Genomic DNA, 72,089 nt, shown 5'->3' with positions numbered 1-72,089 from the left:
CGCTCTCTACGAGTCTAAGAACACATCCAAGATTCCCACCTTGAGAAACCAAATCAACTAGAGTTTCCACACTAGCAGTGAAACCGGTCATGCTTATGTATTTCGCATCAAAGACTACAACAATTAACTTGCAGCAATAGGAGAGACTATGAATCCTGCAGAAATGGTTCAAGTAATCCTGAATGGACTAGGAGAAGGATACGAGAATCTAGTCCAGAGTATTGCCATCCAACGGCAAATTCCAACACTGGAAGAACTTCAGTCAGTTCTACTTGGTAAACGATTTAGGCCTCAAGCCATTCAAGCACGTAAAGGCCATTCTAATGATCAGCATTCACAGCTTCAGAAAGAAGCAGAGGCAAAGGTAGAAATAGAGGTAGATCATATCAGAAAAGTGGTCATCATCATCAGCAACAAAATCAAAGTCAAAATCAGCATCAACATCAGCAACATCAGAATCAGCAAGACGAAATCATTCCAATCGAGGAAGATTTCAAGGATGAGGGAATGCATCCACCAATGTGTCAAACATTCAGTGCAACTACTGTCACAAGTTTGGACACTATGGAAGAGATTTTCACAAGAAACAATATGACTAAGGTAGTCAAACTAGTAGTAATCAAGGAAATTCTCGAGGAAGAGGAAATCATCATGGTGGACATTCTAGTCACAGTCATTTTGCAAATGAACATGGAAATATGTTTCTTACAAGTGAGGAATTGCATCAGACTGATACAATGCACCTAGACACTGATTTCAGTCCCAAAGAGGATTTCAGCTATCAGGTCGACCAAGTGGAACAGGATCCTTGGTACATCGATAGCGGTGCATCATCTCATATGAAAAATCATCAGGAATGGTTCACAGAGATGAAACCATTAGAAGGTCAAAAGATTGTCATCTACACAGTAGACAATACATCGAATCTAGTTCAAGGGACGTGTTATCCCTATGAACAATTTCACTGGTACCAAAGGATTAGTCAAAGATGTGCTCTATGCTCCGAAGCTCAACAAGAACCTTTTGTCAGTAGGTCAAATGATGGAACACAACTACAAAGTCATCTTTGATGGTGATGAATGCATTATCAAAGACAAATCCAAAAGATGTCAGCTAGTAGCAAAAGATGTCAAGGAAGGACACTTATACAGAATGCTAGCTACAGTACCAGATAGGCATGCCATGTCAGCTCAAATGCAACTAATGCCACTATCTACAAAATGGCACAAGAGATATGGTCATGTCAACTTCAAGTACTTGTTAGATCTTAGGAATCAGAATATCGCAATTGGGATTCCAAAGCTATAGTTTCTTGGAAAGGTTTGCGAAGCATGCTGTTTCAGCAAACAAAATCAAACCAACTTTGTTAGAAGTACCTCTCGTGCATGAGGTATTCTTAATTTGATACATACAGATGTATGGGGTTATGCCCAGACCCGCAACATCAATGGTTCACTTTATTACTTGACCTTCATCGACGACTACAATAGATATTGTTGGGTCTACTTTCTGAAAGAAAAATTTGAAGTGTTTTCCAAATTTCAAGAATTCAAAGCCATGGTAGAAAACCAGACAGGTAGAAAGATCAAGGTCATGAGATCAGACAGAGGAGGTGAATACATGTCTTCAGCATTCATGAACTTTTGCAAAAATCACGGCATACGAAGACAATTCACATGTGCAAATACTCCTCAGCAGAATGCAATAGCTAAAAGGAAGAATGGGACTTTAGCAAAAAGTGCTAAAGCAATGCTTAGTGAAAAGCATCTTTCGAATCAATATTGGGTAGAAGCAATAATTATAGCAAACTACTTGCTTAATCGGCTTCCTACCAAACTGATACAGGGTATGACTCCCTATGAAGCATTCACTAGACACAAGCCATGCATTCGGCATCTCTGCATATTTGGTTGCATAGCATATGCCCACATACATGATTATCATTGTAGGAAATTGGATGTGAAGTCACGCAAATGCATCATGGTTGGCTATAGTGAAGAAAGCAAAGCATACAAATTGTATGACCCCATCAACCGCAAAGTCATTATCTCTAGAGATGTAATTTTTGACGAGGAATCAGAATGGAAAACCTCACCTACATAGGAGATAGAAGCATCGACTTCACAGTCATCTACAGAACAGGTTGATGAAGAAGAGCAAGAATTGCCAGCAACACTCCAAGCAGTGCCACAGTAGCTCAGATGGTCTACTAAGGAGAGTAGACCACTAGCCAGATTGACATATGCTTAGAAAGGCAAAGCAATTTACGTGGAAACCACCAACTATGCTCTTATGACTACCATCATGGCTACAAAAGAGCCAGTGTACTTCGAAGATGTAGTAGACAAGCCAGAATGGCAAACTGCTATGAATGAAGAAATGGATGCTTTGTATAAGAATAATACTTGGGAATTATACGACCTTCAACTAGAAAAGAAGGCCATAGCCAACAAATGGGTATACAAAGTGAAGTACAATCTAGATGGTAGTATTCAGAGATACAAAGCCAAATTAGTTGCAAAAGGATTTGCACAACAATATGGTCAAGACTATGATGAGACTTATGCTCCAGTAGCAAAGATGGATTCCATATGGTTCTTGATATCACTATCGATACTCAGCAAATGGAATGTGTATCAACTCGATGTCAAGAATGCATTTCTCAATGGTTATCTAGACGAGGAAGTCTACATGCAACAACCAGCAGGTTATGTTGAACCAAGAAAGGAGAACAAGGTTTGCCATCTCAAGAAAAGTCTCTACGGCTTAAAGTAAGCACCCAGAAGTTGGTACAGTAGAATTGACAAGTATTTTGTTGATGGGATACATGAAGTCCAATGCAGATCATACTCTCCACTTTTGTATGTAGATGATCTGATTGTGATGAGAAGCAAGGATAGCTTCATCAGAAAATTGAAACAAGACTTATCTGCAGAGCTCAACATAAAAGATCTTGGACTTATGCACTATTGTCTTGGAATTGAGTTTTGGAGAGATCTAGATAGCACATTCATGAGTCAGCTCAGGTATGTTGACAGTCTCCTGAAGAAGTTTCATATGGCAGATTGCAAGATTGCAGCCACTCCCATGGAACAGAGTTTGAAACTTACTAAAGATTCAGAAAATCCTATAGTCAATGACAAATACTATAGGCAGCTCATCGGATCTCTTATATATTTGACAATCACATAGCCAGATATTTGTTATGCAGTAAGCTCACTAGCATAGTTTATGGCAAATCCAAAATAGTCTCACTGGAATGCAACCAAAAGAATCTTGAGATACATCAGAGGTACAAGACAGTTTGGGATAGAATATAGAGGAAGTCATCCATGGTTGCATGGATACTATGACAGTGACTATGCCAAAGATCATGAGACCAGGAGATCCACATAGGGATATGCATTTTTCCTTGGTCAAGGTGCTATATCATGGTTATCTAACAAACAGCCAACTGTTTCTTTGTCTTTGGCTGAAGCAAAATATAGGGCACTCACTACAGGTGCATGTGAGGCTATATGGCTCAAAAGATTATTGTCAGAAACAGATTACTTTGATGAGTCAAAGCCAACAACAATATACTATGATAATCAATCGGCTCAAGCATTGTCCAAAAATCTAGTATATCACTCTAGGACAAAGCACATTGATGTCAGAGAGCACTTCATCAGAGAAAGAGTGTTACTTGGTGACATCACACTACAGCATTGTGATAGCAAAGAGAATGTTGCAGACATCTTTACCAAACCACTCAGTAAAGAGCTATTCGAGAAACATCAACTAGCTCTTGGTTTGATGCAGAGGAAGGACATTCCCATCAAAGGGGTGTGATGGAATGTAATGCTCAGTCCTTCTTCAATTCCCCAGAATCATCATCTTAAGGGAAGGCCTACTTCATGATGTTGATCTTGAGGGAAGGTGTTGAGAGTTCATGCTCAACATCATGTGATCAATTGTGCATAGCACCATCACGTGATCATATGTGCATAGCAGTAACCTTATAGAGTGCTATAAAGGAAAGGGTTAGATCCCCTAACCCTAACCCTAAAAGGGTTTGTATATATTCTTTTTTTTCAACTAAATCCAGTGTACAGTTAGTCATTTATGGTGTGCTCTCTAGCTGTGCCCTCTCTCCTCATCTCCACTCTTCTCCTCTCCCCTCTTCATATTTTGTCAGACTCTGGACTAGATTCTCGTATCCCTCTCCTAGTCCACTCAGAATGACTTGAACCATTTTTGCAGGGTTCATAGTTTCTCTTGCTACTGCTGCAATTTGATTGTTGTAGTCTTTTATGCGAAGTACATAAGCATGACCGGTTTCACTGTTGCTGTTGTAGAAACTTTGGTTGATCTAGTTTCTCAGTGTGAGAATCCTAGGTGTGTTCTTGGACTCGTAAAGAGATGCCCACATATCCCATGCTTCTTTTTATGTCTTGACTGTGTTAAGCTATCCTAGCATGACATCTTGCACATTCTACTTGATCAGATGATAGGTGTACTTCTCTTTCTTATCCCCTTTTGCCTAAGCTTTGGCAATGGCAGGATCTGCTACAGGTACAGAGACCGTTTGTGTAGCTATAGATGTTGTTGTAGATCCCATTGCTAGTGTTGTGACAACAGGCGGAGTAGAGCCACTGGTGGCTTTATCGCCCAATGGTCTAGGTGTAGACCCATCGACATACTTTCATTTGTCCTAAAGTACAAGAATGGTCTCCATTCGGTATTTCCATGTACCATAATTAGAGTTGTCTACTTAGCAGATGCCTCCAAATTGAGGTTGCTAGTCCTAGACATGGTGCAAGAAATGTACTCAAAGGTGTCATGAAAATCTCTATATGAATCAACTACAAATACACTGACTGTGGCAAGTGAAATCTCTAAACTATCGATGAAGATAGAACTGCTATATTTAAAATTGATCTATATTACAAGGCTTGTGGCAATGATGTCAGGAATAGCCAAGAGGCTTTACAAGGCTAAAATGATGTGCATAATGCCGTGAAATAGCTGAATAGGCTTTACAATGGTGGTGTGTGTGTGTGAAATCAAGTGCTATCTGTCCACTGAAACAATCTGCAATGCCTCTATACTCTCTAAAGTCTACTCACTGAATTGATGAACATAAGGTTTCTAGTAATGTAATGATGTGAAATCGTATGTGAGCATATGGACTATCCGAGTAGGTACTAGTCAAGAATTTTTGGATGGCTTAAATTGGCAACTTGGGGAAATTCAAAGCGTCCCCTCTATGGTGATCTAGTGTACTCTAATCTAGATACATACCAACCATCAATTGATAAAAGAACATCAAATAATTCCCTTTCTTTTGTTCTTTTTAAGTGGTGGGTTAGATGCATCGATGTAGAGGCGAATGTGCATGAAGGAAGTGGTTTTGTCACCATGGCGAGGCTCAAATGTAAGTGTAACTTGCACCAAAATGTGCATATGATGTGACGAGGGTGTAGAGCACGAAAAATGAGTGACTTTCTTTTTTGGAGCACCCTCAAATTCTTCCTGGATTAAGAGATATGACTTGATCTAGGTGGAGGGGCAAAAGGAGTGCATATGGTGCTCAATGATGATGTGTCACTATGGGTCACATGCAATGATGATGTGGCACTATGTCTAGCAAGATCTATGCCTATGGAGCCCTATGTTGAGGTGGTAGGAGTGGTCACGTGTAGTGACTATGGAGCACTGTGTGTGCTTGCAGAGGTCCAGTGTGCCACGTGGCATTGATGATGTGGTAGATGATGATGTGGCACTAATGATGTGTCCAAGTGACATGGCAGATGATGTGGTAGATGATATGGCCTATTGATGTGGCAGTACTAATGTGGCAATGCTACAGTGGACTGCTAACGTGACAGTGCTGACATGGACTGTTGATGTGGCCTATGTGATAAGGTGCCACGTGGAGAGAGGCAATTGTGCAATGTGTCACTAGGTTTGATCAACCCTTGGTGATAAGGTTGGGTGACCTTGGATAGGGCTAAGGCCACGTGTCTAGCTATAGGGCACCAGAATCAAGGAAAGATTCTGATGGAATCTTAAAGATTTTGTCATCGTTGTGCCTATGGCAATCGGTGGAGCTGGGACTTCGTGGGCACTTTTGGAGCATTGTGTGCTAGGAGAAGGTCATTGGAGCAGCCCATTGGATGCACATGTACATAGGAGCTTTAGAGCCCTTGAAGGCAGTGCTAGTGCAGTCTTGTTTGGAGGTGAGTAGAGGAGGAGAAGAAGCTACAAAGGCACTGTCTATGTGCATGTCTATGTGCATGCAGGCTATAGCTTCCCTTAGGAGCTGCCTACTACGAACCTTGTAGACCCGAAAGCATGTTGTTGAAGAAGGTTGGAGGTTTGCCTATGGATAGACTCTGTTGGTGAGCCATTGGATGTATGTAATTCTCGTTGCAGCTAAGGCATCATGAGAGTTGGCTATGGGTGCAGTTGGAGATCATTGGAGAGCACGTACTTGTTGTAGGTCACTCAAGGGTTGATGAAGGACATTCATGGTGGCTATGAATTTGGGTGCTATAGGTGTTATTGTTGATGGCTACTTCTAGTTAGTGTTGGTGTGGATAGAAAGAGCTCGAGAGCTCTTAGTCACGGCAGTTTGTTGTAGAGATGCGGTCCATTGATGAAGGCTAAGTCATCGAGAGCGTTGGTCCATGGAGGTGGAAGTTTGTTACGTGGGTGGTGAAAAGCTTGAGGGCACACCATTAGAGGTGCTTGAGCATGCAGAAGTCCATAAGGTAGTCGGCCACTGTGAGTATTGTTGGAGCTTTGTTTGCTAGAGCTTTGCAATCATTTAGTCGGCCCATTTGCAGGTTCGTCGATGGAGCAGCTCATTGATATGAGCCATGGTGCACTGCTTGTTGTGAGCCTTTGGAGACTCGAGTCTCTATACTGATAGGCTACTGGCAGCTATAGAAAGTAATGGATGAAGGGCTGTGGTGTGTTTGAAGCTTGTAGGAGTCGAGCAGAGCCGTTGTTGATTGTCAACCAACTTGTATGGCTATTGGAGCTTGCTTTCGAGCTACTTGAAGCTCATAGATTGTCGCTATGATTATTGAGAACATAGGGCTGCCTTGTCTTCTTCAGCGAACTGTCATGGGATCTCTCTGAAATGGACCTTCATCTATATCTCTCAGAAGAAAGAAGACAATTCTATTTCTCTCTCACAAGCAATGGATTCCTAGCTTAATGAAATCTCTCTCTCACAATAAGAATGAACAAGATATTCTTTCAAATGAATCAATGGAAATTCTCTCAACGGAAGTGAACCGAAGCAACTCATGATCACTCAAAAGAACTCTCAATCTCACAATCTCTCTCGCACTCTCAAGAATCGCAATGCTAAGGGAGCTCTGATACCATGACAAAATATGAAGAGGGGAGAGGAGAAGAGTGGAGATGAGGAGAGAGGGCACAACTAGAGAGCACACTACAAATGACTAAATGTACACTAGATTTAGTTGAAAAAATAGAATATATACAAACCCATTTAGGGTTAGGGTTAGGGGATCTAACCCTTTCCTTTATAGCACTCTATAAGGTTAGTGCTATTTACATATGATCACATGATGGTGCTATGCACACGTGATCACATGATGTTGAGTGTGAACTCTCAATACTTCCAGTGTCAGAATTTGCGGTTGGATGGCAATACTCTAGGCTAGATTCTTGTATCCCTCTCCTAGTCCATTCAAGATGACTTGAACTATTTCTGTTGGATTCATAGTCTCTCCTGCTGCTATGAGTTGATTGTTGTAGTCTTTGATTTTGAGTACGTAAGCATGAACGATTTTGCTGCTGTTACAAAAACTCTGGTTGATTTGGTTTCTTATTGTGAGAATCCTGGAAGTGTTGTTGGACTCATAGAGAGATGCAAACATATCCCATACTTCTTTCGATGTCTTGACTGTGTTGAGTTGTCCTATCATGACTCAATTGATCACATGATATGCATACTTATCTTTCTTATCCCATTCTACATGTGCTAAGGCAATGGCAAGATCTGCTACAGCTACAAAAATTACTAGTGTAGCTAGAGATGCCATTGTAGATATCGTTGCTGATGTTGTGGGCAACAAGTGGAGTAGAGCTATTGCTGGCTGGATCATCCAATTGTCTAGGTGTAGATCCATCAACATACTCCCATTTGTCCTGAAGTACAAGAATGTCTCCATTTGGTATTTCCATGTGTCATAATTGGAGTTGTCTAGCTTAGCAGATGCCTCTAGATTGAGGTTGCTAGTCGTAGTAGACATGGTGCAAGAAATGTACTCAAAGTGTCGTGAAAATCTGTCCCCTCTAAATCAACTGCAAAACACTGACTGTGGCAAGTGAAATATGAACTGTCAGTGGTGAAGATAGAATTGCAATATATAATTCGATCTTACAAGCCTTGTGGAAAATGATGCTGGGAATAGCCAAGAGGCTTTACAATGCTTGAAATAAAGTGCATAATGCCATGAAATAGCCGAATAGGCTTTACAATGATGGCATGTGTGTGTGAAATCAAATCATGTGCTATTTGCCCACCATTGATCAATCGACAATGCCTCTGAACATTCCAAAGTCTACTCACTGAACTGATGAACGTTAGGTTTCAGTTAATGTGATGATGTGAAACAGTATGTGAGCATAGGGACTAACTCCGAGTAGGAGCTAGTCAGGAATCTAGGGCATGGCTTAGATTGGCAACTTGGAGAAATTCAAAGCATCTCCTATATGGTGATCTAGTCTAGTCTAATCTAGATCTATACCAACCATCTATCGATGAAAGAACAGAAAATAATTTCTTTTCTTTGGTTCTTTTTATGTGTTGGGTCACATGCATTGATGTAGAGGCTGATGTCCATGTAGGAAGTGAATTTGTTGGTGAGGTTCAAAAGTGAGTGATACTTGCATCAAAATGTGCACATGATGTGACGAGCATAGAGCACAAAAACTTGATCATTTTACCTTTTTGTAGCACTTTAAAATCCCTCCTGGATCAAGAGATACGGCTTGATCTAAGTAAAGGGGCAAAAAAGAGTGAAAATGCACAATGTGATGATGTGGCACTATGCTTAGCAAGAGGTGTGCCAGTGGAGCACTATGGTGATCTGGCAATTAGGTGCACATGGAGAGGTAATTGTGCCTAGAGGGGTCAGTGCCATGTGGTAGTGTCAATTTGGACTAATGACCTAGCATTGATGACTCGTCAACCATTGACTAGTCAACTACTAATAGATGAGGTGGCTCATCTACCACATGTCAATTGAGGTGGAAGAAAGATGATGTGGCAATTGATTGCCATGTGTCAATAAGCCTATGTGGTAGTGATGACATGGTTTGCTTACATGGCAAGATGATGTCAATGATGATGTGGCCTATGACCTGATGTGCTGACATGTCACGATAAGGTTGCCATGTGGCAGTATGTTGACCCAGCTCAAGTGGTAACCCTGGGTGTTGTTATCTACCACATGTTGGAAACTAGAGTGATGGAATCTTTCAGATATTCCATTTTCAGAATTTGTCTATTGGAAGCCTGTGCGCATGCATGCCAACAAGGAAAATAGCAACTGCAGAATGTGCTACTAGGACCATTGGCTGAGATACTTCACTAGGATTTCTACACTTGCTAGACCATAAGCATGGTGCTGGGGATCAAATCGCATCCATTGGAGTTCATCTTGAAATCCACCAATGTGCCTCCTCACCATGGTAATCTCCTCTTGAATCTCTGTCGGTGTGTGTGCCGTTGCATGCAAACCTCCATGTGAAGTGCCTCCACAGTGATAGCAAGGAACGAATGACATGAGTGTGCCCAAACACCTTACCTAGAAGCAAATCAAGTGCCAGATCGTGAATCCCTTTTGTGATGGTAAGAATGTGCAGACGCTACGGGAAACAGAGATAAAACAATATGTGCAACATCAACAGAAATAATACAAAGAATGTGAAAGATACACAACACTAAAGAACTCTATATTCCAGAGAAAGAGCTCTCTAAACAACTGCTTAAAGAATAGAGATAGACTTCTACTAATAGCATGCCTATAAGAACTATTTGTTGGTTAGAGGCCGTTGAAGATTCAACCGCTTGGAGGATTGGAGTGCCAATCATTACGGCTAACCTACCCTTGCACACCCCTCAAAGTCACTGCTACTAACCCGCATGGTTATGCAATAACATAAGGTGAGCTGTTGAGATATAATGCCATGAGCACATATTAGAGGCAATTTAAGGTATGGTCTAGGAATGTATTAAAGTAGCCACCCTAGAATGTGGACTACATAATGTGAGGATGTGTTTCAAGGACATCCATAAGGAGAGATGTGGATCAGAGGATCCTACAATTGTTCACTATTCTAAGGGCTCTCTCTATATAAGAAGCCTATCATGTATTGTTGATTACATAGATTGCAATAGATTGATTGTTGTCTACCTTATGTCTCTCTTATGGTGTTACCATCCCCTTTGATTCCTCGGTTTCACATGGGCATGCCTATTTTCTTGTTTTCCACTGCGTCTCATAAAAAAATATGCATCTTCTTTATCTCATTACATGTGCCTTTGTTGTACCGAAACGATACTTTGAACACATCATAATACTATTTTACTTTAAGTCCCATGGAAATTTTCATGTCCATCTAATATGATTCATGCATTAGACATGCATATTTTCTTGTTTTCCACTATGTCTCATAAGTATCAAAAATTAGATCTGACGAGGTAGCTAAGATGATGAAGAATATGTTTTATTTAAATTTTATAATTATATTTCAAGATATAGTTATCATTGATGACATGGAACCCAATCCCTCACTACCTCAAGGCCCACTACCTCCATTGCGTACACCATAGATTCCCCATTGCCTACACCACTACCATGTTCCTTGACCCACATTTTCCCTTATTTTTTTGGTACCTCTTTTCCTCCTTTTGTCTCCACTATGATGGCCACACAAATCCTACCTTTAATAGACCCTTCCTGATGTTTTTGTCCCCAAGGCCCTAGCAAAGGCCATGTGCAACCTTGACTCTTGCCAAGTGTCTTTGTCCCCTCTAGCATTGAGATCGGGGAATGTAATAACTCAAACCTTTAATAAGACATTGATTTGGCTATCTTAGACTCTTTGTCTATCACCCCATGGATGCCCTATGTACCTTCCTCACTTGTGCCATGTGTTCCCAAACCAACCTTCGTCGTCGCTACACACATGTCCTCATCTTGCTTCCATTAGTTTTGATAAAATTTTGTTCTTGGCTCATGATTCCTTGCTAGTTGAACATTCCAATCTTCCAAAAGCTCAAGTATCAAATGTAAGGCCTTATTAGGAAGTGACAAAGGGGGAGGAGCTACTCTCCATGTAGCACAATCACGCTTGTGATGTTGTGCCCTTGCCTCTAGGGTGCAGGTGGGTGTCTAAATTGAAATTCAACCCAAATTAGAAGATTTCAAGGTACAAGGCACATCTCTTTTCTTGAGGCTTCACTCGAAAAGAAGGCATCAACTATCTTGATTCTTTTGCAGCACCAATTTGTATTGCCTCAATTTGATTGTTGATTTCATGGGGAACCATCGACCATTTTGCACATACACTAGCTCGAGTCTAAACCACCTTTATCCATGGCAACTTGGAAGAAGGATGTTATCTTTAGCCACCACTCGAGTTCCATCATGCACCTGCCACTTTGTGCAAGCTTTAACCTAAAATATGCTTCTTGCTCATGGTACATGAAAAGTGCCTCCTATTTCACATAATAATAACATTTTACAAAGACTATAATTCAAAGAAAGTAATCTTCACTTTAAATATTACAATTGAGATAAGATGTTATTCTATAACATAATTAGATGGAACTCTCCATTTTTGGTTTTTGAGAATTCAATTTAGTACATATACTAGTTTTTATGTGGTTAATAGCACTTTGAATTCCATATGTAGCACTTCAAATTCTATACATAGGACTTTTCATTTAGCATGGAAAGAGTTGGCATGCTTCATCTTTAAAAATTATACAACCAAGGAGCCTATCCTTCCTAAGTCCTTTTCATTTTAATTTGCATTTGGCACAAAGAAATTTGATTTTAGCACATAACAATTTGAGTTTGGCACATATCCCCTCGCATTTGGCAAAGAGTACTTTGCAATTAGCACATTACCACACATTTATGGGAGGAGTGTTGCAAAATAAATTTCGAGACATTTTACAAAGGTTATAAATCAAAGAAAGTAATCTTGACTTCAAATATTAGATATGAAAAGTTTTCGTTGTAAATATTATTTAATTAGATGTTAGCTTGCATTTTCATGTTTTGCTTTAAATAATAATAATTTTGCATATAGCAATTAAATTTGGTTAATAGCACTTTGTATTCTTTACATAGCACTTTGCATTTCTCTGATCTCAATTTCTTCACCTTCCTCCCCATTTCTTTCTCAACCATTACATGCCATTCCTTAAACTTACAAGCCATACAAAGCTTTCTTCAACCTGCAAACAAACTCAAGATGAACAGCATGAACATAACTTGGTGGCTGCTCCATAAGGACCTCTTCTTGCAAATCACCATGCAAGAAGGCATTCTTTACATCCATCTGATGTAAAGACCATCCCTTTGATGCAGCCATAGCAATGACTACTCTTATAGTTGCCATCCTTGCAACCAGAATGAATGTTTCTTCATAATCAATGCCATATGTCTGTCATACCCCTTGACAACTAATCTTGCCTTGTATCTGTTCACAGAACCATCTGCATTGTGCTTCACCTTATAAACCCACTTATAGCCAACTGCATTCTTGTCTTTAGGCAAAGGCACCAATTCCCATGTAGCATTTGCTTCCAAGGCATCCATTTCTTCATCCATGGCTTTCTCCCATTTCTCTTTTCCCATGGCTTGCTCAAAAGAAGTGGGTTTTGGTTCTTGTATCACTTTGACCATATAGGCATAGTGAATGGCTGTAAATCCATCATATTTCAACCTATCCACAGGATACTTGACTCTGGTAGACCTACACAAAATAGGCTCACTACTAGGTGCTCTCAAAACATCCCTGGTCTTCCTTATTCTAGGTGTAACAACAGAAGGAATACCCAACTCATCATCAATGCTCTATTCTGAGCCACTGGATTCACCATCCACATAAGAGTGACCTGCATTCACATCAAACATGGGTTAATCTACCTTCTCTTTTCCTTTTCGTGATACCTGCATACCACTATCTACATTGCTTTGAGGAGATTCTCTTGATATCAATCTACCTGTCCATGGCAAAGTATGTAACCACTACTAGAGGACACTACAGGTCCACTAATATTTTGTGATTACTGCTCTGAATTCTATGCAGCATTACTATTTTGTGCATCTACATCATCAATCACATTTACTAGTTTATACCAGCTGCTCATCTCATTAAAAACAATATCTTCGCTCACTATAAACTTACGAGTAGAAGGGTTATAGCATCTATACCATTTCTACTATAGAGAATAACCAATAAAGACGCACTTCTTAGCTTTTGGATCCAACGTGGACCTCAACTCATCTGGCACATGAACATAGGCAATCTAACCAAAAATTTTCAAATGAGAAACATCTAGTTTCCTACCAGTTTACATCTCCTCTGGCATCATGCCATGTATTGCTATAGTGGGAGTCATGTTCATTATGTAAACTACTGTGGCAACTGCTTCAACCTAATAATAATCTGGTAGGTCTTTTTCATGGCCCGAGATACCTCTCCAATATGCCTGTTTTTCCTTTCTGCAAGTCCATTTTGCTATGGGGTATGACTGCATGAATATTGTTGCTTTATGCCATGCTCCTACAGGAACCTTGCAAACTCATTTGAGAGGCACTCTCCCCTCCATTTGACCTTAGGCATTTTATTTGCAGACCTATTTCTTTTTCAACCATAGCTTTAAAAGCTTTGAAATGCCCAAACACTTCACTTTTCTTTTTCATAAAATGCACCCAAACTTTTTTGTTGTAGTCATCAATAAAAGTGACAAAATAATGACAGCCTCCAATAGATGCAGCCTTAGCAGTCCACACATCAGAGTGGATTAATTCCAATGGCTTCTTACTCTCTTGAATATGTCTAGGAAATGGTTTCCTTGCCTGTTTTCCCAATTGACAGGCTTCACATAGCCTTGAATTTAGGCAATCCTACAACAATGTTTTGGGCCTGCATTGATTTAAGTCACTGTACATTAACATGACCAATGCGTTTATGCCAGAGATCAATATCTACAACTACACCGGTCCCATGTGCAAACATTGCTGCACTCAATTCAGGTATGTCCACATCCAACATAAACATCCTACCCTTCTTCTTTCCTTTTTCTATCAAGCGAACGTTATTTTTCATATCCTCAATAAAGCATCCATGAGGATTAAATCTAACTTGCAAGCCCTGCTCAACAAGTTGACCAATAGAAACTAGGTTCTTGTTGATATTCGGGACATGAAATACATTAGATAGGTATTTCTTTTCTCCATCCTGCATAGACAAAGGAATTTTACCAATCTACACAATAGGATGTGCAATATCATCACCAGTCTCCACAAATCCTGGTCTTTCCATTTTCCTTACATCCTGCATCCATTCTGCATGACCTGTCATGTGGTTTGACACACCTGAATCAACATACCACACATCCTTACTTTCTTCAGCACTTGTCATAGAATTGGTCATGTGCTGCACCATAAACAAATGCTCATTTCTGTCATCACCCTGTCTACTAGAGGATGCATAATTGCCTTGCTGCAATTTTCCATTCATAATGTCATTCTACTTTTTGTAGCATTCTTTAGCCATATGACCCATTTTACCACAATAGTAGCATTCAACATTACTATTTGCATTTTGGCCTCTCTGCCATCCACCACGACCTCTTTGGCTCCCCCTGCCTCTAGAGTTACCACGTCGTGCTCCAAAGGACTAGTTTTCTTGAGTTTGCTACATATTCTGATTTCTACCATGGCCTCTAGATCAGCCTCCTCTACCTCTACCTCTACCTCTTCTAGCATTTGAGTAGAAGACAGTTTCTTTTGAAGTTCCTCCTGAAGAAGATGCACCATAATTTCTCTGCTCTTCAGAAATTAGAAAAGCAAACAACTCAAAATCATGAAATTTTTCACGGATGGCAATGGATGTCCAGAACTATGCATAATCCTTTCCTAGACCTTCAAGGTCACAAAAACTAAATCATCATCTTCCACGGGTGACCCAATGGAAGCAAGTGCATCTGTAATTTTCTTCACCTTCATGTGGTAGTCATTGTTGCTCATATTTTCTCTTTGCACATTGTGCAACTCCTGCATTTTCCTGGCTTACGTATTTGTGCTGTACATTTTTGCCAAAGTATCCCATGCCTCCTTTGGCGTACTTGCATCCTGAATATACACAATCATAGAATCCGAAATATTGATAGACACCCAGTACATAACTTTTCTGGCTCTCTCATGCCATCCTTTAAATGCCTGCATTTCTTGTTGATTGGGAACATTAGGAAGAATTGGTTCTTCTTCATTTCCTGTAATGAACTCCCAATAGCCTTTTCCCATAAGGAAATTCGTCATTCTAAACTTCCATGCTTGCAAGTTGTTCTTGTCAAGCTTTTTAGTGACAATCTATGAAAGAGAATCAAATGCCATTATAGAACACTGTAAAATATTTTGTCACTACAAAAAACACAGCTTCTACCTCACACGAGCAAATCTACAAAACTGATGAAAGTGGTATTTGACCACACAGTCACTTCCTAGTGACAATTTTGCATCAACAGGAAATAAGGATGATTCTGTAATTCCCAGTATCTCTGCGCATAGGCATATGATGCAATTTTTACGGTAACTTTTCACCGACCTGCAGAGCAGTGGTCGCACAGCAAAAACAGGGCCTTTTTTTAGTGCTTGCGGAGAACTTTTGCCTCCATAACGGGCCCCAAAATGGCCTCAAATTAGAAAAATAAAGTCACCAAGGGCTTTCCCCTTACCCGTAGCATATATTGCCCTCTCGCCACACTGTGAAGGGCATCTCAATCTGAGACAATGCACTCTTGCACTTTTCGGCTATGCTACCTACAGAGATTTGCTCCCAAACTCGAAAAAGGAAAGCAACACTGGTCCTCTTACCAGGACACCGCGAGCTTGGTTTGCTTTCTTGAGCTCCTTACCATGAGCCAGGATCTAATACCATGTGAAGATAGTGGGAGAGGGAAGGAGTCTCACTTGCTTGCAGCTTTCTCACATACACAATGGGGGAGTACACACAAAGGTGGAGGCTGAAAATAGTTTTCCTCTTCTTAGTTGTGAAAGCCAAAAGAACTCTAGTACAAAGAAATAGAAGAACCCTATATGTGGGTCTCAACCAAACTCAACTAACTAAGGTGGCATACTAACTGAGCCATGAACTAGAGTACATAAGGATAGCTGTCATCCAGCTATTATTCATGGGTGGTGTACCAACTGCATCTTTAGCTAACAAGTCGGTGACATAAATGCACAATAGTCACCTTGGCATATCACGAGTGGAGCTCGATATCTCAATAGTTGTTGCACCGTGTACCTTTACCAATGACCTTCCCTTGAAGATCCATAATCTATGCACCATTCTTATCGAAGTGAACTTTGAAGTCCCGATTCGTGATTGTAGAAATGGACAACAAGTTCCTCTTGATATCTGGCACATAAAGAACATCGGACAACTATTTTACAACTCCATCTGACTTGAGAGCAATCGTACCTTTTTCTTTTGCTGAACATTTTGTATCATTGCTGACTTCTACTAGGATGTCATTCCCTACCGGTTGTAAAGAGGCATACCAATCCTTCCAACTGGTCATGTGGTGCGTTGCACCACTGTCAATAATCCAAGGTTCATCCACAGGTACATGAACTGCCTCCATGCAAATCTCCTCAATTGCTATGAATAGCTCTACTGGTACTACCTGCGTGCTGTTGCTGGTCTTTTTATTTAATTTGTTCTTCTCATATGCAATCTTCTTGTGGCACTCATTCTGCTTGTGCCCTGCCTTGTTGCAATAGAAGCATTGATCTTCTTCTTTCTCTTTTTATCATCAGAAGAAGATGGGTTACCAGAGTCCTTAGCCTTACCTTGCTTTGATCCAGTCGAGAAAGCCAAATCTTCTCCAGTCCTCATCTTTTGATGCATCTCCTCCTCCAGAAGCATCACGCTAAAATCCTCAAAGTTGAGGGGCAGATTTTTGTTTTGCGTATTCAATGTCATAACAAGACCGTCGTATCCATATGCACCTTCATGCTAGATTCTTGCTGGTGATGGTGATGCCAATCGCAGTCATCTGATCACGCAGATTCTTTACCCTGGTGATGAACTTCTCTGCCAGTTCAAACTCGGAGAGTTTCTTGTTTACGAGTTGAGTCTCTAGATTTTGAATCCACGTCTGATTCGTGGTCTCGTACTGATTTTTCAAGACCGTCCATGCCTCCTCCGCTGTGGTGACATGTTGAATTAACACTATGATGGAATCACTTACACTGCAGACAATAGAATATAGCGCATCTGTATTTCTTCTTGTCCATGCGAGAATCTGATCTGCAATTGGTACTATCTATTGTCTTGCATTCACTAGATTCGGTCTCACAACCAGCTTCACGTCCACCCTAGTAACAGTATCCCAAAGCTCGTATGGTCTTCATCTTGAACTTCCAGAGTGGATAGTTAGTGCCGTCTAACTTTTCGCTTTCACCAAATGGTGGGATTCGCAGTCTTGTGGGCTGGGCCATCTTTCACACTCTGCTCACAAACAGAAACACACTACCAAATCTTCTTGCTAGAGTCTAGGCTCTGATACCATGTAAGAAAACAATACAATGTCTATGCTCAACAGATAACAGGATCTCGTATGCAAGAGAGAAGAACAGATAGTATGGAGAATCAAAAATTTGATTACTGTAGAACTGATACAATAGATGGCGCTGCCTCCCAACCATGCGCTCCTATGAAAGAAGCTTCGATGGCAAGTTGGAAGTAGTAGAGGACAGAGGCTGGATGCTAAGGAATCAGGGTTGCTATAGCTAGTGATGAAATGGGCTTCAGGGGCTTGCTCTTATATAGCTACCACTAGTAGTCGGTTAGACCCAATTGAGTGACCGACCCAGTCAGCCCAAAATGGTCGACTGGGGGTCATTCCCAAAATAGGCCACTGACCACACGATAGAACTGATGTGCAAAATAAAGCAACATACCTATGGTTCCCATTCGAGCCAAGAGCCATGGGCCCAGAGCCATTTGGGCTCATCTGGGGCTCCAAACGGGCCCCGCAACTTGAGAGTGGGCTGCCTCGAGAAATGCTCTATCTACCCTCAGTGTGGTCAATCATGGGATGCCTTCCCGCACTTGCATGTAGCCTAGTTGATGGTGTGCCAAGTCTATCTAAAGCTGTCTAGCCATCAGGCCACACATGGCCCCCATCTGGTGTCCAAACTAGGACCTACCAGATAACCGAGCTACTCAAATGCCTTCTCCACATATGGGGGGCTTACAAGAAGAGTTAGCTAGTTCCCACGTAGTTACATGAGAATGGAGCATTAATATCTAACAGGATCTACCTGTAGTGCCTTAGCATCAATCTGTGAGAATATGGGGTCTAATGAATGGTATTTGTCGATGGTTGCCAATGTTTGTATCCAGTTATTGACATTGCTTTGTGAGTCACCTACTATGGCATGCTGTTGCAAGGGGGCTAATTTGCTTGAGATTGTTGTTGAAGATGTGTCATCCAATGCTCTAGGCACAATTGGTTTAATAGCTCCTATCCCCACATTCACTTGACTATAGTGTCTCGATTCTGGATTGTCAGTCTATCAGTTCCCTAGTCATGGAGGACTGATGCTTCCCATAACCAAGGATGTCCTAGTAAGGCTTGATAGGATTTTTTGGGGAGATCCAAGATTGTGAATTGAAGGGAAAAGTGGACTCCTGTGATCTTTGTGGACACGCCATTCACTATTTCCAAGGGTTTAGCCCGTGAATCATCGGCAAGGCGTATGTTAAAATTAGCCTTTTGCATTGGTGGGAGACCCCATTCTTCATAGAGCTCCTTTGATAGGACATTTACACCAGCTCCACCATCCACTATGGCTTGGACTTCATTATATGCCTTGTGGATCAAAGGCATAGTAATGTTGCGTATGTCATCTCTTTCACCCATCTGCACAGGGATATCTTCAATGTTGTTCATAGGTGGAGGGGGATTTGCAAGTTCAATCCATCCTTTGAAACTCTCCCAGAGATTGGGACAATTTCGTAGGAGGATTCCGATGGGAATTGACATAGGGTAACTCACGATGCTAGAGAGTGCGGCTCCTTCAAGTTGACGTGGCGGTACATTATGTTGTGGAGTCTGTTGTTGGAACAGAGGCTCGAGCATAGTATCATTACTTTGTGGGGCCAAGTCATGGATTGTGTCTTGAGTTTGTTTCTCAGCCTCAAATTGAGCTTGTTTCCCATCCTTAAATTGGGCTTGTTCCTTTTGTACCCATTGTTGAAGTGCCTAAAAGCGAGCCTTCTCCACCTCTGCATTTGGGTATAGAGATTCTTTTATTTGAGGCTTGGGAATTGATGTGGATGAACTCGGCTGCTCATTGCTTCGCAGAGGTGGAGGCACTTGTGCTTTCTTTTTAAGAAGTGGCTTTGGTTGGATTGGAATGTCAGGGTCCTTGGTGGCCTCTTTCTGTTGGCATGTAATTACATTTACAAGTTGTGATTTTACACTTGCCGGACCCAGACTTTGATGGTCCACCCCAATGATGTCGATTGGGACGTCAGGCTTAACCTATGTTTGTTCTGAGACCTTATTTTTCATGGGACGATCCATACAAGCATGTCCTATGCCACAATCCCAATAGAGTGGTTGGAAAGTAGCTGGGCTACCACGATGAGGGCACTCTGTGATCCGATGATTTTCGCCACAACCGTAGCACTTGATTGGTGCTCAAAATGTGTCAGGTCATACTTGATTTGCATAAATTGGTATTAGACCCTCTGCACCTTCTACATAGTACATTGGATACTCTTCTTCATACTCAAATAACGAGTCTACTTCCTTAGCTTGTAATTGATGTATTGGAACTGCCTGAGGAGTGGGGTTTGGTGCTCTTGGATATGGTCGTGGATTCGGATTCTTGAGTAGTTGTGGAACTTGTGTCCGAACAAGAATAGGATTTAGGCTCAGAGCTAGGGGCACTTGTGCAAGTGCCAGTTGCCTGTACACTGGCATGGGTGCCGCTTGGTATTGTTGAGTTCAAGGTGGGTTGTTGCGCATGTTGAAGATGCAATTGTTTTCATCATGGCCGCCGACGATGCATATATGGCACCACAACCTTGGTGGTAGATTTGCTTGTGCAGTGGTTCTGGCTCTTAGGGCTAGGCACTCATTTGCTGTATGATTTGCCAGGCAATGTGGACACCAGACATTTTATCGCCATGGATATCTTTGAGTTGGTGGCTCAGACAAGTGAACTTTTTGATCCATGGCCTACATCATATCTTCTTTCAGCTTCATGGTCATGGCCTCTAGGTGATGATCTTCATTAGATGTTTTGGCAGTGTCCTTTGATTTACCCTTTTTTGAGTGCGTATCTCGCGTATTAGATCTGCCATCATCACTACTAGTGTCTAAGTCGGTCATACCATCCTCGATGTTAATGGTTGCCGCATGAGCAGCATTGAATGTTTCATAGCTGCTTTTCTTTTTCATATCCTTTCGGATTTTCTTTCGTAGACCTGCTATGAACCATGCCGTGAGGTACTTTGCATCTGGGTGTGGGTCACATTTGGCAATCAATCTCTTCATCTTTAGGACATGCATATATCTTCTCGTCGGCCTTGTTCGAGCTTGCTTAGTTGGAAAGTGGCATCATCTTGTAGCCTCTCTGTTTGAAAGCGTCGTTTGAATTCTGTTTGAAGTAGGTCCCACATGGCGTGTTCTTCCACGAGAAGGTCTAGGTACCATTCAGACGCTTCATCAGTTAAGGCCATGGGAAACTAAGCCACCTTGGTTTCATGGGATTGATCTCCACCTATGCGGCATGCGGCATCAAAATGTTGGAGGAGAATCGTTAATCGAAGGTCACCGCGTGAAAATACGAGCAAATTTGTGCGAAATGAGGTCCACACGGGGGCATGAATGAACGTGTGCTAGGGATGCCAAAATGGTGTGCAATGGACTTGAAAAATACCCTGTAACATGGTGTTTCTGTGTGTGAAATTTGGGTTCATATGGGGTTTAGTTTGGGTCCCAAATAGATGAGTTTCGAGGAGTTAAAGTAGGGGTAAATTTTGCTTTGGGGGGGTCCTAATGGTGGTGTGAATGGACTTGAAGTCCAAGTGGTTGAAACCAAGTGACTCTAGTTAGGGTAACTAATTTACATCCTCCTAAATACTATAACTGGGAGGTTTGACTAATTGTAGTTAGTTACTAACTGAAGAGTTAGTCTAACCTAACTGAGGGGAAAACTAACCTAAAGTAGGTTAATACTGACCTAGGGTAAACCTAACCTAACTCAAGTCAATACTAACCTAACCTAGCTAGAGTAACTAACCTAACCTAGGTGAACTAACCTAGCCTAACTAACCCACTAACCTAGATAAAGTTAGGTTAGGTTAGGTTTTTTTTTTAAAGGACTGTGTGGGGGGGCATCCTAGGCAGCGGTGCGGCGAGGGGGGGGGTGTTTGCGAGGGCAGCGGTGGGGGGAAGAGGAAAGGGGGAGAGGGGAGAGTGGAGGGGTGGGTGAGGGAGGTGGAGAGGAGGAGAGGGTGGAGTAGGGAGTGAGGGAGATGGGCGGAGGGCGGGACAGCGCAAAGGCAGGGGATGACGGAGGCGCGAAAGGAGGTGGTAGGCAGAGGCGCTGCACAGGTGGAGGCAGTAGGCATGACACGGGCAGAGTCACTGCACGCGCGGAGGGGCACGACAAGGTGGCAGGGCTGTGGGCTGCTGGGCACGGGTGGGTGCTACGAGCACCGGCATGGGCGGGGGCACTGCTAGCATCGCCGCTTCGTGGGTAGAGCAAGGGCTTAGGCCCTTGCTTTAGATAGGTAGGATAGGTAGCTTGTAGGGAGCGGCCGACGAGGGGGTTGGTAGAGAGAGAGAGGAAGAGAGAGAGTGGGAGAGAGAGAGAGAGAGAGAGAGAGAGGGGGGAAGAGAGAGTGAGAGAGAGAAGAGAGAGAGAGAGAGAGAGAGAGAGAGAGAGAGAGAGAGTGTGTGTGTGTGTGTGTGTGTATGTGTGAGAGAGAGAGAAAGAGAGAGAGTGAGTGAGAGAAGAGAGAGAGAGAGAGAGAGAGAGAGAGAGAGAGAGAGAGAGAGAGAGTAAGAGAGAGAGAGAGAGAGAGAGAGAGAGTAAGAGAGAGAGAGAGAGAGAGAGAGAGAAAGGGAGAGAGGTAGTAAGAGAGTTAGAGAGAGAAAGAGAGAGAGAGTGAGAGAGAGAAAGAGAGAGAGAGTGAGAGAGAGTGTGTGTAAGAAAGAGAGAGAGAGAGAGAGAGAGAGAGAGAGAGAGAGAGAGAGAGAGAGAGAGGCACAAGGGGGAGGGGGTGGTGGAGATGGAGGGGTAGGGGGGGGGGAGGAAGGAGAAATCATGTGACAAGTTGGCACTTATTTCCAAAAAAAACATGTAATAAAATAAAACATTGCAGGAGTAGATTGGCAGTAGTGCCATGCTAAACTGAAAGTATGGCACTAGTGAGATTGGCTATGATATATATTAAAATGGAGATTGCAAGGAGAAATCATGTGACAAGTTGGAACTTATTTCAATTTTTTTTTCATGTAATAACATATTCACATTGAAACATGTAAGGAGTAGATTGGTAGTGGTAATTGATATAATTGTTAATGTACCTCCTTGTTATTTTGTCACTAGTCCAGGCAGTCTTGGGTTTTAGGAATTATAACATAGCTACTAGACCTTGAGCTTTGGTAAAGGGATGCATAGAAGTTATTTTACCTCGGACCCTAGTAGCCATCCTAATCCATGAGAGTTTGTGGAGAATGGCACTGGTGCCAATCTCCACAATCTGAATTAGTTTGCCACTCTCATTCTATGTCTATGTCAGTGTTAAGTACATTTGCAGCAGTGCCATGCTAATAGGGAAGATGGAAACAGATGTGGAGCATTTATGCATAACATTTTTAAGACATTAGCATAGTGCCATTATCCACAAACTCTCATGGATTAGAATGGCACTGGTGCCAATCTCATTTATCTTAGTCAAACAGAGAATCACATCAGTGCCCATTCAAGTTATATTGTAGATAATTCTCCATGTGAGTTTGTACAGAATGGCACTGGTGCCAATCCCATGCAATTTGTGTGAGTGGCACTAGTGAGATTGGCTATGGTATATATTGAAATGAAGGTTGCAAGGACAAATTCTGTAACAACAGATTCACATTAAACATGTAAGGGTAAAAGATTTATGCATTGATATTTTTTATACAATGGCACCTGTGCCATTCTACACAAACTCACATGGATTAGGATGGCAGTGTACCATCCTACTCCATGTGAATTTGTGTAGAATGGCACATGTGTTAATCTCAAGCCATTCTCCACAATCTGAATTAGTTTGCCACTCTCATTCTATGTCTATGTCAGTATTAAGTAGATTGGGAGCAGTGCCATGCTGATTGGGAAGATGGAAACAGATGTGGAACATTTATGCATAACAATTTTGAGACATAGACATAGTGTCATTATCCACAAACTCTCATGGATTACAATGGCACTCTCTATTAGAATGGCACTGGTGCCAATCTAATTTGTGTCAGTCACACAAAGAATCACATCATTGCCCACTCAAGTTAGATTGTAGAGAATTTTCCATGTGAGTTTGAGATTAGCACAGTGTCATTATCCACAAACTCTCATGGATTACAATGGCACTCTCTATCATAATGGCACTGGTGCCAATCTAATTTGTGTCAGTCACACAAAGAATCACATTATTGCCCACTCAAGTTAGATTGTAGAGAATTCTCCGTGTGAGTTTGAAATTGGCACAGTGTCATTATCCACAAACTCTCATGGATTAGAATGGCACTCTCTATCAGAATGGAAGTGGTGCCATTCTCTATCAGAATAGCACTGGTGCCAATCTCATTTGTGTCAGTCACACAGAGAATCACATCAGTGCCCACTCAAGTTAGATTGTAGAGAATTCTCCATGAACACTATATTGGAGAATTTGGAAATCTCCCAAGTCCCACTTTCAAGTAAGGGGTAAAGATTTGACCATGTGGCCAAAACTTGAATCCTTATTTGAAATTAGGACTTGGGAGGACTCCATAATATGGTGTTTAGGAGGGATCCCACTTTTAAGTAATGGGATCAAATTTAACCATATGACCAAATCTTAACCATATTGGGAATTCCCAAACTATTTGAAAATTCCCAAATTCCCTAATGTAGTGTTCATGTGAGTTTGTACAGAATGGCATTCATGCCAATCTCATGCAATTCATGTGAGTGGCACTAGTGAGATTGGCTATGGTACATACTGAAATGGAGGTTGCAAGGAGAAATCCTATAACATCATATTCACATTAAACATGTAAGGAGTACATTGGCAGTGGTGCCAGCATCACCATTAACTATCTAACTTCTACTCATCGTCTTTTCTTTATTTTACTTTTCTTTCAGCTATAGCTTAAAATCCTTTCCTAGAAGCCCCCTTCTATAAACTTTTCATCCATAGTCCTCATTTTAGGAGTTTGTATAGTGTATTATCAGACTCCTCTCGATTTGATGACTCTAACAAGCAAAGCTCCACATGGTGCCACAACCTTATTGGACTCAAATACTTCCACAGCAAAGCCCTTAATGAAAATAATCCATAAAATGGATTTTAAAGGAATTTCAATGTAGAGAAGCAAGACATAATCTCACTTACAACTCTAGACATTCAAACATGGCATGTCAAGACATAGTCTAATGAGAATCCATTAGAAGTCCCACTCAAATCAAATATGGGACTTAAGAGGAGCCTGATAATGCACTTTACTTACTCTGCTAACACTAACACCACTAGGATCTTACATCAATCCCTACTAACACCTTCTTCCTAATAACTTACCCCTTTGAATTTTCATTTTCTTTTTCTTATTCCCTCTTTAAATGGTCACAAGTACTCAACTCGGCTCACTTAAACTCTAAGGTGCTCATTCTAGAAGAATCACTTGTCTATACTTCTAGTAATCATTCCATAACAAGGAGTCACTACATCCCTCTCCTATACAATGGACCAAAAGAAGATTCAGCCCAGTGCAAATGAAAGACTACTTTGCATTATCTTCATTGACAACACTCCAACAACCATGAACATTGCATGATCTAGAGTATTGGATCGAGATCAGGAAGGGGGGCATGTTAACCAATTGGTTAACAATATGCCACCACTAGTTAGTGATGTGATTTGATGGACAATAGCAAGTGTGTAGAGCCAAGATAGTGTCTTGGAGCTAGATGGGACCGAGAGGATGGTAAAAGACTGAGAAGGGAGAGTGGTATAAAGAAATTAGTGTTGGCCCTCCCTTCAATAGGTGACATGTATAAAAGGCCAAATGGTTGACTTTGGTCTTCATTGTTGTATGCACAAGTTTGGAATACAAGCTTCCTCTTCTCTGTTTCCATCTTCCCTACTATCAGCATGGCACTTCTGCCAATCTACTGAACACTGACATAGACATATAATGAGAGTGGAAAACTAATTCAGATTGTGGAGAATGAATTGAGATTGGCACCTGTGCCTTTCTACACAAACTCAAATGGAGTAGGATGGCACCATTGCCATCCTAATCCATGTGAGTTTGTGTGGAATGGCACAGTGCCATTGTATAAAAAATATCAATGCAACTTCCACATGTTATAAGTTTATTGCTCTTTTTGGACACACCTAGACCTAGCACTTGGAATGAGTTCCTATTCACCTAAATGGCCTTAGTACCTATGAGTATATTAAAAGGTGAGTGCAGTGACATATTAACCAATTGTGACCCAGACCTACCAAGAACATTTTGTAGACCACCAAAGGAATATGAATTGTATAGCTATTCTGGACAGCATGTAAGTCTGATAATCACTTTGAAGGAGAGTCACAAAGACATTATTGGAGATCTTTGTTGGTGAGCAATTGTCATCCCATTGGTAGCAGCGTTGCTTGAAGCTCTTTGAGATCCTTGATTATAATAGTAGGTTCTTGTGGAACTACTCAATTTTTAGGAGCAGGTTCTAGTGGATCTACTTTAGGCATGTTTCTTGTTGTCACTGTTGCACCATTGAATATTGCGATCTCCCATATGTACCAGTTCTATGATATTCATCATAATAAAGTGATATATGTTCTATGTATCAAATATGAGTAGGATCGCAACGTCTTAGATATATTTTTCTTTAAATTTGTTGAGCTCAAGTTTCAGCTGAGAACATTGTCAGGGATGAAGATAGTCTGTTGTTCACATTAGAAGGTTCTTGTGGGACCTCCGTTGTGATGAGCATTACTGGTGTGGCCAATCCTTGCATAGCTACCCTGATGGTAGATGCCAAATTTCTCAATAAGGAAGGTTCTTGTGTGTTTCCCAGCATGGATTCATCTTTTGTCTTGGAAGTTTCTTGTGTTATTGTACATTCTTGTGTTACTGCCAGTTTCCTTGAAGATGATGCAATAAAGTGACATGCCTTCTGAGAGACTTGCAATCAAGCAAGTTCTTGTGTTACTATCTCCCTTTTTGAGATAGGTTCTTGTGTAACAACTCGAAAGGAGGTAGATGAAATTCCTTTGTGTATGATCCTCCTGCATTGGTGCTTTCCCTTTGTCCTTGCAAGTAGGTTCTTGATGTGCTTGCAATCTTTGGAAAGTAGGTTCTTGTGTGACTACTACTGGTGCATCTACACTCATTGATGCTTTTGTATTGACAGATTTGGAGCTTTGCTCCTGCTTTTGTGATGGTGTATAGTTAGAGGCTTAGGGCAGGCATGGATGTGCTGTTGATTGTCCTGACAAGGCTTGGGTACCCATATATAATATTTGCCAAGGTAATATCCCTGGGCCTCGAGTAGTCTTGTGGGAACCCATTGGTAATGTACCTTCCTTATTGGATGGCGTCATCTTATTCTTTGATGTTGAAGTTTATTGTTTACATGAAGGGGTGGCTAGAAATGGTGAGGCTTGATGTTTAGAGGAGGGGGTGCCTTCCTATGTTGAGGTTTCTTTGGAATCAGAAAATATGATTCACCCTCAAAGTTTCCTTGAGCCTGTAATAGATCCTATCGGACCCATATTTGCTTGGTTGCCTTTGTCTTTGTCTTCTTCCTTGGTGGCATCCTTGTCAAGGTCGGGAGGTGGAAGTAGTTGCTAATGTTGATCCTTGGGTAGTGATTGGTGTATCTTGATGGGATGATTCTTGTAAGTGTCTTGTATCCATCTTTTACCAACAATGGCGGCTTCCATTAAGGTACCTGCAAGAGCTACAAAATACTTGGCAAGGCACAATGTAATTGTCCAAGGAAACATTCAGTATTAAAGAACCAACAACCTTTATAGAGGTACCCTCTATGGACTAAATTTTAGAATCACATACTTGAAGGCGTACCTAGCCGAGATGTTTTAATGTTTCCCAAGAGATGAGGTTGTGTCTTGCTCGCCAATCTGCCATGGCCTATATTTGGCATTTTGCACTGGTGTCAGCTCTACCCGAAGTTGAGATGGAGTCATGTCTATCTCATTAGGATCAATGGAATTGTCGATTCGTAGTTCAATTTGATTCGGTAGTACCGCCCTTATGGCATAAAAAGGTGTAAAGTCGGTAGTTTATCATTGCCAAGGTGCATACATTGAGTTCCTTTTCTACTTGGTATATCTATTGTGGCCAGTGTATGCATCCAATTTAGTGAGTCTTCTAACCCTGGTTTAGGAGCACACCAAGGTTCATCAAGACTCTTCTCATTGTCCTCTTTCTCATATTTTATAACTAGCTTTATCGGCACAAATCTATTGGTGGTATCTGATTCAGGCAAATAGATTTTTGGACCTAGTGTGAGCCTTCCATGTTTGGAGATCAACCCTCATGACTTGCTGATCTTTCCGTAGATAAATGTTGTTGGAGCACCAATCATGGATCAATCCTGCCATATCCAAGAAAGGTCTCCCTATTATAGCCTCATACCCAGGGTTGTTTTGGAAATACATTACAACAAGGCACACTTGATATGTGAGACAAAAGGTTTTGATTTTAATGTCCTTGAGTACTCCTATGGGATGAGCTGTGCCTCCATCAGCTAATTTAATTACCAAGGAAGTACTCTCTTAGTGAAGACTTCCCCACTTTTCCTAGCATTGTTTTGTGATGATGCTAACACCTGCTCCTCCGTCTAAGATTTCCATGGCTTTCTGATCACGAAAGGAGATGGGTAACACTACATTCGAGTCATCACTCTCAAACTATTGGCCCAATTTGTTGATTGGCACCCTTGGAAGGTCTAGATCTTGATTGGGAGATTCAAAATTCTCAAGATTAGTGGATTGAGGTGTCGCTCTTTTCCATTCATCCAATTCGAGAGGTCTCTCCATAGAGTAGGATTACCCCATAATAGTGTCGCGATGGACATCTTGATCTCAATGGGGGACAGGAATGAATTATGTGATGTCTTGAGGACAAGAGATAGGTTTTGTGCCTATTGATTTTGACTCTTCTAAGCCATATGAGGACATGTTGTCATCCTCCTTTAGTTTTTGCAAGCTGGGGTCTTCTTCAAACATTCATTGCATGAGGGTGGATCCCTTTGTTGAAGGGCATGACACACCTTCTTCATATAGCCTTTCAGGTATTTGTAAGGCCTTTGAGGCTCGAGTGTTTATTTCATGTCTTCAATGAATTGTATTAGCACTTTTACTTGCCTTGGTCACATTCCTATTGGCACTTGTGTACCAATTTATGCACCTCGGTGAGACCTTGTTTCCCCACACATGGGTTGGGATATTCACTGTGACCCTTAGGTGTTGTGGCTTGGCCATGGGCTACCAAATCTTCATACTTATGCATGCAACTTCAACTGAACCATTGAATTTAATATTTATCATTGAAACAACTCCATCTTAAATTTAAACATGATTTTATTTTTAAATTTAAATTAAATTAAATTAATTTATATTTTAATATAACGTGCATAATTAAATTAAGTTTAATTAGGGGGGCCTAAGGGGCTGGCTAAGGAGGGGTTAAGGAGGCTAAGGGGGAGGCCTTAAAGGGGGGGTCTAAGGGTAGGGCTTTAAAGGGGGCGCCTAAGGTGTCTAAGGGGGAGGCATTAGCCCCCTCTCCCAACCTCTTGCGTGCGCAACAAGTTGGGGGAGGGGGCTAATGCCCCCCCCCCAGCATGCAAGGGGGCTAATCCCCCTATAAGCCGACCACCCGCGCTGCGTCCCCACCATGCCATGCTGCCATGTGCCCATACTACACGCAAGTCATGTTGCACCCTCGCCCGTATGAGCAGAGAGAGAGAGTTGATCCAGAAATTCTTTTACAAGAACATGTCCAACTCATATTTCCTTTATGACCTAGGAGGACACTTCATCAAAGATTGTCCATCCAGGAATAGCTATCATAGGAAAGAAAGCACAAAGACACCTAGTCCTCCCCCCCAAAATGTGCAAGTAGAAGAAGAAGACCCTTCAGCAGAACCCAAAACCAAGAACCACGAAAAGGATAAAGTCCAATGGAGGGAAGTTAGAAAAGAAAATCAAAGTAGACATGAGAATGACCACTAAGGAAAAGCCAACACATAGCTCAAAGGAAGAAAAGTTCGTAGAAAACACTCGGATTTTGAAGCTCAACTAGAACGAGCAGAGCTTGAAGCTCTGAATAGAGATGATCCCCTATTCACTTTGGTGAAAGGGAGAAAATCTTTACAGGCTAAAATACAAAGTCTGCAATCGCCCAAGGACCCAAGCTCTACAAAGAGAGAAAAGAGAAGGCTTTAAAGAGGTTTTACTCTAGTAGTGCCGCAGGTTAATTTCAAGAAAAAAAGAAACAAAATCAATACCCAATGATGCAAAAACAAGAAAATTTATCTTTCCTACGTTTGAATGTTCAAGGATTATCAAACGACCTCACACCATTAATTCTCAAAAGATGGATCCTTGGTTTCTCTCAACCCTGACTTCCTAGCACTGCAGTAAGTTAAAATTCAGGGACCAAAGATAAGGTGGCAACAAAGCCAGATTGACAACAAAAGAGTATGATTCTGCACTGATCACGAAGAGGGTAGAGGGGGGCAATGTTGGGAGTTGTGAATTACCTGTCTTAAGCTGACCTCATGCCATTAGAGATAGAGTACTCATGTGGGATGGCAAAACTCCACAAGACAACACTATCCTCTTGGGGGATTTCAACATGGTTGAAAGCAAAAGAGATACATGGAATGGGCTAGGCAATGTTCTTAGAGGGAGCGAGTTGACAGCTTGGAACAACCTAAAGGATCAAGCTTTCTTGATTGACGCTTCAAAAGACATTGCTTTCACCTGGACTAACAACCAGCTAGGACAAAACCATAGAAAAGCTTGGCTGGACAGATTCTACTTCTCTAGAGGACTCTTGGATGACAGTCTTTGTCGTAAGACCAACGCTCTATTGTCTCTCCCCTTCTCTAACCATAAACTGGTGCGAATTCCCCTAGAAAAGGGAGAAGGGATGATATTCCGATCTTGGTTCAAAGCAAACCCTTTTTTTTTTCAGCTACCGTATGTTAAAAGTCAAATTGCAAGAATTTGGCAAAAGGCGTTCGGTGGAACATCTAGCACGACAAGGAAAAATGGATGAGAGCCACAGAACTCACAGATTGTTTCATAAAAACGATTAAACGAACATCGGATAAAGCCAGGCTCAAGAGGTAATAAGCCCTAGAAGACTAGGTCAAGAGGACAATTCACCTCAAGGACAAATACAACTAAGAAATTCAAGAAACAACTTGAAAGCTAAGGCAGAAATCGAAGCAAGACATGTCAGAATCTATACAAGAGACTGGTGGGAAGGAAGCAGTGACAGGGCCAATAGAGAAATGTTCAGAAGCCTCTGAAAGAAACACGCTAAGGCTTATAAAGATGGGAGGCTCGTGCAAGACCCTAATGTGATCATGGAACTAGTATTGTCCCACTTTCAAACTATTCTTGGAGAGGCTGAGATCCTCTCAACCGAAAAGCTTAGAGCTGGAGAATGTTGTAGACAGACTAGAATTAAGCAGGTCTACCCCTTTGATCGCCATTACCTAGAGAGAGACCTTACTCTTGAGGAATTAAAAGAAGCAATTGATGTTATGGCAAAAGGAAATACACCTGGGGAGGATGGACTCCCAGTGGAGTTTTACCAAATGTTCTGGGACACAGTGGGCCCTAGCCTAATGGATCTTTGGCAAGACTCAAAAGAAAAAGATTCTTGGATCCAAGAATTAACATATGGATGATCAAACTAATACCGAAAGGAGGGCCCAAAGAAGAGATACAAAACTGGAGGCCACTGACCATGCTGAACACCAACTACAATATTTTTGCCAAATCTTTGGCCGTCAGATTAAAAGATCAATTTGCAGAAGTAGATAAGAGAAGAGTAAAAAGGCTTCATTCAGGGGCGCCACATCCTGGAGGCAATTCTCATGCTCTGGAAAGGACTAGTGCGTTTTGAGGAAGCAGAGCAAGATGGATTTAGCGACACACCCTCCTCATGCCATTGAAGTTCTAGGCGAGGATGGAGAGGAGTTGATCCAAAAAGCCATTTACAAGAACATCCCCAACTTGTGCTTCCCTTGTGGCCTCAGATGACACTTCATCAAAGATTGTCCATCCAGGAATAGTTGCCGTAGGAAAGAAAGCACAAAGACACGTAATCCTCCCCCCCAAAATGTGCAAGTAGAAGAAGAAGGCCCTTCAGCGGAACCCAAAACCAAGAACCACAGAAAGGATAAAGTCCAGGGGACAGAAGTTAGAAAAGAAAATAAGTAGACCAAGTAGACATGAGAATGACCACTGAGGAAAAGCCAAAAGATAGCTCAGAGGAAGAAAAGTTCGTAGAAAACACTCAAGATTTTGAAGCTCAACTAGAACGAGCTAAACATGAAGCCCTGGATAGAGATGATCCCTTGTTCACTTTAATGAAAGGGAGAAAATCTTTACAGGCTAAAAGACAAAGTCTGCAATTGGCTCCACCGAGCGAGAAGCCCAAGCACCCAAGCTCTACAGTGAGAGAAAAGATAAGGCTTTGAAGAGGCTTTACTCTAGCAGTTCCGCAGGTTAATTTCAAGAAGAAAAGAAACAACAATACCCAATGATGCAAAAACAAGAAAATTTCTTTTTCCTAAGTTTAAATGTTCAAGGATTATTAAACGACCTCACACCAGTAATTCTCAGAAGATGGATCCTTGGTAGAAGACTCAACCCTGACTTCCTAGCACTCCAGCAAGTTAAAATCGGGGGACCAAAGGTAATGTGGAAACCGGGCCATATTGACAACGAAAGAGTGTGATTCTGCACTGATCATGAAGAAGGTAGAGGGGGGCAGTGTTGGGAGTTGTAAAGCACCTGTCTCAGGCTGTAGGAGGGGTCTTAACCACCTTTGGACAAAATGGAATAGGGATTGACTTCACGCACCCCAATCTAGTGTGTCAAGTCTTCTTGGTCTACGTCCCTCATGCTATTAGAGATAGAGTACTCATGTAGGATGGCAAAACTCCACAAGACAACACTATCCTCTTCGGGAATTTCAACATAGTCGAAAGTAGAAGAGATAGATGGAACGCGGGCTAGGGATTAGGGAGATTCTTGTTCAACCCCAAGAACTAATTTAACCTAAGTTCCACGAAAACGTGAAAAGACACGGATGGGAGTCGATCGCTGCTTTGTAGGACCTTCCAAAATTTCATTTCAAGAGAGAACACTTAAGAGGGCAAGAATGTTAAGTACATGGATGCTAATCCTCTAGGGAACTTGGTCTAGCAAGTTAGGGGACCCCAAGATTAAGGGACGCAGGCTAACGTGGGACTAGAGGAATTAAACCAATTGGCTATATTCAGCCAAGACGCTTCTATAAAGGAAGCTTTAAATAAGGGTAGCCAAATAGGGCGGCTATGATACGAAAAAATGTATTAGCCCATTGGATGGTTGGGGGGGCTTTGCTCTTTTTTTCTTTCTTTTTTTTTTTGGGGGTGGGTGGGGGGGGGTAGAGTGGTTTGGGGGGGGCCATGCATGCAGGCCCATGCATGTGACGCATTGTCGCACGCATGGATAGTGCTGCATGGCCACGTGTCACATACAAGGGCTTTCATAATAGGTAGAGGGAGAGGTCAAATAATCAGGCAGAGGCATGTCGAGAGGCTTCTAGTGAGGCGGGGATCATTACCCCTGGATGGCTTGGAGGCAGTTAAATCTCGTGTCCTTCGACGAGTATCAGTGTATTCGAGGGTGTCAACGAGTAGGAAGGTCAATGCCATGAAGGTGAAGAGAAAGGTGAGAGCTCGTGGTTTAGGCTTTAGGGTTTAGGGTGGTTTGCGAGGAAGGTAGTGACGCACGAGATGGCAAAGCGATGGATGACGTTGTGGAGTGCGGAGAGTAAGCGTATAATAGTTTTTTATTCCATTTGATGTTATGTTCGATGTTGTAACGTGATGTTTTCTTGTGGTAGGATTAAGAGGAAGCGAGGGAGACCTCACAAGACTCCGGTGAAGAGGAACCCTGGTCCCAGGCTTTTGGAGTTGAGCGTAACGGTAGGTGTAGGATGCGCAGACGTGGAAGTCAATAGACTGCATCCTAAGCTCGAGTAGTTTCTTCAAGACGCATGCATATCCGGCTACCGTGGTGTGGAAAGGGAAGGCACACTGCATTAGCATGTGGATCGGCCTCTCGGGGGAGTCATCATGTGTCATGCGTTGAAGCAGAAGAATCTGCATTCTTACCAAGGTATGATTGCGTATTACATGAAAGATTATGGTTAACCGCATTTCAAGAGCATGGCGAAAGGTGTCTCTCGTGAGGACATGCAAGTAGGGATCGATACATCAGATACAATCCAGATGAGATGAAAAATGGGGTTTACATAACGAGTGCTGATGTCTTTGATCGTGCTTTTATGTTTTGGAAGTTCAAGCACAAGTGCAGATACGCTGCCACCCTAAGCAAGTGCCTTTTGAAGATGCTACAAACTGGGAGCTACTATCGTTCCACTACATGGGTCATCCCGTTTCAAGGAAAGGGAATGGAGATCACCGAAGCCAAGTGCGTTTGGAAGGCGATGGTCTCTCCTTCATTTATCACGCCTGCTGATGTTAGTCTAACTTTCTTCAATAGTACTGAAAAGGTAAGCCGTCCACATGTCGATAGGCACATCAAAGGTCTTCTGGAGCATCCGTCAAGGTACTTCGATACACAGTGCCACAAAAATGCCAATGATTTGCTTCTCTGTAGTGAAGTGTGGAGAGTCAGCAGTCCAACGGCAAATTCGTGTCTTCTGATCGTCTTCGAGCCCCCAACTTTCGTTCTTGATTAATGAAAACATCCTTGGCAAATGCTTTCGCAGTAGTTCGTCTTTCATAAATCCAAGAATTTCACCTCTGACAATGAAATACGAATGCCCCCAACTGTCCCTATTAATCATTACTCCGGTCCCGAAGACCAACACAATAGGACCAGAGTCCTATCACGTTATTCCATGCTAATGTATTCAGAGCATAGGCTTGCCTTGAGCACTCTAATTTTTTCAAAGTAACATCGCCGAATCCCCAAAATGTCTGACGTGCATGCAATCACCATGAGCGTCCAAAGCTCAAATTGCCAGCCAACACATCGCCCTAGAAAAGAACCAACCAACACACCTTAATGCAGCCCATCTACAAGTTCTACCATGCCGACACTTCCCAAGTTCTTGCCTCTTGTTGATGCAACACGCAATCAAAATGCAATCTATCTTGCAAGCCGTTTGGGCTGATGGTATGTTAAAGACTTTTAGGCAAACTCGGTATACTACAAATGTTTTTCGTTTCTAGCCCTTAAGGATGTACCGGAATTTCCCAAGCGCAATACTTTTTTTTTTTTGTGTTTTGCAAATCCTCTTTCCTCTGCTATTATTGTTGAAATTAAACAAAGTGGTCCTTTTCCTCGCAAAATTACAATGTAATTGCAAAAAATTGTAGGTGAGCCGGATGCTTCCACACGAAGATACAGATTTTTTTAATTTTCCATACCCATTAGGAAATAGATGCTCCAGTCTTGATCTTCAGCCTAGACTCCTGCATTCTACATGGCAAATCACGAGATACTATGTTGAAGGTTCCTTGTGGATGCTTCTAGTGGTATGGGATGCCAAAGCTATGGGCATAGCCTTACGGGAGTCTGAACTCTAGCCCCAGGTGCTCGAGAGTGGGATGAGTCCCCTGCAAATCCTTATTCGGTGACTGTGCCGAGACTATTTAGGGTTACATCCTAGTTGGGTATGCAAACAAGGGGTCTACATAGTGAGACGACATAAGAATCTCATATATCCCTTGCGCCTAATTAGCCATTAAAATTGAAAAACTAACCAGTACCTCGAGTTATTACACTGAGTTTCAAGGCAAGCATGGTAATCAAGTGAGAGAACAGATTAGAGAAAGTTCGGACATTATAGAAGGATAGAAAAGAACATTATTTGACTCGTCAACAATTTTGATCTTCTAACAGGAGTTGTTCACCGAATTCTAAAAGGAGGATCTGCAGTTAAAGCCCAAAGCCCAATCTAGATGGACTGAGTATTTAATACAATATGAGACATCAAGGCCTGTTTTAGAAAATCAAAGTTCAAAATTCATAAAAAGGGGACTTTCAGCCATGGAAGACGAATGTCTTGTCATTAATCTGTTCAGTTATCAGCCCTTCGTGATATGAATGGTGGCTACACTCTTCATATTTTTTGCTTCTGAATCAGCCCGGCTACAAAATTTGTCCAGGAACAATTTCACAAATTGTTGAATCACAATAGAATTCATCACACAATCACATTCCTCGAAGCCTTCTATGGCTGCGAATAATCTCATACCTTATAGATCCTCCCACTTTGCATGGGGCCAGTGTACAAAGTTCATAAACTATACAAGAAAATGCTAGAATCTGATGGCTACAAATCTCTGTCTATAGTAGATTACAAAATCCTCTGAAAAAATCCCTGCAACTAAAGTTTGTGCTTAGAACTTCATTGAAACCTGTCCTTGGATAATGTGAAGCTTGAAAGCAGAACAATAGAACCACCTTCAAATTCAGCATCCTCCACTTTACCGTACTTCCATAGAAAGTAAATTCCCATCTTATTCGCACATGCCATCCAAAAGCTTAGCACTGATCAAATGCTTGTACTGTTAAGAACTGTCTACTCAAAAGAATCAATGAGAGCAACCTTAAGCAGTAGCTCTTTCTCTGAATGAGAACTAAATCCAATGTCATAAAGAAGACTCTGATTGACTTTATCCACTGTACAGCTTCAGGTAACCCCATATCGTGGATGTTATGCTTATCAGGCTGCACTTGAAACAAGCTGACGTACCACACCTACAAATCTGAGGGAAAACACTCAAAGAATATTGCATAAGGTGGCTTCCTCCATGACACTGTCACTAATTGAATGAACAGCTCCTTGGAACACAATGAAAATCATTCTGAGGCAATTCCATGACAGGCTTGTGGCCGCCTTAACATTTGCACCTTTGAGAAAATCCACAGGGAGAGAAAGAATGCGTCGTTACAAATCCTTGTTACGCACTCCAAGCATGGAAGGATATCACATAGCTTTTTTCTCAGGCTTAAAATTGATCCCAAACCACTTCTTCTTGTTGGATTTATCCCTGGATTCAGCAGAAGGCTCCTCTGCAGAAGTGCCGATTTTCTCAGTCCCAAGCTCATTGGGTACTCCCACATTGCTACCACTCAGATACCTTTTCACCTGTGGAATTGTGGAAAACGAGGCCTGGATGCTCTCCCGAGATTTTAGAAGCTCATCCACCTGAAAGTGACAAATAAATCACTGCCAAGTCATAAAATAATGCAATCAACAAAATTCTGATTCTGTTTCAATACATGACAAGGAAATATGAAGCGATGATAGAACCTCCAACTTAACGACCTGAATTATTGCAAGTATTGGAAAATATGATGTACCAAAATAAAGCCTTTGGAGACCATATCTTCAATAATTAGAGTGGATTCCTAGAAAATGCTCTCTTCGCCAAGCAAATCATTTTAAAAAGAGAGATGCTGAAGCTTGAGCAATGAAGCTTGAGCAAGCTTCACAATTCACTACTAATAAACCATGCCACTATATTTTAAAGAAAATACAGTAAGAAGTCATCATCCAAAGGAACAATGAAAAAAAAGTACCACAGTGAAGAGCTACAACCTACCTAGACTCGAGACCTTGGATAGATCTTATAGTCTGTCTCTAGGATGGTGATCACGTGCCACTATCAGATTTTACTCGTCCCCAGCCCTGCCCCCTTCTTGTGGATAAGGCATATCCAACCCCAAGAAAGGAAACGGGGCATCATGCTAAAATAAGAATCTCCTAAGACACTTGCAGAAAGAGGTGGAGATGAAGTTCCAAAACTGCTTGCTGAAAGCAATGGAAAGTATATCCTCTCGAGCATTTTTTTAATTTGTAGGGCCTTCAAGGCCTCAAGCATCTCTAAATTAGGCCACCAATCAGCCCATCATATCATCAAAACCTCCAAATAGGTTTGTGACCACATCTACGCTCAAGTTGCCTCCTATTGCAATCAAGAGGGCTCTCCAATCCTCTTTGTTCATTCGCTCATAAGCCTATTCAGGAATGCTCCTAAGCTTATCCCCCATTTTCAAAATGCCTTTGCTTGGGAAAAGTGACTAATAGATGGAGGTGGTAAAATCCAAGATCTTTTGAGGGTCCATGTGCACCTAGCCCTCCTCGCCTTACAGATGCTCATTATTAGAGCCCTATGATCTACTATTGATGTTTATTACTTGCCATTCAGTCGTGCCAAAGACAATAACCATCTAGGACAGCATGCTACACATATTAAAGCAAAACAACGCCCATTGCATCCAAAAGTGCAAAGAAGCCTCACAAAAGAAACAAAGTCAACAAACAAACTCAGATTGCCTATTCATAAGAGAATGAGACATAGAAAAATTTGCAATACACACCCTACAGCATTTTGGCAGCTTCTCAAACAATTGCCACTTCATTAATAATAGTGATGCTGGCATTCTTTAGTAGTTAGAACTTCATCAAGCGTATAAGAGAACCTTCTGATGATTGCCCAACTTTAAATCAGATAGGTCTACTGGCAGATTATGTCTTATCAGCGTCTCTTTTTTGCAAGTAAATTGAGAGTTACTCAGAAGGAGAAACAATGTACAAATCGAGGACCGGACTAACGCAATCTCGCAAAATATCAATGCAAAACAAACATGTTTGATTACTACAAAAGTTTAAAATCGGCTTAGGAGACCAACAGTGTTTTTCTCTTCTTTGAATTTGTTGCTGACAGCTGTAAACCGTGCTAAGACCTACACATTTAAGAAGACACAAAAAATGTTATATGAGACTCAATTCTTAATGAATCCACAGATTTCGCAACAAACACCAAGAATATGAAAATGACTGCCAACACAGAGTCAAACATGTACAAAAACCCTTTATCTTATAGTAAGCTTTCTGCAGAAAACTGACCTCTTTGTACTCCACCTCGAATTGCCTCAATTCATTTCGTTTAGACAATAATTGTGCTTCAATAGCTTCAAGCTTCTCTGCAGAATCTTTGAAGGATTCAGCAGAGATTGCCTCAATTGTATAGGTTGCACTTTTAAAGAAATTGTCACCTTCAAAAGACACCAATTAAGAAAGACTTACTGACCGTATAATCCAGATGTAAAGTTAGTTGGGAGATGCTAAGCCCGCATAACTGCAGAAGATATCACGACTCTCACCATAGACAGCAAATATGTGTGTTCCAGCTTTTAGCTCTGATACTTCACATGGTTGCAAACCCTCCAGCTTCTTGAAGAAAGCAGTATCTGGATCCTTCGCCATGGCCAACTACAGCCAGCATATATGTAAGCTTGAAAACAAACAGCAATAAAAGAAGTCATGGATAAAAGATATTGAGGAAAAATAAGTTGTGAAAATGGAGCTAGCCAGAACAGAAAACATAATATAGTAGAATAAACATTCTCCCTTTACTAGCATTTGTTATGAAGGAGACTCGCTCATTTGGTTAAAAATTGGTTATCCCTGGTTTTAAAAATCTTTATTTTATCAAATATAGCAACATCATCTTTCTCAAACTATTTGCCTTTTAACACAATCATCAGAAAACAGCCACCTATTTTTGCCTGAGTAAATTTGTGATGCTCACCGCATTCATTGTCGGGTCTAATCTATAAACTTGAAAATGTAGGAAGTACATTCCTGCCGATGTAGCCCTTCCTGTCTTAACACTATCTTCCTGTAATGTTGGTAAAAGGATCCATACTTTAGATTTTCAGTTACATCCAGTAATTCAAAGACAACAAGCTATAAACATGATTGAAACAAAACCCTACAAAAGGCAACATTTAACTTACAGATCACAACACTACTCCACCACACTCCCACACCAATGGCATATACCCATTCTTATGCCATACATCGCCTGGGTATAGGTATCACATGAGACTAGTCCTCTCTCACCCCTTGCCCTCTTTAGCCCTCTTCCTCTCATATATATAACCCCCCCCCCCCCCAAATTATAAGATTATCTCATGGTTTTTAATGGCTTATTTGCTCTTGATGACCATTTTTGTATGTGATGTTGCAGGTCATCTACGTATGTCCTATGCTTCTATATATCTCATGTGAATATTACCCGTCCTATTCTCCATTTTTTTCAAATTTCAAAAATATTCTTTCAAAAAGCTCACACCTTAAATTACCTAAAGCACCTCAAATAAAGACTTCTACAACAATGCTTGGAGGGGTAACTAGTGCATTCGTGCCATGTGCGCACTTGCATGTCAGTTGAATTGCACGAGCAACATGCATTGATCAAACATGTGGCCTTGTAAAGTCAAGCATCAATGCGAAAGGCCAACCTTGTCCATGTTTACAATCTTCTAGTCCTTTTGCATGATTGACATGCATCGATCGCATGTTGGCTTGTAAAGTCAAGCGTCAAAATCTTGTGCATGATTACAATCTTCTAGTCCTTTTGCATGCACATGTGCCCTCCGTTATGGACGAATTTTAGCTTCATCATGTCACACTCCTTCCATGGGGTTTTCAGAACCTTCTATAGGTGCATGATTACAATCTTCTAGTCCTTTTGCATGCACATGTGCCCTCCCTTATGGACGAATTTCAGCTTCATCATGTCACACTCCTTCCATGGGGTTTTCAGAACCTTCTATAGGTGTAGATGAAGCCATATAGAAGTGAAAGAGAAGAGAACACTTGGCTTGAACTAAAGGGATGAGAAGGAAATGAAAGAGAGAGAAAACTGAGTGTATATGCTGCAAAACTGCAGCAGAATTCAACAAACACACAGCTATGGCTGCATATTGTCAGTCTTGGCTGAAACACTGGGATACTCACTTTTCTTTATGAGTTACCCTGAGGTGCACCATGTTACTGCAGTGGAGGCATACTTGTGAGATAAGGAAAGTCTTTGCTTCTAGGAGCTCGAGAACTTCTAAGATGCCTCTCTCATGGGAGGATTTTAAAGCCGACTTCATGGCAAAGTTCTCCAAACAGCCTAATGAGTTTGAGAACTTATTTTAGTTGAAGCGAGTCATCATGCAAGGCAAGCGATTGGAATTCTACATCAATGGAGTCTAAAGAACAAGTTCCCCACCTTCTCTGATCGAGTACAACGATCTCCCTCGAGACAAAAAATGGAGCTGCACTGCAATAACATCGCATTCCTTGAAGAGGTGATGTATTTGCCAAGAACTACAATGCACTATCACTTCTCGTGATAAAAAGAGTGCACCATGCTAGTAATGTACAAATCTAGCCTCCATAGAGATCACATGAGTAAGGGGCTGGCCACAAGATTAGCTAGCAAAGGCCCTATTCGCAGTATAATCATTGCGTCACAACGCCAAGCTGGCTCACGATAGCCAGGTGTTCATCCTACAGAGAGTCGTAGAGAATTGCATCAGTAGATCTCGGGCATGTTCCAGTGATACCAGGACTCTTGCTTAACCCTAGTCCAACCCACACTAAGCTCAAACATTACCCAGGTGAAGATTAAAAAAGCCTCATTTTCCATGTGTATCCATTTTGATGTTAGATCCAGGTTAAATACCTCCCCTGTTTCTGCAACATGAGTCGGGTTAAGCCAACAGTACCTTGCTCTCGCATCTTGTCACTGAGAGCTGCCAATTGCTTGGTGATTTCTTAAGCTTGGTGAGATGAGTGGAGAGTGAATCTCCATCTCATCCTCAGAATGGAGCTGTCCCTTGCACTGCAATACTCTTCGTGCATTGTTCACCTCAAAGTAATACCTTCCATGCTTGTGCTACAATCTCAACACTCATTATACAAGTAATAAGAGAGAATCTCATATTTGCCGTAAGAATAGATAGCATATAATGCTATCCCTAAGTACTACCCTTTGTAAAAGGTGAGACATCAAGATGTGGGTTTGCTGAAATCACCTAAAAGAGAGCTATAGCACTTGCCATAACTTTGATACACACAAAAGCCCTTGGCTAAAAACCTGATTTGAAATGTATATAATTCGATGATCATCCATAAGGCTTGAATTCAATCAATCACTTTGTCACCAAAGTTCAAAGTGGGCTGCAGGATTTACACTTCAAAGGTAATTTGAACCCAGTCTCAAAATCCTAGACTAGACATTAAATGTGGATCAGCATTGTTTTCTAGCTCAATCTACACATACAACAAATTTGCCTGTCATCTTGTTGAGAAAAAAAAGAGAATCCAAGGCAAGAGATATGTCCCCGAGGTAAGTCGACGGTCGTGCATCACTACTAATTAGAGAAGTAGGTGTGAAAAACTCTGGCTATTGTGTGCTTAAACTAATCTAAGGTGGATCCACAGAAAGTCCTTGATGTGTGTGTCCTAAGGTAAAATTTCAATGCTAAAAGTGAAAGAGACTACTAGAACACCAAAATAAAGTAACCCACAATGTGTTTTTTCAGATTTGAGTATGTTTTGCAGTCGATTCTGCCCGTTTTCGTCATTGTCACCTGCCTAAATATGCAGAAATGCAATGCAAATTAAATAAACACAATTTTCACAGTTTTTGCTGGTCAAACAACTATAATACATAGTTTCACAACCTTTTTTTTGCTCTATGATTATGCATTCCTTTTCTTATAGCCCTCTTGACTTTCATAAAACTTCTTATCAATGTTGTTTGTGCCTCCAAATCACCTCCAAGGATTGTGTGCGCAAAATTGCCCTAGGAGAGAGCTCTGATACCACTTGTGAAGTTTGTGAGAGCACAGAGAGAACACACAATGTTTGAGAAAGTTTAAGAACCTGAAATAAATTGCCCACATCTTTTAAATACAAAGAAACAATGGGTTTTGTAGGAAACCCTAAACCATAGAAGTAGATTAAGTTCTAGAGCAACGAGTGGCATGGTGCTATATGTTCGATGCAAATTTTTATTATTGCTCCATCCTCTCCAAGACCCTAGACTCCTTCGTTGAACTAGAATCAACTTCTTGATCTGAACTCATTTACAACTCATGAGGGCACTATCCAATACATATGAGCATGTTGTATAACCTTAATAGACACAACATGTGTGTTTATGTGTGTGTGTGTGTGTGTGTGTGTGTGTGTGTGTGTACACAGACACACATACACATGGATGGATTGATTTGTGTGTGTGTGTGCGTGTGTGTGTGTGTGTGTGTAGAGAGAGAGAGAGAGAGAGAGAGACATGCATATACATTGATAAATAGACACACACACACACACGTCTCTCTCTCTCTCTCTCTCTCTCTCTCTCTCTCTTCTCGTACGCTCAGCCCTCCTCTCCGTTAGCCCCATCATACAGCCTCCCATTGGCCTCTCCGTTAGCCTCTCTATCGTAGGGGGGCTCTGTTGGGACAAATTGATGCACTGGCGCCAATACCAAGGATTACCAGGTCTATGGTTATGTGTGTGTGTGCGCGCGCCTGAGTTAGGTGTGGCTGATGATGTGTCAGTTAATAGGCATGATTGAGTAAATCTAAGAGTGTGGTGTGTGATTGAGAGATTCATGGAGTGATTGTGGATCTAGAGCTCACTATTGAGCTCACATATGATGTCAAAAGAGAAGTCTGCCCATCCTATAAATAAGGCCCTATGTATTTACTGAAAAGCAATCAACATCGAGTTCATTCTGCCTCAATCCTCTATCATGTGATTGCTATCCACTTTTCTCTTTCACCCTGATTCCAACATGTGGTATCAGAGCTAGCTAGCTGATCACCTCTTCCTTGCTATGAGCGATGTTTTTGCTGAAGATGGGATTGACATCGCTGCACTTGGCTGAGGCTGGAGTTCACATCGTAAGCCTCTGTGGCCGGCCTTGATAGAGGAAGATCACATGTTTCAATGTGGCTAGATGATACGGAGGATTCTTGGACGTAGGCTGGTCAGCGGTTTCTTTGGGCTCAAGATGGAGCTATCGAAGCAGATACGGAACTACGAATTCTTCCTTGTTGCTGGTGACCAGATGGACTGAATTCTTGTGCCTTTGCGAGAGAGGATCTTCATTGAAAACAAAGATTTACTTGATGGCTCTACTCCAGCATTGCTCTCTTCTCCCCTATCTTGCCATTTGACATCACTCGTCAGGTTATCATTGCAAGAGCCAAGGCTATCAAATATAGACGTCGCTCACGTCGCTCAAGAGATGCCATATGACAATCTATGAAGCTTGCAGGCAATTCTGAAATCGACGCAGTCTCCTAAAGCTGTTGTAAAAAGCCCGTGTGCTCAATCTTCTCATGCTAGAATCAACTACCGTCATTCTCAAGAGCAACAAAAGCACTGATGGAATTAGCACCATACAACTGATCAACGTATTTACTTACTATCCTGTTCTGGAACACAAAAGGAGGATCGTAACCGAGACAGAAATAACGTTCAATCTAACCCCCCTACCCCCAGCTAGTTTCTACAGTTAAAAGATTTCTACTGAAATACAAACTGTTAGAAAGAAAGTAACTGTAGAGTTTGATGCAAAGGTAAATAAATCACATATTCGGGAAGAGAGCAATGAACATGCAGCTAGACGTGACAATGCTTTGAAGATCAAAATTGGGGGACTCCCTGAAGGAGTAGGGACTATTGCAAAAAAATGCAGCAAAAGGGAGGGCTGAGCAGTGAGAGCTTACAAAAGGGGGGTGCAGCTTGAGAGGCCCAACAACAGCCTCATCTGAGCCTCATGCTGAAGCAAAACAGGCCAAGATCCTCAAAAGTAATTGGCTTCGACTGTTCTCCAATAGTGGGAGTTATCACCAGACCTCAGTAGCTCTTGGGAAGCTTGCTAGCAAACATGCTCAAGCTACTTCTCGTTTCATGCTTGCTATGGAATTGCATAACACTCTTACGCATGCACATGAAGATGTGCTAAATTCATCTACGTATCTTAGTTCTGCTGCAATAGCAAACGTTAGAACAGGAACAATGGTCACTATCCTCATCGACAGTGGCTGTTCTCATAACTTCCTAGCTAGTTCTATGGTCGACAAACTTCGGTTGACCACCAGTCCTAGTCTCATGGACTATCAGACTGAACTCGCAAATGGAACGACTTTCTTGTGCAACACCAGGATTTCTTACAGTAGAAACGTCCTCGGATCTCATAGTAAACAAGACACCTGAAGATGAAATGCCCCTTTCTCTCAACCTCCTACATGTCACACAGTGTGCATATGCGCCTCTCCTTGGGCGACCGCTCTGCTCGGCCGCTCTCGATACGAAGTTTGTGTGAAGAGACCCGGAACTACCCAAGGGAGATCCTCAGCGAGTGGGGTAGGTGAATCTGCGTGTATCCTGGTGGATCAATGGAACCCTCCGCTGTGATATGTAAGAAGTGATCTCTATAAAAGCCCAGCTTCACTGGAAGATCACTCCGGCCCAACCAAGTCCGGAATGTATGTAGCTGTAGTAGATCCTCACGGATAACCTAGTTGACCTTGTGTGATAGGAGGAGAGAGAAGGGAGTATCCATGCTGTACTAGAAAGGGGGTAGTCTGTCCATGTGGAGCCAGTCCTGCAAACCATCTCTCTGTGCGTACATACCAACACCTCTGATCTCCCCCTGTTGCAAGTGCCATAGAAGAGGATAGTGCTAGCCATGGTATCCTGCTACGCCCGAATGTGTAACCCCCATACTCCCTGACTCGATACAGATATGTATGTAATGACCTAAAATGCAGTATCCAACTTGTCATGACAAGAGAAATGATTATTTAGTTAATTAATAGTCAATAGAACTTTATTATTGTTAGGCGCCAATTTGATGGTGCGGTTATATGTTTGTATTTATGATCGATCAAGCGGTGTAAATAGTACCGCCAAAACTATGTAACATTGGCCAATGATTAGTAATAAAGATGTGCACACACGTGTCTAGGTCCTAGGGGCAATAGGAAAGGGAAAGGGTGCATTAGAGTGCATTGAATGGTAGGTGCATGGGTCATAGGCTAAGGGTAGGTGTAAATGGAAAGATGGAACTTGAGTGATCTCAAGGGACATTAATGAAAGGGTATCACCCTTTCATTGTGAATCTCACGTAAGCATTCTTTCTACCACATTGCATTCATCCGTCATCTCTCTCCCACCTTGCATGTAGGTCGAAAAAGAAACAAGTACTCTCACGAGGGCGCTCTTCCCCATTGGAGGGCCAATCGGCATTCAAATTCTGCATGCATTGCACACATTTGCATTTTCGAAAAGTGTGGATTTTCACATTTGGTATCAGAGTGGCGACGATCCACGAGCGGGACGAGAAGAGGGCGACAGTTGTGAACGACGGAAGTCGCAAGAGAGGTTGGCAGAAAAGGATCACGATCGACCGATCTCGAGGTTCTGAGACAAGGGGTTTTTTCTGAAAAATTTTGGCCTTCAACGGCGAACGGCGAACGGGGTGTTCTCTTTTGCCCCCCCCCTCCCCCCCCATGTGAATGTACCCTTAAACCGTGAGAAAAAGGGATTCCCGTTCTACCCAACCGGAAGTCGGATCGGAATAAGATTTTAAGGGAGTGATCCACCCATCAAGTAACCCCTATAACGGTATCTAGAGCTCCAATCCGCTCAAAACAAGTAGCCCAAACGGAGCGTACCAGTTTACAGCAGAAATACAAGAAGAAAAGCTTCAAAGAGAAGGGAAAGGAGGTCATTTTAAGTGTCTTCTCAACACAAACGAAGCGGGAGTCGGATAAGTACCACCACCTCTATAACACTTGAAGTTTGCTGTAAAATAAACCTTCTTTTTTGAAATTACAGCAAGACATTTTCTCTCTTGTATTAATAAAAGGAAAGAATGGAAGGGGAAGGGACATATAACAATGAACTTATTCCTTTTCCTCCATTACCCCAAGGAGAGAGAGAAAGAACACCTTCACCCCCTCTTGAAGAGGATGGATTAGGTGAGAGTTATACACATCTTGAGTATGATAACCCACAAATAGATTTACAGCAGTCTCTCCTTCAAGAACCTACTGATAGGGAGTTCTCCTTTCGTAATGAAAGAAGAAAGGAGACCAGCCAAGAACAAGGTGATGAGTTCACGCCTTTAACTCAAAACCCAATACACATGGATTCTAATCCAAGTGCAAGAGGAAGAGAGGAGACTCCTGTTGATAAGCTGGTTTTCCAGCTTAGCAATATGATTGAGCAGTCCATTATGACAAGATTAGGGACTAAGAGGACTTTAAACTTCGGGAATGAAGAGTTGAGTAACCTTTCTAAGAGGTCCAAATTCCAACCGCGAGAGAGAATTGAGTTCCCCAAATATGATGGGGCAAGGGAGGCTCACAAAATCCTCAATTGGATTCGTCATTTTGAGCTATACTTTGCCCATCACGACAAGACCGAGCAAGAGAAGCTTGCTCTTGCCACATTGCATCTGCAGAAGGATGCTCTAATGTGGTGGTCCTTGTCACAAACAGGAAAAGAGCCTATTCATGAATGGGCTAAATTTGTGGAGCAACTGAAAACCACTTTCATGCCACCGAGGCATGAAGAGAACTTAACCTTTCGTTGGGAGAGGTTTAGGCAGTTCGATAATGAGAGTAATGCAGATTTTACAGCCAGATTTTGGAAACTCTCTCTAGAGTTACCCGAAAAGAGTGAGGAAGATAGGAGAAGGAAGTATTTAGCAGCTTTAAGCCCAAAAGTAAGGTACGAGGTTGAAATGTTTAACCCGACCACGCTTAAGGACCTCACTAAGCTGGCTGAAATAGCCGAGAGAAAATTGAATCCTCGTAAACCCTTCAATAAGGAGCATGGGTCATCATCTAAGACCAATAATATACCCACTTTTAGGAAACCAAACCGGTTTAAGAATAATAAAGGGAAGGGTAAAGCTCTTGTAAGGAATGTGAACAGCCAATCACGTCCTGGATGGGTGCCATTTCCTTCTATGACTGACGAAGAGAAGAGGAAGTTGATTAAGGAAGGAAAATGTTTCGGTTGTAAGAAACATAAGCCAGGGCACGTATGGCATAAGTGTCCCGTTCTCTTGGCTAAGATTGCCAAGACGAATTCAATAAAAGGGAAAGCCAAGGCATTCAAGCAGGAGGGTGAGGCTTCTACCTTGTCACCCTCGAAATCTACTGTGACTATTGAGCCAATAGTGAATGCTGTCCATTCAGCCAATACCTTTGGGCCTCATGATCTTTTTAAGGTGTACGGATTCGTGAATGGACAGAGAATAGTGGTTCTCCTAGATGATGGATGTAATTATGACTTAGTAAGTGATAGATTGGCAAAATTACTCCATCTTAAACCAGAACCTATAAAAAACATGTCGCTTTCAGGAGCTTTTAGGGGACACAATGAAGAAGACACATCCATAGTATGAAATATTCCTTTTCGTTTACAAAAATATAGAGATCGAAGGGATTTTCTAGTAGCCCCTTTACAAGACGTTGACATGATACTAGGTAAACCATGGCGGTATGATTTTAACCCTGCTATTCATCCTCATACTCATCATTGTTGCTTTGTACATAAGGATGAAAACATAAGGATTGTAGGGGATCGGGACGTGTATACAATTCCATTGATTACTCCTACCCAAGCGAAAAGATTGGTAAAAAGAGGGGTAGATTGTAATCTTGTGTATATACGGGATTCACGAGATCTTCATATCTCAAAAGAAGATCGGAAGAGAAATGAGTTCCTTAGAGCTTATGAGGATCGATTTTCAAGAGATGACTCATTCGAATTGCCCATGGAGAGAGAAGATAATCATGCCATAGACTTAGAGCCAGGAGCTTCCCCTCCATGTAGAGCCCCATATAGGATGAACAGGATATAAATGGAGGAGGTAGAAAAACAAATTGAAGATCTGTTGCAAAAAGGCCTGATTCGACCAAGCAGTTCTCCATTTGGAGCACCTGTATTATTGGTTAAGAAGAAGGATGAATCATATCGTATGTGTATAGATTACCGTGCTTTGAATAAACTTACGATTAAGAACCGGTATCCGATTCCAAGAGTGGATGATTTATTGGATATGCTTAAAGGTGCTAAAGTTTTTAGCAAATTGGATTTGAAATCTGGTTATCATCAACTTCATATGAAAGCTGGGCATGAACATAAGACTGCTTTTCGCACTCTCACTAGACATTATGAGTTTTTGGTCATGCCTTTTGGCCTAACTAATGCTCCAGCCACTTTTAGTAGGCTGATGAGAAGGGTTTTGCGACCCTACTTGGGAAAATTTGTCATAGTCTTTTTTGATGACATTTTAGTGTTCAGCCAGAATGAGGAGGAGCATAATGATCACCTTGCTAAGGTGATGGAGCTCCTAAGGAAGGATCGATTGTTCCTAAATACCAAGAAGAGTGAGTTTTTCAAGACAGAAATAGAGTATTTGGGACACATTGTGTCTGCCGAGGGAATTCGGGTTGACTCTAAAAAGGTCAAGGCCATAATTGAATGGCCAATACCCAAAAACATACATGAGCTGAGATCCTTCCTAGGGATGTGTAGTTATTATCGCAGATTCATTAAGAATTTTGCACGTCTTGCTTCCCCACTAACAGATTTGTTGAAGAAGCATTCCTTGTATGAGTGGGGAGAGGTTCACCAGGTAGCTTTTGAGGAGCTTAAGAGAACATTAGTGACTGCACCAGTGTTAACACTTCCGGACATGGACAAAGAGTTCTTTGTTGTATGTACGGATGCTAGTGGTACCTCGATTGGGGGAGTGTTGATGCAAGAAGGGCATCCCATTGCTTATGAGAGTAGAAAACTTCAAGGGACTGAATTGAAATATATCACGTATGAGAAGGAGTTATTGGCAGTCATTCATGCTCTAAAGTTATGGAAGCATTATTTATATGGTTCTGCTTTCAAGATTAAGACTGACCATCAAAGTATCAAGCACTTGTTCTCTCAACCCATTGTCTCTTCAAGACAAATCAAATGGGCTGAATATATTCAATCCTTTGGGCAACCAAATATCGAATATCAGCCGGGAAGGAGAATTTAGTAGCTGATGCTTTGAGTAGACGGCCCCAAGTTAATCACGTTTCTGTGATTAAGGAGAAATCATTAGGAGCAATGGTTGAAGCTTATCCTTTAGATGAGGACTTCGCTAACATTTATGGGAAGATTCAACGTAATGAGGTTGGGGATTTAGAGGCTTATTCCATCGTGGATGGATACTTATTTTTGGGACGTGCCATATGTGTACCCAAAACATTTCGGTACCTAGTCATGAGTGAGTTACATGCGAGTCCATATTCTGGACATAGAGGTATTAGAGGAACCATTGACAATATTGAGAGATACTTCCATTGGCCTAAACTTCGCAAAGAAGTTTCGACCTTTGTTCAACAATGTGACGTATGTCAGCGCATTAAATCTGACACAAGTAAGACTGCTGGTCTTTTGCAGCCTTTGCCTATTCCTTCGGAAAGGTGGGAACACATTACAATGGATTTTGTGTCTGGTTTCCCCAAGGTTGGTCAGTTTGAGCATATTTTCACTGTTATAGATAGGCTGAGTAAACAAGCTCATTTTATTCCCTGTAAAAAAGAGTTGTCTGCTCCTGAAACAGCAAGGTTATTCATTAGGGAAATCTTCAGGTTACATGGGTTACCAAAATCCATTGTATCCGATAATGATGGCCGTTTCATTAGCAACTTTTGGACAGCTCTATTAGAGAATCTCGGAACCAAACTGAAATTTACTACAGCCTTCCATCCTCAAGGAGATGGACAAAGTGAGAATGCCAATCAAACCATAATTACTTTACTTCGAGCTTATGTCCATGACCAACCTAGAAGGTGGCCAGAGTTCTTACCCATGTTAGAGTTTGCTTATAATAACACTGTACATACTTCCACCAAGAAAGCCCCATTTGAAATCATCTATGGGCAATGTTTACCCACTCCAATAACACACTTGGGGGAGCGAATTTTTGCTGCTGACCAGTTTGCTGAGGATATGTCACAGGTTATTGAGCAGGTAAAAGAACATATTAAGAAGGCCCAGGTTCAACAATCCAAGGCAGCCAATAAAAAAAGAAAAGAAGTTTATTACAAGGAGGATGATTGGGTTTTATTGAAGATTGATAAAAGAAGAATCAAGTCAGTGAGAGGAAGTACCAAACATGTCAAGCTAGCACCGAAGTTTTATGGTCCATTTCAGATTTCAGCAGCTTTATATCCAGAAGAAGGATCCAGAGCGTATGAGCTGAAGTTACCAGCCCACTGGCGTATGAAGAACATCTTTCATGTGAGCAATTTGAAGAGATACCATGGCGATACTTCTGCGTTTTTGGATACTCAGCATCAAGAAGAACCTGAACTTGAAGATGGGACTGAAGTTCTTACTCCGGAACAGATCGTATACCATAAAGAGAAGAGTACTCGTGGAAAGAAGAGATATATGTATTTACTGAAGTTTAAAAACCAGCCAGCTAGTGATGCACAATGGATGGAAGAAGAGTTCTTTACAGATTTTCCACAGATACTCGCAGATTACAAAGAGGCGATGCAATGGCAGAAGTAACAAGAGAAAGTGCACATAAGAGGAAGAGACAAGCAATAATCCAGAAGAGGACTTCTGCTCATTCAAGCAGGAGGGAGTGTCATGACAAGAGAAATGATTATTTAGTTAATTAATAGTCAATAGAACTTTATTATTGTTAGGCGCCAATTTGATGGTGCGGTTATATGTTTGTATTTATGATCGATCAAGCGGTGTAAATAGTACCGCCAAAACTATGTAACATTGGCCAATGATTAGTAATAAAGATGTGCACACACGTGTCTAGGTCCTAGGGGCAATAGGAAAGGGAAAGGGTGCATTAGAGTGCATTGAATGGTAGGTGCATGGGTCATAGGCTAAGGGTAGGTGTAAATGGGAAGATGGAACTTGAGTGATCTCAAGGGACATTAATGAAAGGGTATCACCCTTTCATTGTGAATCTCACGTAAGCATTCTTTCTACCACATTGCATTCATCCGTCATCTCTCTCCCACCTTGCATGTAGGTCGAAAAAGAAACAAGTACTCTCACGAGGGCGCTCTTCCCCATTGGAGGGCCAATCGGCATTCAAATTCTGCATGCATTGCACACATTTGCATTTTCGAAAAGTGTGGATTTTCACACAACTGTAATGGGGGTGACCCAAACTCCACCCGAATGATCTAGTGAGGGACGGATGGCTTACCACGAATCCTCCGTGATAACATCAGAACCTATAGCCGCTCCACCCTGGCCCACTCTGTATCCGACAAATCTGGCCCCCAACATGGCCTGCCATACATCCCTGCAAGGCAAACCAAGGAGTCAAAAAGCAACCCTTGGGTCCGTGGATCCTAAAAATGAGAGTGGAAGCACTGTCTCTCAAGTCTAGCCAATGAAGCATATCCTCTGCTTAAACGCGCCTGCATCACAAGTCTCATGGTGAAGGTGGGTCCGAAAAAGACGACCCCCAGATAAGTGTATGATGAAACTACCTCAACAGAGGACCCCTCAAAAGTGAAATGCTCATTGCGCATGACGACTCAAGATGTATTGAAGATCATAACCTTGGTTTTACCCAAGTTGACCTTTAAATCATGAGACTCACAAAAGGACTATAGTGCGTCAAGGTGTCTCTGGAGCCCCTCTCCTAAGGACGACAAGAGAGCCACGTCATCTGCATAAAGTAATATCCGGATCAGCCTGCCCGCAAGAGAGCAACCTACCCCACACTGTGTCTGCATCACTGTCTCGAGCAATGTAGAGGCCAAACAAAGTAGGTGATAATGGGCACCCTTGTTTGACCCCGATAGTGCTCATGATCTTGTCTGACCATCCAGATCCTGTCTGGACTCTGCCTGAAACTCGCTCATAAAGTGCCATGATAGCCCAAATGATCTCCTGGTCGTATCCCAGGTCCTGTAGGCGTCGTGAGAGAGATTGAGAGAGAAAAGATTCTATATATCTTTCGAGGTTGATGCCCAATCAAGTACCTTTCTACAAATTTCGCTCACAGCTATTTGTTTATAAGGCCTCAGAATGCGATCATCTTTTTTGCACGTTCGGTTGAAGAAAATTCAAATTAATCTGGTTAGTTCTTTATCTAGTGCTAGCCTTAATTACGACTCAGTCTGCCCTTCATCTCTGGAGCTCTAATGGGAATTCAGTATGACGACATAAGTATAAACCTATGGTTATGTACACGTCTTAACCCGTAGGTCTAATTTACTTCAATAATCTGAACTGAAGGGTAGCCTTAGGATCCATGCTCTGGACCTGTCTCGTTGAAGGTTGGTGCTGGATCCAAAGATGGTTTTTCACAAACTCGAGACTTAAGAAACCTAATCTTTTGCAAATACAATCTTTAAGTTGCCAAGAATTATTACCTGCAGAGCCAAACCCAAACCACCATTCTCCTCCTGCTCAAAGTATAGTAGCTGTCAAGCACAATAACTCTTTATTACATCTCAATACTGCTGAATTCTACATCTCTATGCACAACACAAAAAGCCTACTGCCTTGTAACCTAACGTATGCATGACAGAACAAGACCTAAAGCCCTTCACGAGATGCACAAAGGTACTTGACACAGTGTTAGCTAAAAGGCACATCAATGATGCCCAAAACCTACCTTATCCTTTCATTCTGTTTTCGAGAGCAATAGTTTTTGTGAGCACATAAATGTTCAAGCCACATATTAATTCAGAGTCTCATCTCCACTTCCCCCTTACTGCTAAGATGAGCATTCTACCATACCTTAAATTTACTTTGTGCATTGGACGTCACTCGTACCACCAATCCAGCATCGGCTTGTGCCTCTGATATAGTCACACCATAAAAATGAGCAGCTTGCTTTTCAACCTGTTAACCAAGCACACACACCAACGAGTCAACGTGCCAAATTAAAGGAATTTTGGACCTCCCCGAGAGATTAAAGGATCAATTACCATTTACTTTGGCATGCAGAATTCTTCGGTTGCAATTATACTTTTAAAAACAGCTTTATTGGCCAGCTCACTGCCAACAGTGCACTGTCACAGGAAACCTTATATTTTTTGAAAGAATTACATGATAATGTTGTGCAAAGGTATGAAAACTATCACCAAACACTGGATGCTTTTTTGAGTGCGGGGTAGGCAAAAGAGTTCCTTTGTTTTCTTTCCTTTTTGTTTGTTTTGAGAGTGTGGGTGGAGGTGATCTTTTTTCTCGTAGTTCAAGAGAGTTTGCCACAGAAAGCTCCGTAACCTTGTCATTTACAGGTCTACCCAGTGGTAGTGGTCTGATCGTCACTGTCCCATTGAGAGCGTCCTCAAGCACATATGCAGATATTGATGTCTTGATAGGCACACCGAGCTTGCTGAGATGGCAAGGAAGTTGACTCAAAAATTACAGACATATCAAATTGCTGAGAGATTTACAGGCCATTGACTCAAACCGATGTTTTTTAAAAAAATTACCTGAATAAGGCTGCAAACATAGTATTAACAGTGCCAAGATTTGAAAGATCAAGCTCCATCTCAAGGCCATCGACATCCACGGCCTGCTCAAAAGCAACATCAATTTGCAGCTACTTTGCATGTAAAATATATCCTTCTATCAGATACCTCAAAATTGTATGTTTATGCATGCCTTGTTAGCAACCTATTAAATCCTTAGTAAGATACGCCCGAGTTCTAAAGTTCTAAAGTAATTTCAATTTTTTTTTTTTTACCTCGAAACCAGCTAGATCATATTGTCGGCGTTTTTCTGGATCTGACAAAATACCATAAGAGTATGCTATTTCTTTAAACATCTCCGCAGCCTCAGGATTGTCAACATTTTTGTCAGGATGAAACCTGACACAAATGCAATATACTTAAAGCTTTGTTGTGTTTCCATCCAGAACCATGGAACAGCTCAAGTAAACATTTCTATACTGGCTGTTTTGGCCAAAAATATATTCAGGCTGCAAATCACAACTGCTCTTGTAGTCATTATTAAGAGAGACAGAACAAACTTTTACAAAGACAAGGCCACTAAACCATCATTATTATGCAGTAACAATGAAAAGAAGGATGGTCCCACGAGACCCCTTGCAAGGGATACAGCCTTATGTATGGCCCAGGAGGAATGCTGCACACAAGAGAGCTCACACACACACAGACCATGGCCAGCCCCGCTGAGCTCAATCACATCGATGCAATAATTGATGAGTATGAATCACACACTGTTTCAAAGGACAGCACACTGTGTGGGTTGTTTCCTTTCTTCACAAGACTGGGTGTGACAAAAGTGCAAGTGCTATCTATAAAAGGTATATCTCGATTGAAGTATCCATGGTCTCTGTTATGCAAGCAGACCTTTAGGAAGGATGCTGATGTCATGTTTACAGCTGATTGCAATTCCAATACAGCGAATGAGCAGTAGGAGGGAGGAGTACAGAGGAAACACCTATTGAGAGGAATATCTCGAGACTAAGATTGGACTTTGCCGATGGAATGCCACGATAGATAAACATGGCAGAACTTTGCTAAGAATATATGGAAGCACCGAGATGGTCATAGTTGATGGCACGCGTCAATGGGACAGAAACAAAGGGCCTATATCCCCCAACCGTTTCAAAGGTTGGCATTTTTTGGGTCACAATTCTGCTCCTCAGCCTTGTGATGGACATTAGTGCAATCATCGCAGACAGTCTAATACATGCTCTATGGGCAGTTGCTATGACGTGTCACTAGGTGGCAATATTTGGTAAGTTGTATCGATTGCTGTCAGGCGAGCCTGATGTGGACATGCCGGAGGAGGAAACCCAGAAGAAAGTCAACTACATCATACCGACATAAGCACAGAAAAGCGAACACCAATTTTCCGAATTCCTAGCGGGGAGACAACAGGCTTTCACAAGCAACACAGCTATACAGACTTCCGAATCAAAAGGTCGGTTCATCCAATACGAGAGACCCTTTGGGTCAACCATGTATGACTACTCGCTCTCCTTCTTCTCGCAAGTCAGGAAATACTAACAAACAGATTTAGGCACCGAACAAAAGTCTACGAAATTCCGATAACAAGCAGAATACAACGAGAAGGGACTGGCAGATAGGTGCAATAACTATCTCTTACTTGAGAGCCAATTTTTTGTACGCTGCCTTGATTTGCTGATCTGATGCATCTCGAGGGACACTTAAGACTTCGTAAGGATCCCTTCTCACCGTGGCAGAATTCACTTCATCTGCTTTGCGCGGCCCAGTAGCGTGATTGGACATTCTTCCTGTATGACTCGAACAGGTGAAATATACTGCCCGGTTGGACTTCGTATACAGAGAAAGCGACCCCTCAGCCGAGGCAAGATCCAATTAGCCTCATAGCCTTACAGCGACGTCTTCTAGCGTTGCCACGAAGAGCAATGACCTTGATCTGGGTTCCACGTTCCGTTTCCATGCGAAAAACAGATCTGCGCCGCTTCACAGAGCACTCTCAGAGAAAGCTTCGTAAGGAGCAAGCAAACCCTTGTCGGAAACCAAGATCGATCCACAGAATGATGGAAACGTTACGGAATCGATCTGGGAGGCAAAGATGAGTGGAATGGGCGAGAGATTTTGCAAGAAAAGGCCTCGGGCATCAAGCCAAATAGCACCCAAAAGTTGTTGCTGATGCAATTCTACTCCTCTGCTGATGCACCCACAAGAAGAAAAAGAGGTGCTCTAGTGAAGAATCAAATACAAGAAGAACCCCCTTCCTTTGCAGGAGAGGGGCAGTGCTGCTAATCTCAATCCAGCAAGAAGCATAGCCCGAATCAGGAAGGGGTGTGTGGGTGTGGGTGTGTGCGTTTGTGTGTGTGTGTAGGGGGCTTTTCGGACAGAACAAGTTGAGCTGCCGAGATTCCTTGGGTGTTTTTTTTACTATTTCACCAATCAAGTAGAGTTGCAACAAGCAAAGGAGAGCTCGGCTACTTTGAATTAGTTAATAGGAGGGAATGGTTTAGCCCTCATCCTAGCCTTCATTTTGGTTTGAACCCTCATATCATTACTTCAATACTCCCCCAACATGAAAAGTTCGAGTGTCCAAGTGGGAAACAAAAAGGGTCGCGCACATTTAGAGTTTCTGTTCACAAGGTAAGAGCCTACAGAAGTGAAGCCATGTACAAAGGGGGGAGCGAACTCCCTCAAAGCTTGAATAGCCTTATCTTAGATGGCCTACTAAGTGGGAAAATTGTGTGGTGAGTACGCGAGCAATGGAGATAACCTTGAACATGGGTTCAACCTCAAACAAGTCTCGATCAAATCCAAGACTAGGTCTCCAAAAAACACCGTCTTGAACTCGACATAACAAGAAACCTGTAACCAAAAGCTTCCCTTACCTTAGTGTTATGGAAACCAAGCTCAACATCATGTACGTGTAGATAAGAAGCATGCATGACAATATAGTTAATTGTGGTAAAAAGAGAATGCCTTATTAGGGCAAATGGGACGCTCGTTTCATGTATGTGCATATACCGTTCTTTCCCAAGTTAAGCTACTACAAGATCTCCAATGGAAAAGTTGCTTTTGTTAGGTGTGTTGAGTCCTATAATCTTAAATGTTATTTGCGACTCCAAAGCAAGCTTTCTTTAAGGGTGCTCTAAGGCAACAAATTTGCAATAAAAGACAAAGGCATGGAAGAAGCATATAGAGAAAAGTGTTAGATCAATGGTCAAACTTGTCAATGGCTGACTCTAAATTCAAACTTGTCAGATCTCTGGTCAAACTTTTCAATAATTTCCTGCAATATAACATAAATGCTTGTAACTAATGCCTTGTCTTGTAAAGCCTTCCAATTGTCCCCTTGAAAGGCAGCTCCCCTCTCAATAGATGTCTTGCGTCTTGTGCTATCCATCTTTCCCCACACTCTCATTCATGGAAAGGACCAATGGTAAAACACAACCCATGCAACCAACATTTCTTAGATTTTGTGACACATTACCACACTATCATCCACAAGACCCCAAAAGGAATAGATCCAAGAGGAAAGGGAAGAGAAGTCAATACTCAAGAACTCTATGAGAATATACAAGTCTTGTGGGTCTCAAGAAGGGTTGTACCAAACCATGCTTACACTCGCACTTGTTGGGTGCACACAGGAGTTTGCAAATCCACAACTCCACTCCCTCACAGCCAACCACCAAAACCTTGAGCTCACAATACAACTTTGCAAACTATTGCTCTAAGAAGTGAGTCTCTCTATTAGTTCACTAATTGATGAATGCTTTTCTACATCAATAGACTATATTGAATGCAGGGTTGCCGTTCTGCAACTCCTCCATGACCATCGTGTTCTTGTTTTGCACAACATGGAGATTGGATGGGCTAATAGCTAAATAGCCAACAAATGTGGGCACATAGCTCCAATGTGACAACATATAGAAATTGTAGCTCCCTAAAAGTTAGCCTTCTCACCCATGTATGGGTGCCCAACTACAAAATCATTCATCATCCCCAATGAATGGCTTGTGGAGTCTTGTGTCACAAACTACAATGCACAAAATTAAAATAGATTTACCAAATGTCCAACTAAAACTGAAATGTAAACTAAGGAACAAAACTGAGCAAAGAATGGAATTTGGCTACATAGCCCCGTGAACATATATTGATCGAGCATATATTGGGGAAGCAATAATATCTTCAAGAAGAACAAGTGGTGATAAACTCCTCAATAAGAAGAGGTAGTGATGAACTCCTCAAGAGAGTAACATCTTCAAGAAGAATAGGTAACGATGGACTCCCCAAGTTGTGTAATCCGATCCTAGGCACGTATGAGTTGAACTTGTAGATTAGATTTACCGTTAGTGGTAGCACTGATGAGGATTTCCATTCCATGGAGTGTTGATGGGCCGGTTGCTTTGTGTCCCTATCCCTATATCTTTCCTTGTGTTTTCTAATTTATGGTAGTCTATAGGCCCATGAAGACAATTGGGTTGATACCATAGTGGTGTGTCCCTATGTAATCACCTCAACCATATCTTTAATCACCTCATTTTGAATATGAATGCAGTGTTTCACAAAGCATATGTACACATGGAGAGGTCAACTTCCAATTGTTGAGCCATGGGTGAAAATGCAGTGGAAGGCTACATGAGGTGGACAAGTAGAGGATCAAGGGGAGTGGGGTGGTGGATTGTGCTATGGGTGAGGGGTGGGGCACACTCCTCATGATGTGTGGAGTAGCAAAGGAAAAAGTAGGGGAAGTGAAGGAGAGGCCTAGGAAGAGATGCACAACGCAGTACGATAAAAGATGTTGGGGCAAAATGGTTGAGCATATCCACAAGTTTTAAGATTGAGAGGTCAACCTTTGATTGGTGTCATGGACAAGCTTGTGGACTTGTGACATGGGTGGAGAGGGGAGATGAGTTGTAGGGTCTAAGGAGAAGTCAGATGGGTAGAGGTCTATGGACAATTCAGATGGTAGGGGGATGGTATGGAGAACTTTGGAGAGGAATAGGAGGATGGAAGAGTGGACGACATGAACAAAGATGCATCATGAGAAGAAAAAGATGCTAGAGTGAAGAAATTTGAAGTGGATCAAGGCATATTCTATGGTGAGGAAAGATGGAGGGAGGCTTCCTTTTTTGTGTTGTATTGGAAGCTAGGAAATGGTGGAAGGGGAGCGGGTGATGGAATGACAGGGAATATAGGGGAGCCCATGATTGAATGAGAGGGAATTTATGGGTGGTGGTGAATTGGGAAGATAGGGTATGGCATGAGATTTGTGGTGCAAAAGGAGCAAGTGTGAGTGTGGAGGTATGAGTAGAGGTCCCAAGTGTTTGTGAAGATGTGGCATATGGCGTTAGATATGTGTGTGCAAACAAGCTCCAGGAAAGCTTATGGATTTCTATGGACTAGATAGAAAAGAGCTTCATAATGACCTAGGTTTAGGAATTGGGCCTTGAATAGTGTTAAGCACGTGGTGAGGTAATGGAAGAGGGTGAAAAGAAGAGTCTCTATGTTAGATTTATTGATTTTTAATATGTGGCAATTGTGAGGTTTGGCATTTTGGGTATAACTTAAGCATTTCCAACGAAATACTGTAGAGAGGAAAGCCTAAATATCCAAAGTATGAGGGCAGAGAAGGTGTTGTGTACATGTGGAAGACACAAGCAATGATGGTGGGTGCTAGTGGAAGACACAAGCGATAATGGTGGATGCTAGTGGTGGAGCACTTGAAGTGAAAAAAGAGATGAAAGGAAGGCATAAGGGAGAGGGAGTGATGAAAAAAAAAGTAAACTAAGGAGATCAACAATTGCCGAATCACCAAAAAATAAATGAAAGTGATGAGCTTGCCCGAACTCAATTTTGTCTGATAATTTGATGAACACGGCAATTCCAGGATCCACAGAAGGGAAGATGATGGAGGGGAAGTCAGCGAAGAGGATGAAGAAGCAAACACCACCATTGAGGATCATGAAGGCCTTGGTGAGGGAGGGGGGAGGATGGGCCTGAAGAAGGAATGAATGGAATGATTTCTTTTCAAAGAGGTGGAGAATACTGATGCGAGGAGAGAAGACGAATCCAAAGCAATTGCATGCTATCCCAACAAAGAAAATATAAGAATAGGCAAAATGCAATGTGAGAAGGCCAATCCAAAGCAATTATGTGCTACCTCGACAAGAAAACCATAAGAGTAGTCTCAATGAGGGGAGGGGGAATGTAAGGAGGGCGAGGGGTACAGGGAGGGAGAAGGGGGGTTTGGGCACAATGAGAGGGAGGGGGAGCACAAATGAGCACCAAATGAGAGAGAAGAGGGGGCATCATAGATTGAGGGGGCACAGCTAGGCAAGGGTAGGGAAGAGGTGAGAGGGGGTTTGCAAAAGTAGGGCACCAATGGGAAAAGGTTAAGGGAGGTGCAGTGTGGAGGCTGGGTCACTGGGGGCCAAGAGTGGGGGGAGCAGTGAGTGAAGTGGGGGTGAGTGTGTAGGGGGGCTACTAAGAAGGGGAGAGGGAAGGCATGAGTGAGAGGGGGGGTCACAGTAGTGGCCCGATTGAGGGGTGGTTAAGTTAAGGGGGTGCCGAGAGAGTTGATGGAGCTATTGAGAGGGGGGGTTGCATTGTGAGTGGGGGGGGGCACACAGAGGTAGGGCATCAGGAGGAGGGATGGAGGTGGGAGACACAAAGAGATAAATTTGTGGGAAGAGGGATGGATAGAATGACACTAGGGTGTCATGAGTAGGGGAGGGATTGTGGCTTGATTGAGGAGGGGGTGTGGCTTGGTTGAGAAGGGGGGTTGCAGTGTGGAGGGGGGTTTGAGAGGGGACTACAACATGGGGGGGCGGGGGGGGGCACATCATTAGGGTTGGAAGAGGGAAGGAGGGGTGGGGGTAGCAACAATGGGTGGGTTGATGGGGGTTGCAGAGCGGAGGGGTAGTCTAGACGAGGGGATGCATTGTAAGTGAATGGGGGGGGGGGGGCATGCAGGGGGGATGGAGTGGTGAGGGAGCACAATGGGCACGGGATGATGGGGGGAGTAGAGATAAAGGTGTGAGCAACGTGGGAAAGGGCAGGTGGCAGGCGGGGTAGGTGGCATGAGCAGGGGTCACATTGGGGGGGAGGAGCTAGAGGCCAAGAGGTAGAAGGAGCCATGAGTAGGGGGTGCAAGGTGTGGAAGGGGGCATAGGTTGACGGCGAGTAGGGGGCATAGGTGTGAGAGAAGGGGGTGCAAGGGAGAAGCTAGCACAAGGAGGGGTGTGCAAGGGTGCATGGGCAAGGGGTGCAAGGGGGCATTAGCAAGAGGCATTAGGGGGCATTTGGGGCGGGGGGGGAGGACAAGGGCAGCCTAAGCGAGGATATATGGGGGTGCAAGTAGGGGTATATGTGCATAAGAAGGGGGAGTGCAAGTAGGAGGTGTAGCTGCATAAGAAGTGGGCATAAGGGGGAAGGCCACACAAGTAGGGGTACATGGGGAGGGGCACAAGGAGGCACAAGAAAGGGGCAAAAGTGGGGCCGAGTAAGGCGTAACAGGGTGTAAGGGGGTTATGGGACAGAAGGGGGGTGAGCAAGGGGTGCATGGGGTTTTGGGCAGGGGATGTTAGGTAGAAGAGTGTACAGGGAGGGGGCATGTAGCCGAGGGAGATCACAACTAGAAGAGGAGCTAAGTGAAGGGGTGTCAGGAGTGGGCATGGGAGCAAGGGGCAAGGCAGTGTGAATTAAGTTTTGGGGGGGGACAGGGGGGGAGGAATGTGAAGAGAGTGGGAGAGAAGTAAGGAGTCTCACTTGCAGCTTTCTCGCATACACAATGGGGGAATACACACACAGGTGGAGGCTGAAAACAATTTTCCTCTTCTTAGTTATGAAAGCCAAAAGAACTCTCTCTTAGTACAAAAGGAATAAATGAACCCTATATGTGGATCTCAAACCAAACTCAGCTAACCTAGGTGGCATACTAACTGAGCCACTAACTAGAGTACATAAAGTTAGCTGTCATCCAGCTATTATTCATGGGCGGTGTACCAACCACATTTGCAGCTAACAAGTCGGTGACATAAATGCACAACGGTCATCCTGGCATATCACGAGTGGAGCTCGATATCTCAACAAGGAAAGGGGAAGGGGGGTGTTAAGCATATGGGTGATATAGGGAGGGGGTCCTGAGAATGTTGGACAAATTGATGTATTTGGGATAGAGTGCTCAAAGTAGTCTAGGGGTCATATGTGTGAGCATGTGAACATAGATGTGAGCATGTGAACAAAGGTGTGTGACTAGATATGTGTGTAATTGTGTGACTACAAGTGTCACTTTGGTGTGATTGAGTTGGTGTGATTTAGTAATTTTGTTGTCACTTCTCTATGTCATTTGAAAGGTTTCGAGGCTTTTTGTCACCTACAAATATAATGGGTGTCATCATTGTATATTTCTAGCATAGGACCTTAGTTTCATATTTCGGTAAGAGATGTATGCTCAAGTGTAACAAGTAGATGTTGCGTGTGCTTGCATGAAAGAATCAGTCCATCAGCATGGTTGGGGTAATGAAGGCTTTCACCTCCATTATGAGTTTAAGGTTTAGAAGGAGGTGCCATGGATCAGAAGGAGGTTCAAGGTTGGAAGGAGGATCCAAGGTTTAAAGCAGAGTTTATGGTGGAGAACCGCCTCACTCATAGATGTTAAATGATAAGGGTTGAGAAACTAATCTAGAAGTCCAAGGGTCCAGTGGAAGCATGGGAGTGGGAGAAAAGGAATTTACAATTCTACCCATTTATAGCCTATTGCTCACACTATTCAACCCTGCTAATAGTTCTATAGCTATGTATTGGATTTGACCTACTATTCATGCTCTCAACGTCTAGATGGTTGTGTTTCCCTTACTTGTCACAAGGCAATGTACAACATTGCTTGACGACTTTCACAATAGTGATGGTCTCCATTTTGAGTCCATCTCCTCTTCTTTCATTGTAGCCTCCCATAGCCACAAGTAGATTGAACCTGTAGTGCAACATTTGTTTCTATCACCCATGCTACATTGGCTTAATTCTAAAGTTTGACAAAGGAGTTCTTTTGTTAATTCAACAATCCTGTCTAACTGTTGCTTCTATTCCTGCTGGGTTCCTGCCCTGCAAGGTTGAGGTCATCAATTTGAGGAGGAAATGCTGAACAAATTGATGTATTTGGGAAACAGTTCTTAGAGTCTAGGGGTGATATGTCTGAGCATGTGAGCATAAGTGTGTGACTAGATATATGTGTATGTGTGTGACTACGTGTGTGTGAGTTTGAGGTGACTTAGTAAATCACAAAGAATCATGTGAACATTGGTGTGTAACTAGATATGTGTGTATGTATGTGTGAGTTTGGTGTGATTGAGTTGATGTGACTTGAGTAAATCATGGAGAGATTTATGAGTGGTGAGTTGATGAAGATCTCACCTATGAGGTCAAATACATTATATTCAATTGCCTATATACATGGTAGACCCCCCTCCCCTTTTTTTTGTACTCCCTTGGTCCCCTTTCTTTTTTGGCGGCCTAACCAGCCCTACAAAAAAATATATAAAATGCTCTAGGTTGAGCCATTTGCATGGCACAAATGGCCTTGCCTTCAGCCAAGGCCCCGTTGAAGTTGTGCAGCACACGATACCCATGTTGGATGATGCTAGGCTAGTACGTCAACATCCTTACCCTATGAATCCCAAGTACGTGCTCATAGTGGGGGAAGAAATCCAAAAACTTTAATGCAGGATTCTCATCTATGAGATCGAGCATACTGACTGTGTCACCCATCGTGATAGTCCTGAAAAAGAACAAAAAAATTCAAGTACGCATTTGGACCGGGAAAAAGTTAACACTGCCACCAACTGCAACCACTACCCCTTGCCATTCATAGAACATGTCCTGGAAAGGGTAGCCGAAAAGGAAGCCTAAGCTTCCTAGATGGATTCTCTGGATACAACCAAGTGTCCATCGCTCCGTATGATCAACACAAAATAGCCTTCGCAACCGACTGGGGTGTGTATGCAGCTAGAGTAATGATATTTGGGTTGACCAATGCACCTGCCACCTTCCAACAGATGAGGATCACTATCTTCAAGGAGTACTTGAGGGACTTCATGGAAGCCTTCTTGGATGACATATGCATGAGCTCGACGTGGGATGATCACTTGAAATACCTAAGACTTGTCCTGAAAAAATGCTGGTTGTAACGTATATCCCTGAGCCCCCCCCTTAAGTGCCAACTTTGGGTTAAGCATGGCATAATTCTCGGCCACATAGTGTCCTAGAATGGTATCTCCATGGACCATAACAAAATCAAACTCATCTTGGAACTACCACCCCCCACCAACGCTAAGGGAGTGCAATGATTTACTGGCCATATGAGTTACTATAGAAGGTTCATCTTGTTCTAAGCGAACATAGCTATACAAGCTGTTAGTATTCTCTGAGTGGACCAAGGAAAGCTAGGAATCCTTTGAAAGCCTCAAACTAGCCCTGGCCACTAAATTGGTGTTGAGAGCATCGGACTGGAATCTAGTATTCTACGTTCATATAGATGCCTCCAACTTTGCTATCGAGTGTGTGTTAGCCCAACCAGGGGATCGTAACCTAGACTACCCAGTGTACTTTGCGAGTCGGCATCAACTGAATGAGGCTGAGGTCAACTACACAACAACAGAGAGGAAGGGTCTGACCATGGTCTATGCAGTCAAGAAGTTCACGCATTACTTGTTGGCCAACAAGTTCATCTTCTTTGTGGACCACCAAGCACTGCTATACTAGGTCAACAAGCCATGCATGATGGTACACATCACCAGGTGGATGCTAATCCTCTTGGAGTTTGACTTCACAGTCGCTGTGCGTAAAGGGAAGACCCATGTCCTAGCCAACCATCTCTCGAGGATCCCAAAAGGTGAAGCCCCAACGGGAGTCAAAGATGACCTCCCTGATTCTTCCCTCTTCCTCATTGACATCATACCTGGGCCGTCGTGATCGGTCACTACCTGGCCAATGGCCTACCCAGCTCTCAAGAAAGACAGAGCATGCAAACTCATTAAGGACGCAGTGTTGTATCAGCTAATTGTTGCAAGCCAACTATACCACATGGGCAAGGACAGAATCATGCATAGATGCGTGTGCAAGCACGAATACATTGAGGTCCTCAAAGAAGCCCACTCTAGAATTATGAGAGGGCATTTTGCTGTAGATGTTACAGCACATAAGGTGCTCCAGGCTAGATGTTGGTGGCCGACTCTCTTTGGAGATGCAGTCGAATTTATCAAGTGGTGTGACCCCTACTAGCATGTGCAAATCCCATATAAGGTGGACATGATGCCCTCAACAAGAATATTAACCAATCAGCCCTTTGAGAAATGGGGTATAGATTTTATTGGGCCTATAAGCCCAGCGGCTAAAGAAACCGGGGCTAGATACATTATCTTGGCCACAAATTACTTCACTAAGTGGGTAGAAGGGAGAGCCACCGTGAAGGGAGATGCAAGATCCATCGCCAAATTCTTATATGAGCAACTGATCATGTGGTTTGGATGTCCTTTAGAGGTAGTCAGTGACCAAGGAACTCATTTCCTCAATGAAACTATAGGAGTCTTGACCAACGAATTATGATTATACATAGGAAGTCAATGCCATACTATCCTAGGGTGAATGGTCTAGCTAAGAGATCGAATAAAACTTGATGAAGATCATAACTTAAACAGTAGAGGCCATTCATATCGACTGGGAGCATAAGCTTATTGCAGCCCTATGGGCCTATAGAACATCCTACGAGGTGGCCACGAACTGCATCCCCTTTAGCCTAGCCTTTAGAGTGGAGGCGGTGATGCCAATGGAGTATGTAGTGCCTAGCCTCTGCCTTACTATCAAAGAAATGCTCAGGGGAAATGCCTTGGCAGAACACTTAATTGAGCTTGAAAAGCTAGATGAGACAAGGTTGTGTGTGGCCTACTGCCTCTAGGTGGAGAAGACCTGATGCAAAAAGTGGTTTGACCGCAACCTCAAGAACAAAGACCTTGTAGAGTGTGATGTTGCACTCCTTTATAGCATCTGCAATACCAAGCGTAAGCTCAAGTACAGAGGCATGGGTCCCTACCACGTGGTAGAGATCACTCCATAAGGGGCATGCCGAATAGCCACCCTGATGGAGTAGAAATGGAAGGCTACCTTAACGGGAGCAAATTGAAGAGATATTATGGACCATTCACCCTGACTACCATTCAAGCCATCCATAGAGAAAAAGAACTCAAGGTCGAGGTAGCTCGGATGAAACGCCAGGCCATCAAAGAAGCCAACAGACAGCGTAAGCAAATGGCATTGCTTAAGGCAACGCTTGAACACCCAGGACTGATGACGGATGAACTAATGGTAGAACTAGCTAGGTTGCATGTTCAATTGTAGAGTCTGGGCTTGCACATTCGAGCACTCGTGGATTCGAAAGCGAGCCACAACTTCATTTCTCGTGAGGTATGGGAATAGCTATATAGGTACCCCTAAACCTCACTGTCGCTACGGTATGTGCTATCAATGGCCAACTCTTAAGTACCTTTGGTTTTGTGAACTTGAGTCTAACGGTTGTTTGCCAGGCATTAAAAATACGCATTTATGTTCTCCCCACAGAAGCAACTAACAAACAGATCATATTGGGAAGGACATGGTGTTACGCCATGAACTGTTAAATAGCTTCCCTCATGAATGGTGGTAGAACCGCGATAATTTTGCTTTGTGAACCATGCCTTACTCCTTCTATTGCACCCTATTGGGGTCAGTATGATCGAGGGCTTGCTCTATGGTGCATGTGTGCATCTAGGGGAGTCACATGTGTGTTGTAAAGGCACATCAAGTGCTATGATGTGTCTAGTGTGTGACCTAAGTGATGATGTAAGACAAAGGCAATCCCACTAATGTAGGGATTGATTCCCACTGATGTAGGGGCTGATTGCCACTTATGTAGGGAAGGTATTACCTTCTCCCCCTTATTTAAGAGAGAGACCTCTCTCTCACAATCATAATAGAGATCTACCATCTTTCTTTCATTGTGCTCTCACACCTCTTGCAAGATGCATCTATTCTATCCTACGGGATCCTACAAGTGGTATTAGAGCTTTAGGTTCTAGATCTAGCCTAGCCTAGCATTAGATGCTATCTCTAGCATGAACTACTAATTTCTCATCTTCTCCATTTTCCTTCTTCTTCCCCAAATCTTTGAGAGCTCTGTTCTCTGCCTACAAATGACCATTGCCCAAACCCTTTGAGCTGCAAACTCCTCACGTATGGGCGAACTTCTAGCTGCAAGCAATCAGAGAAATTTTGACTGTATGCGCAATGCCAACACTCACACTCTCTTACAGAATTTCATGCAATGCCACATTTGTACTAACCTATCTGCAAATTCCTCTGAGCCCGTACTGGATGACACTGAGAGCAAGCTGCTGCTGAAATTTAAGCTCATTTAGATAAGAGATGGAGGAGAAAATGATGAAAAACCAATCTGTCTTCTCAAGCCTGGCTATGGCGACCTGGCGCAACATTGCAACCCTCCTTGTTGGTAGCTCTTCTTTGTATAAGGCCTTTATTCTTGCATAAAAATCCCCTTGAATAGAGCTATGAGCTTTGAGAATTGCATCCTCCAAGTTCTGGTCTCTGTTTTGGATAGTTTTGACAAGGTTGAGAGTTTGATGCTACATTAGATGCTACTTTAGCATTTCTGATGTTTTAAAGTGTTGAATAGCTTCAGTACAACTATGGCTATAGCTTTGCTTTAAGTTGCTACACCTGGATTTGCTTGGAATACTTTCATTTAGCCACCTCTATGAAGCATGCAAGTGGAAGCATCATTTCCATTATGTTTTGTAGTATGAAATTTGGTTACAAGTCTTTGCTACTCTAAATGCTTGTATTTTGAAGCTCTTCAACTCTTTCTAGCCTTGTAAGAGAGTAGACACTGCCCATTTTGGGTTAGACCCTCTCATGGCTACCATCTTGAATATGGATAAGTTCAATGGTAAAGGCTTTCACACATGGCAGATGAAGACTAAGTTTGCATTGATGAGGGAAAACCTCTGGGGGCTTGTCAAACCTACTTCAACTTCTTCTTCAACAGCCTCTAATGCTGGAGAATCCTCAGCTCCGACACGCTCGGCAAGAGATCCTACTAGAGAGGAGAATGCCTATGGCATCATTGCTCTTGGCTTAGGAGATGACTATATCCATCATATCTCTGATTTAGAATCTCCTTCTGAAGCTTGGCATTATTTTTGGTGCTAGCTATCACATCTCAAAATTGTCACTTAAAATTGCTTTCTTTGAATTGAAGATGGCTAGTGGCACTCCCTTGGCTGCCCATGTCAATTACATGCGGAGTCTCATGACTCAACTTGCTTCTATCAACTCTCCAATCACTACAGATGATGCAATGGTAGTATTGCTCAAAAGTATGCTTGAAGATTATGATCATGTTGTTACCACTCTGAAAAATCTTCCTAATCCTACTCTTAAAGGTCTTATTACTGCTCTTCAAGAAGAAGAAAGGCACATGGAACTCCGGAGAGGCAATGACATAGCCTACCAGAGAGGTAATGACACAGCCTATGCCATAAAAATTCATAAGTGCAAGTTTTCACCTCGCAAACATTGTGGGAAGACTAATCACCTCTCAAAAGATTGCTTCAAGATCAATCCATGCAAACATTGTGGCAAAAACAATCACCATGAAAAGTATTGTAAAGCCAAAAAGGAAGAAACTACAAAGTCAGAAACTGTGAATCTACTTTCATTTGATGAGTCTCCACATGATGAAGACTATGCTTTTTAGGCACTTTATCTTTTTTGTTTATCATCACTTGGTCAAATTTTGAGGTTCTCTGCTTAGAGTAGTACTCCCAAAAGAATATGTTATGTAAATCACCTCTGGTCACCATATGATGTAGGCCATGTGATATGTGTTTTGACTATCCCATTTCTGTGAACCTCACACCCTTGGCAACCCTTGCTAGCATGAGATCCTAGCCATAGATTAATCCTTGACCACCATGAGATGGCATGAGAAACTATGAGACTAGATGTATCCTTGACACTGCAAGAGGCAACCCCTTGAGGGGGGGTTTGTTGGGGTAGTATGATCAAGGGCTTGCTCTACGGTGCATGTGTGCATCTAGGGGAGTCACATGTGTGTTTGTGTGTGTTGTAAAGGCACATCAAGTGCTATGATGTGTCTAGTGTGTGACCTAAGTGATGATGTAAGACAAAGGCAATCCCACTACTGTAGGGATTGATTCCCACTGATGCAGGGGCTGATTGCCACTTATGTAGCGAAGGTATTACCTTCTCCCTCTTTCTATAAGAGAGAGACCTCTCTCTCACAATCATAATAGAGATCTACCATCTTTTTTTCATTGTGCTCTCACACCTCTTGCAAGATGCATCTATTCTATCCTATGGGATCCTCCACACCCTGGCCGGCGGCCCAAGGCAAGGAAGTTCTATGAGAGGGCGGACCTGAAGCTCCATCCACCTCCAACCCTCCAAACATCGCCCCTCCAAAGAAAGTCCCGACCCCGAAAGGAACAGAGGATCATGTGGCAGCAACTATGTGCGATTGCCCATTACTCCACCATTGTTGTCCCCCACTCAGGATAGCCGTGAATAGCAAGTACAAGAGGCTATTCTCTATGCTCAATGCTACTTCAACAGTAACCAACGACTAGAAAAGATCCAAGCAGAGCATGGCTCCCTAATCACTTCGGGGATCTGTCGAAGGCAACCCCACCTCAACTCCTAGGCCCTAATCCACCCCATCAACCACAAAAATATCCCCCCAATAGTTGGGTTGCCACCAAGCTTTGGGAGGACCGAGATAGTTACAACGGCAAGCAGGTCGTCTGGGTCCCGAAGTTCAAGTCCCAAACCACAAGGGTTCTGAAGGTAGCAACATAAGAACCTGTGTCGACCTTGGATGCAGTACCACAAGAACTTGTGTCGACCTTGGATGTAGTACCACAAGAACCTACCGTTGGACTGGCCACAACAACCAAGCCCCAGAGTCTCGAACATGCCGTAGTACCACAAATCGTACAACTCAACACGGGGATTGCCCAAGATAGCGAGGAAGCAACACAAGAACTGACCCCTATAATGAAGGGAGTTACACAAGAACCTTCCTCCAAATCCAAAAGCGAACCATCAAAGATTGTTCCGATCATACCATCACCAACCATGCTGCCCGACTCACGAGAGCAAGTGTCTGCACTAAGGGCGATCACACAAGAACCCAAATATCTCACAACAAAGGATCAACCCGCAAGGAATCATCACCACGCTAGTGTACCACTAGCATTCACAAGCCACTGGTCCCTCTAACTCACAGAGCACGTCCTCGGCCATGATCCGTATGCCCTCCGACTTCCTAGAAGCTGAAGATTTACAAGTGGAGGAAGAGGTATCTACACAACATGCCACCCAAGAGGTACCAACAACAGTAGGCATGCCCCCCTCAAGGACGTCAAGAAAGCACACCCCGGCCCCCACACAAGGGGAGTACAAAATTGTGCACTCACAAATGCTCTCACCGCTTGGAGAGGCATGGCTCCAACAACTCAATGCATGCGCCATCCACTCTCGCTACACATACAAGGGTCACGACTACACCCTTCACTACCACATAGCCAAAAATGGAAAAGCCAGCACGGGCCCTCCAATGGTTGACACAACAATTCAGGCACATAGACCACCGTTGGTCGGTCGTGCAAACATCTTGTTAAGGATACTGGTAGAGCCCCAGGTCATGAGTTGGGCCAATAACTTCTGTAATTAGATGCGGGAGGATCTCAAAACACATGGCGAGGTCATCGGCAACCCAATGTTGTACATGCCAATTATTTATCATATGCTATAGCAGTAACCGCCTATCGGCTATGGATTGGATGACAAGTTAGCCACGGGACCAATACTAGTAGCAGATCAGGAAGAAGCAGAGGTCAAACCAAAGCGAGCAAGAACAGAGCCTAGAGCCACTCCAGCCAGCCATCCCATGCAACCTAACCCAAGTCAGTTGCTTGCACAGTATGAGGATCGCCAGCTCTGCAGGCACTCCTACACCGTCAGTTATGTCTCGAGCACTTGTATCCTCAAGATAAGGGCAAAAGTGTACAACAGGAGCCCATCATGGTGGATGACCTCTCAGGTGATGAGACAATCACCATTGGCCTCCACCTAGGAGCACAAGCTATCTTGAAAACCCCCACTGCACCCCAGGTCTCAGCCTCAGCACCACGGACAGCCACGGATGATCCTTAGGAGACCACCTCCTTTGTCTCATTGTCTCCTCCTCTTCTCCATGGGCAAGCCTCACGGAGGCCATATGGGTTTTGGCCGAAAAAGGGAGTAGGGGCCATATGGGTCTTGGCAAGAAAAGGGAGTACGGATATGAAAGGGTTGATTCTCAAATCCTGTGAATGGATGACAATTATGTGCTATGTGGCAGCAGGTCAAGCCATTCCAAATTTGTATATTTCTAGAGGGAACTCCAAGGTAAGGAATTATTTAAGGGAATACAAAGGAAATAGTTGCATGGCAATTTAGCCCAACGCCTTGAATGACTAATTGACTTTTACATCTTTGGTTGAAGCATTTTCAAAATTTTGAGGGGAACTTGAGCCCTACTAATCGATGTTTTCTTGTGTTGTATGGGTGCAAGTCACACATCTCCCTTGACACAGTCATCCAAGCTGTAGAAATGGGTTTGGGCATGGTGACTCTACCCTCTCACACTAGCCATAAGCTCTAACCATTGGATGTGGATATGTAGAAGCCCTTCAAGGACACATTTTAATGCTCAAAGATAAGTGTGGGTGTGCAAGAACAAAGGCAAGGAGGTTTGCGGAACTGGCTAGCTGGCATTGTGT

General features: G+C 42.6%; 1 protein-coding gene across 1 annotated transcript; it reads right to left on the bottom strand.

Moving 5' to 3' along the window:
- Window positions 1-35,861: 35,861 nt before the first annotated feature.
- On the bottom strand, window positions 35,862-56,552 carry LOC147883846 (chaperone protein dnaJ 15-like). Its single transcript, XM_087398215.1, has 11 exons — window positions 55,847-56,552; window positions 54,456-54,579; window positions 54,202-54,284; window positions 53,990-54,101; window positions 53,501-53,605; window positions 53,131-53,181; window positions 39,441-39,530; window positions 39,013-39,121; window positions 38,756-38,904; window positions 38,539-38,592; window positions 35,862-37,051 (listed from the first exon to the last, which is right to left on the bottom strand). The coding sequence occupies exons 1-11, from the start codon at window positions 55,987-55,989 to the stop codon at window positions 36,830-36,832; spliced, it is 1,242 nt and encodes a 413-aa protein (XP_087254341.1). The 5' UTR covers window positions 55,990-56,552; the 3' UTR covers window positions 35,862-36,829.
- Between the last annotated feature and the right edge of the window lie 15,537 nt (window positions 56,553-72,089).

The sequence above is a fragment of the Dipteris shenzhenensis genome, chromosome 27 (genome assembly GCF_047967505.1).
Source record: "Dipteris shenzhenensis isolate YYH24624 ecotype China chromosome 27, Dip_SZ_1.0, whole genome shotgun sequence".
Lineage (NCBI taxonomy): Eukaryota > Viridiplantae > Streptophyta > Polypodiopsida > Gleicheniales > Dipteridaceae > Dipteris > Dipteris shenzhenensis.
This window is presented reverse-complemented; position numbering and strand designations above follow the sequence as displayed.

Coding starts and splice junctions, on each gene's coding strand:
- LOC147883846 (XM_087398215.1), bottom strand. CDS start 55,989: ATGTCCAATCACGCTACTGGGCCGCGCAAAGCAGATGAAGTGAATTCT. Junction 54,285..54,455: donor ATGATCTAGCTGGTTTCGAG/GTAAAAAAAAAA, acceptor GCTTTTGAGCAG/GCCGTGGATGTCGATGGCCT. Junction 54,102..54,201: donor ATGTTTGCAGCCTTATTCAG/GTAATTTTTTTA, acceptor TTGCCATCTCAG/CAAGCTCGGTGTGCCTATCA.